Below are 54,362 nucleotides of genomic sequence, written 5' to 3'. Positions count from 1 at the left end.
GCCCACCTGCTTTGAGGTGCGGCCAAAAGAAAAAGAATTGACTCGTAGAAGAGGAAACATACAGTGTTTGTCCTTTTGTGACTGACTTGTCACTTAGCATAATGTCTTCAAGGTTCGTCCATGTGTGGCATGTCAGAATTTCCTTCCTTTTTAAGGCTGAACGAGCATTGACTCTGATTACCTCTCGTTTTCTTTGCAACCCCCCTGGTGGCACACAGAGCCCACATGCACACAGAGGCACACGGCATGCTCACAAAGAGTGTGACACCAGAGGTGCACACGTGTCACGGAAGTGCAGTGCCTTAAGGATGCGCCCCCACACGTGCAGACACCACCACCGACCCACTAAGGCTCCCAGACGCGCTTGGGAATACGCGCACAGGCAAGGCCACAAGAACACCCAGACAGACACAGCCTCGCATACACACAAACTCACAGAGCAGATGTGTGTACTGTGGCTACGGCCCCAGGCTTTCCTCTCTCCCAGCCACGCTCTCTCACGACCTCTGTGTCTGTTCTGGGACCACCCCAGCACCCGGCAGACCCCAGATGCTCCAGGGCCATGCTGAGGAGCTGTGGGAGCAGCTCTCCCTCCCCAACTCCTTTCCCTTGGTCTTGATTCACCCAAGCCAGGCCTGGAAATGCCCTGAGGGAGGACAGAGCCAGGCTGGCCAGAGGGACCCCCAGCCAGGCATGTCCTTTGCATTGAGGAGGGAAGGTGTGAGCCCCCTCAGGTCCGGGCAGGGACATCCCAGAGTTCGTGGACAAGCCTTCAGCCGGTGGGTGGGAATGCGCTGGGCTGTGGCAGGTCCTCGGATAGCAGTTCGGGTTCCTGGGGCTGGGTGGGCACTGCTGAGCCTACACTTCTTGTGGCCTAAGTACCAACAAGGTGGGTCCCTGGCCGCAGACCAAAACCTCAGCAAACAGCTTTTTCTGGAACATTGGCTGGGGCCATGTGACTCAGTCCTCTTTGGCCTCTGCTTAAGGATTCAGGAGCTGGGCAGAAGACTCAGAGAGGTTGAGCCACTTACCCCAAGGTCACACAGCTCCATCTGATGGAGGATAGACCAGAACGTGGTCTGACTGTAAAACTGTGCTTGTGGCCACTCGGCAGTAGCCCCAGGGTGGCCACTCCTGGTCAGAGGGGAGGCAGTGGGTCTCCTAGGTGGGGGGAAGGGGCCCTCATCACGAGGCTGCTCACCATCCCCACCAGCCAAGGATCTGGCTGCTCAGAGACCGGGCTGTGGGGGTCAGGATGGTGGTCCTGGTGTTTCTGGGGCTGCACTGAGCAAGTTTCAGTGTACTGAAACATCAGGGCCCCACCCCTGATGCGCCTGGAAACGTCCTCCCAGGGGCATAGATGCAAACTCTGTGACCCTCCCCCACGGCGGTGGCAATTGAGGCCTCTCACTAGTTCTTGGAACAGAGTTGGGTGAAACTTTTAGAATTAAAACGATGTCTCTAAAGATAAGCTGCGGTTGGCAGGGACAGGCCCTTGGTCACAGCCTCAGAGCCTCAGAGCCCTGCACGGGGCAGGGGCAGGATGGCCGGTGTGAATAAGTGGACAAGGAGCTCACAAGCCAGGGGTCTGAACCATTTTGCCTGTGAGGGAACAGAGGCTCTGGCCTGCCCAGGTCAGAGTCTGTAGTGGCAGAGCTGGATTCGAATCCAGGTCCATCTTCTGTGATGTCCCTGCTCTCCCAGGACAGAGCTCCCACCCAGCCTTGCTTCGGTCCCTGGAAGCCTCAGAGTGGCTCCTGCCCTGCCCCCAGCCCCGCCTTGAACTCCAGGTAGCAGCTGGTTAAGAGTGGGAGTGGGAGACTCAGGAGCCAGCCTGCAGGGGATGGAATCTGAGCCGCCACTTAGGAGCCGAGCCCTGGAGCCACAGACGAGGTCGCACCCCCTCTCCATCCTGTATTTTGTCAGTAAATCGGGAACCACAAATACCCATCTCGCGCAGCTGCTGGGAGGACTGAGTCAGTGCAGGCAGAGCACACTTAGAAGGGGCCTGGCGTCCAGTGAGATTCAGGCCCGCAGGCCTGAGGCAGGAGGGTGGAGGTGTGCCCTGCTGGTCATGTCCTGGCCAGCCTGAGGCTAGGAAACAGGAGGGGCTGGCAGCCTCCTTCCACCCCAGAGATAAGGTAGGGGCGGGGAGCATTTCTGGTCACTTCTGCAAAGAATCTGGAATGTTCCAGATCAGGAAAGGGGTAGAGCAGGGAAGGAAGCAGGGCTGCTGGGGGCTCAGGTGGTCTGGGTCTGCTCCTCTTAACCTCGGCTCAGGAGGCAGCACTGGGTTGTGAAGATGGGGGGGTGGACACACCCAGGAATTTCTTCTTCCCTCCCTCCCTCTCCTGGGTGGGAAGATAAAGCAGGATCTCACGCCCAGGTCAGATGCTCCTTCCCATCCTCTCCCTGGGTCTCCTCACAGGAGGCCAATGGGGAGGCACTATCAGTATCCCCATTTTATAGATGAGGAAACTGAGGCCAAAGGGCACACAGCCCTGAACATGAGCATCAACTCCCCCTGGAGCAGCAGAGCCCAGCTCAAGGACAGATGTCCTCAGGAAATTACCCCTGTCCCCCCAGCACCCCTGGTGTCCCTGGTGACAGGTGTGGTGGTGGTGGGGGGGGGTTCCTCCAACCAGCACCCTTGGCCTCACGGGTGTCACTGACCCAGCGGTGGCCTGAAGTGGCCAGGCCCTCTGGCCCCGGGTCCTCTCTCCACCACTGAGCTCTGGCTCTTTCCCGCTGCTGTTTCCTGAGAAACCCATGGCTGCCGCTTGGGCATCCTTGGGAGGAAATGCAGAGGGACTGCCAGGGTGCTTAGGATACTAGCATCCCCACCCCTGCTCCCCAAGTTCCTGCCCAGCACCATATGATCCGACGCCTCCCCCAGGGCAATGCCATCCCCCTCTCACCCCACCAGGGGCCTGGGTGGGTAGGGACATTGCAGAAAACACCCACAGAGCCCAGAGAGGTCACACTTCACGGGCAGTGGCCCTTAGGCAGCTTTCAAGGCAGCTGGTGTGGTAAGCGGAAGCAGAGTACGGCTTCCTTGGCTCTGGAGCCAGGTCGTCTGAGTTCCTGGCCAGCCCCTGTCTCCCGCCCCACCCTCGCTCCAGAGCCTCAGATCTGTCCAGACCTGCCCCTCCCCAACTCCCAGATACAAACCCCATCCTCCAAGCCCAAGGACAAAGGCCCTGCCCTTTGAGGGTTCCAAGAAGGTCCCTTCAAATCACCCATATTCAACCTCAGTCTCCTCATCTGCAAAATGGGCTAATGCTAGGACTACCTCTGAAGTTTGTTTTCTCAAGACCACACTGAGCTAAATCCTAATGGTTCCTGTTGGTGTGCCCGAGCCCACAGCATCACCTGCCCCCTGCCCTGGACATACCTGCACGCCAGGGCCCAGGTGAATGGCCACCTCTTCCAAGTGGCCTCCCCTGGGGAGGGCAGGTGCCCACCATCTCTTCTCTTAATGCCTCCCCCTTCTCCTAGGAGGCTCTGCCTTCCCCCTCCTCATCAGAGATCTGTTTAAATGTATATCAGATTCCCCTGGCTTCCCCGCTCTGTCCTTCACACTCCCCTTAGAATAAAACAAAAGTCCTGCTTCCCCGGCTACCTCTGGACCACACTGCCTGCCCTTCTCCTCGCTGCTGTGCTCCAGCCACGCTGATAGCTGATAGCCTTGCTGTTCCTTAAATGCACGGAGTACAGTCCCACCTCTGAGACTTTGCCCTAGCTGGTCCCTCTGCCAAGGAACATCCTCCCAGCAGAATTTTTTTTTTTTTTTTTTTTTTGCGCAGCATGTGGATTCTTAGTTCCCCGACCAGGGATCGAACCCGTGCCCCCTGCAGCGGAAAAGCGGAGTCCTAACCACTGGACAGCCAGGGAAGTCCCTCCTAGCACATTTTTTGTTCACAGCTGTATCTTCAGAGGTTAGAACAGGGTTTGGCACGTAGGATATGCTCGTTGCATATCTGCTGTTGGATTTAATGATTCGATAATTGAAGAAGGAAAGAATGAATGAAATAAACAGCTAAGTGGCAGTGGAGCAGGTGGTTAAGAGCATGGGCTGTGGATTCAAATCCCAGACCCATCATTTAATTTCAAGTCACTTTGCCTCTCTGAGTCTGTTTTCTCATCTGTAAAATGGAAATAGCAGTAACAGTACCTGCCCCCATAGAGGTATCGTGAGGATTCAAAGAGGGAGAATCTATAAATCAAGCACTGAATTCGGAGCCTGGCACATAGTAGGTGCTCGGCGCCCAGCCCTGGTAAACTCATGGCCAGCAGCGGCTGGGCCTCACCCCTCCATGGCTGGCTCCACTAGTCTCAGGCCGCCTACGACTCTTAGACAAACCTGGCCAAAGGCCCAGAGCACTCTCCCCAGGGTACCCGGCTTTGTATCCCAGGATGGCCACAGACTGACTTCACGGCACAGGAACTCTGGGCATTTCCTGGCAGGAAGGCTTTTGTGGCGTGAACGGGAGAACAGCTGATGGGCAGCGGAGGCTGCTAAAAGGTGGCTGCGGGAACAGAGCCCGGCAAGATGGCCGCCCCACCCCCACCTGTGTTCCAGGGCCGCCGGGGATGGCGAGCCTGGGGTCTGGGCTGGACCACACAGGGCATTGGGGTGATCTGATCCCTGCTCAGCCCTGTGGGCCCACCACAGACAAAGACTGGAGTCCCCCAACCCCAGCCTCCTCACAGCCCCTTTGGCCTGAACAGACCAGGTATTTCTGGCAACTCCAGCCCAGTGTTTGGGGCCTCGGGGAAGCTAAGAGATGGCCTAACATCATGTCCCGTTACAGCCGTGAATGAACCAGACAAGGTGACCCAGCAAAGAGGTGGCTACGCCATGGCTGTCCACTGCACTCTACAGTCTGCAGGGCACACTCACACCTATCAGCTGGCAACATACACTGACCAGGAACAACTACATGGCAGCTCTGGGGCCACGGAGTTGAGAAGGCACAGTCCCGCCCTCAGCCGGCTCACTGTCTGGCCCAGCTGTCCCCACTTTACAGATGAGGAAACTGAGGTTCAGAGGAGTGACATGCCTGGCTCCAGGTCCCTCAGAGCCTCCAATGGCAGAGCCGGGACCTGGCCCCAGGGAACGGACAGAGTGTTTTAATGGAAATGGGAAAACAGACCTTACTGGTGACGAATCAGTGAGAAAACTGTCACGGGGGGGCGGGTCTCAGGGTCTAGAGCTAAACGGGGTTCCCACACGGGAGGGCCCCCAGCACAGACCTGGGCACCAAGCAGGAAAAAACGATTCGTAAATATTCTCCATCGTCTTCCTCTTGTCAGCCTCCATCCAGTCCGACAGGTCAGAGGTTGAAAAAAGGCCAGAGTAGCCACCCCCAGCATCCTGGAGGGGTGGCCAGGGCTCAGCCAGGCTGAGGGGGGAGGGGCTGTGGCACCTCATGCCCCCCACGCCCTGGCAGCAACGCACACATGTATAACGACGCACACAAACCCATGCCTCGTTCGCACGTGTACAGGCCTAACACGGTCACACGCTCCCCGGCCCACAGTCAGCTCCAACTCCGTGGCCACCGCCGGGCCACTCAGCACCTCCCACAAGGCTTTCTTGGTCAGCTTCTAGAGTTTCAGGAGGTTTCTGACCCTAACCTCTCAGCTTCCTGGGGAAGTGAGGAAGAGACGCTCTTTCCCCTAAAAGAGTCCCGGGAAGGTCGCCCAAGCCATGGGAGAAGGCAGTGGGCAGAGTGCAGATGTTTCTGGCAACAGGGGCACTGACCCTCCTGCGACGGGACACAATCGCTTTTGTTATCTAAAGTTCCGCCAGTTAGGGATTCATCCCCTGGAATCTTGAAGACCTTCCTGGTGCGCAGCGTGACCAGCCTAGAATTTTGGATGGTCAAGGACAGAGTGTCATGGCCCCAAGTCCTATTGTCCAGATGGGGGACTGTGGGAAAAGGGGCTGGTGAGGAGTCTCATCCTGATGCTGCTCTGCCAGATGGTCCCACTGGACAGGCCACATTCCTCCTTGACCAAAACATGTCTGAACATGGCTGGAAAGGGGAAGCTGGGGTCCACAGGGGCCAGCCTGTTCCTGGGGTGAATGTGCTTCCCAAAGAGGCCCACCCAGCCTGACTAGCAAAATTCTCCCACATGCAGCTGTTAGCCCAGGAGAGGTGAGTCACGGCTCCTCAGAACCATTTACAGCAGCTCTTGGGAAAGCCACAGACCTCTAGGCCTCGCTCAAGTTTTGCTGCCCAGCCTCCAGCCTCTGATGGCACATCCTTGCCAGCCCCTGGGGAACCCGCCCTACCTCTGGCATCCAGCAAGCACTCGCTCAGCATGAGGAGCCTGGTCTGGGAGAGCCAGCACTGAGAGGAGGAACCTCAGAGCATCAGGGAGCCCCCTCACCAAGGACCAGTGCTTTCTGCCATGACACACCCACCTCTGAGAGCCCCTTCCTCCCGCACAGACCTGCTCCAGCCCAGCCCTGGTCCACTGCCGGGGGTCTGGGTCCTCCATGCTGATGTGGTCTCCTTACTCCACATCAGGCCCCGGCTAGTGCATCCCAACTCTGGGTCCCCGGCCGGGAGGTCAAAGGTCAGCGAGAGTAGGAAGGATGCTAAGGCCCCGCCAGAGGAGCAGGGCACGGTGCCCACGAGCAGGCCCCAGCGAGCGCTGGGCTCTACCCCGCCAGCGGTGGGCGGCCTTACCGTGGCGTCCTCGGCGCCGTGGTGGCCGATGAGGCGGCTGCCCCCCGGGTGCCGCTGTGCCCAGCGGCTGATGTCGTAGACGCGACGCTCGATGACCAGCCACTTGTCGCCTGGCAGGTTGTGCGGGCGGATCTGCTCCCAGCGGAAGGTGGGCAGCGGCGGCCCCAGCTGCGCAGGTCCCCCTCCGGGCTCCCCGACGCCGCCCATGGCTGCGTGCAAAAGTCCTCGCGAAGCCGCGACCTCGCCGAGCGAGACCCCTTGAGGAGCGAGGCCGCGTTCAAAGACCTCCTCCGCCGCCACCCGCTGCTCCGCGGCCCCGCCCTGCCGCTGCGGCCGCCGTACGAGCGTGCGCCGGGCTGTCTGCCGGCAACTTTTCACTCCCTTATAATCGCGCTGACAGCGCTCGCCTCGCCCCTCCCCGCACCCCGGCCCCTGCCGCCGCCCCGTGCCCGCCCCAATCCCGGCGCAGCGCCTTGGCCCCCATTGGCTGCGCCGCGCTCTGGCGGGGCTGGCGGGGAGGGCCGTGTCGAGGCTGGCGCGCCCCGCCCGCGAGGCTCCGCGGCCACCACACCCTGGCCTGCGGGGGGCACCGTCAGCAGCCCGGCTAGCGCTCGGCAGGGCGGGGGCGGGGCGGGGCCGGAGGGACGGAAAGCCCACAGCCGGCGTTCGCCGCGCCCTCGGGGGGTCCGGTCCGCGCCCAGTGGGGCCCAGAACAAGAGTCTGCGAAGAATGGGCTTCCCGCTGCGCCTCCTAGAACGTTAAACCCTGAGCGCTCAGAGGTGGGGACACTACCTAGGGGTGACCGTAAACAGCTCTCAAACCATGGGTCCCCAGAATCGGCTCAGCGAGGCCCCTCCATCGGGGCTGAGGTTACTGGCCTGACCGCCCTCCCCCCGCCCCCGCCCCCGGACCATCTATGGAAGTCGGTGGTCTTCCTGCCTTTGGGAGCTGCAGGGTCGGTGATGCCTCGGGACGGCCATTGGGGCAGAAGGGGAGAAGGGGCGCCAGAGTGGGGAGTGGGGTGCTGTCATTCACCGGATGTGGTTGCCCTACTGGCTGGCTTGCTTGGTAAGGTACCCTTGCCTATTTTTTACTTAAATTCCTTCTGAGAGTGTAGGTTGCTCCCCTACACTTTGTAGTTTTTTTCAGACAAAGGTACGTGTTCCTAAAAGTTAAGAATTCACACCTAACGCCGAATGAAGTCAGGCTAAGGTTATGCTACAGGGCAGGAAGTGTCAAACTTGAGTGCCCGTCAGAATCATCAGAGGGCCTGTGAAAACACTGACTGCTGGGCTCATCCCCGGAGTGGGGCTCAGCAGGTCTGCTTTGGGGGCAGAGAATTGTGTTTTAACCAGTCCCCAGGTGATGCTGATGTGGTGATGCGGATGTCCTGGTTTGGGAAACACACTTTGAGAACCCTAAGTACAGTTCTCTGATGTGCTAAAATTTTATTTTCGTTTAACACTTTGTAGGAAATCATTGTCACTGACATTTGTGGGACAGGTTGGGCAGGATCCAGAGAAGGGCTTGAGGGGTCATGTGTGTTCTCCTTGGTACCAGGAGCACCTGCGTTCGGTTGCCAGGACAACCAGTAAGGCCTTGTCACCAGCACAGCCCTGGCGGCCTGAGCCCTCTCCACTGAGGCATCCTCGAACCCCCTCCCTGAGCATGTGTGGGGATAGAGGAATGTGGTTGGCAGCTAAGGCTGGAAGTGACGGCAGATGCCCCTGCCCCCACCACGTTCACACATGGGCACAAGGATGGAGGAGGCGTGGCCCTCACCCTGTCTTCAGCAGCCATCAGTGGTCAGTTGCTGACACCTGACCTGTTCCCTGGGCCCCAGCCTGGTGTCAGCTCATGTGAGGTAGTGGGGAATTGAGTGGGTTAGAACCTTCACTTGCCTCAGCTGCCCCCAGAGAGATGAGGCAGATGATGGCCCTCATAGGATCTCCTTGGAGGTAAAGCAAGGACAGGGCTCAGGGCCAGGCCATTGCCTCCAGCTACTTCATCCCAACAGGGGGAGACAGACGGCTGAACCCTCCTGCCACCTGGAGTGGAGTGGCTAAAAGCCCGAACTATGTCTCCTCCCCAGAGCCCAACCAGCAGCTTCCCACATTTCTCTGCAGGCCTTAGGGACTTCCATAGCCTCTCTGGGCTTCAAACCAGTGGGGCTGGCAACTTTCCTGGAGTCAGGGGCCCTGGGGATACTAGGGATTCCATTGTCTCCAAACCCCCATCGGGGCAGCGAGGCCCCTCAGGCTACTTGGAAAGAGAGAGGGACTACTTGACATTCCTGAGCTGCCAAGGGGCCACTGTCAGGGCTTTGGGTTTAGGCAGGGGGAGGGGGAAGTATCCAAAAGGCAAGGGAGGGTCTGGCCAGCTGGAGCATTTTTTTGGGGGGGCGGGGCACATGAGGTTTGAAGAGAGCCCCTGTCCCAGCCCCTGCTGGGCTTCTCCACGAGCTGCTACACAGCCTCTTGGACACACTGAAGTCTCCACACCCCTACGGTGCCACCAGCCACTTTCCTGGGGCCAAATGATGTTTGTGTAGGCTGCGTAGGGGCGACGGTGGCCCAGTCGGGCAAATTTCCGAAAAACTCTGGGCCTACTAGAAAGAGCAGTCACAAAGCCCAGGCGTTTGTTCTCCAGCAGACACGCAAAGTGGACCCAAGTCAGAGCTTTGCAATTTGGCTTTGAGTTAAAGCTCACCACTTTTTGAGCTTGGTTATTAGGCCCTAGACACAACTCCTCAGTGAAGAGTTATTATTCATTATTCAAGAGCCCTAGCAGCCATGAAAGACTCTCCCTGGAGGCATCACTATCATGGTACAGTAGAGCTCCTTAGAATACCCCGTAGTAAAAAAAAAAAAAGAGGCTGTGTACAAATGGCCAATGGGCATGTGAAAAGATGCTAAACATCACTCATCTCAGAGAAATGCAAATCAAAACTACAATGAAGGGGGCTTCCCTGGTGGCACAGTGGTTAAGAATCCGCCTGTCAATGCAGGGGACACGGGTTCGAGCCCTGGTCTAGGAGGATCCCACATGCCATGGAGCATCTAAGCCTGTGCACCACAACTACTGAGCCCACATGCCACAACTACTGAGGCCCGTGTGCCTAGAGCCCGTGCTCCACAACAAGAGAAGCCACTGCAATGAGAAGCCCGTGCACCGCAACGAAGAGTAGCCCCCTCTCGCCGCAACTAGAGAAAGCCCACGCGCAGCAACGAAGACACAACACAGCCAAAAATACATTAATCAATTAAAAAAACAAAACAAAACAAAAAACTACAATGAGGTACCACCTCACACCAGTCAGAATGGCCATGATTAAAAAGTCTACAAAAAAAAAAAGTCTACAAATAACAAACGCTGGAGAGGGTGTGGAGAAAAGGGAACACTCCTACACTGTTGGTGGGAATGTAAGTTGGTGCAGCCACTGTGGAAAACAGTATGGAGATTCCTCAGAAAACTTACTGCAATAAAAAAAAAAAAAAAAAAAAAATTAAAAAAAAATTAAAAAAATTTAAAAAAAATTTAAAAAAAGATACATGCGGGACTTCCCTGGCGGTGCAGTGGTTAAGAATCTGCCTGCCAATGAAGGGGATGCAGGTTCGAGCCCTGGTCCCGGAAGATCCCACATGCAGTGGAGCAACGAAGCCTGTGCGCCACAACTACTGACCCTGTGCTCTAGAGCCCGTGAGCCACAACTACTGAAGCCCACGCACCTACAGCCTGTGCTCCGCAACAAGGGAAGCCACTGCAATAAGAAGCCTGTGTACCACAACGAAGAGTAGCCCCTGCTCACCGCAACTAGAGAAAGCCCGCACGCAGCAACAAAGACCCAAAGCAGCCAAAAATAAATAAAATAAAATAAGTAAATTTATAAAAACAAATAAATAAATAAATGGTAGGGACCGTGGTTTTTTTTCTTTTTTTTTTTTTGCGGTACGCAGGCCTCTCACTGTTGTGGCCTCTCCTGTTGCGGAGCACAGGCTCCGGATGCGCAGGCTCAGCGGCCATGGCTCACGGGCCTAGCTGCTCCGTGGCATGTGGGATCTTCCCGGACCGGGGCACGAACCCGTGTCCCCTGCATCGGCAGGCGGACTCTCAACCACTGCGCCACCAGGGAAGCCCGGGACTGTGTTTTATACAAAAGAAAAAAAAAAAAGATACATGCACCCCTATGTTCATAGCGGCACTATTCACAATAGCCAAGACATGGAAACAACCTAAATATCCACTGGCAGATGAATGGATAAAGAAGATGTGGTACATATATACGATGGAATACTACTTAGCCATAAAAAGGAACAAAATACTGCCATTTGCAGCAACATGGATGCAACTAGCAATTATCATGCTAAGTGAAGTAAGAAAGACAAAAACAAATACCGTATGATATCACTTATATGTGGAATCTAAAATATGACACAAATGAACCTACCTACAAAACAGAAACAAAGTCAGGGACATAGAGAATAGATTGGTGGTTGCCGAGGGGTGGGAGAGGGTAGGAGTGGAAAAGTCTGGGATTAGTAGATGCAAACTGGTATATATAGAATGCATAAACAACAGTAGGATAAGGTCCTACTGTATAGCACAGAGAACTATTGAATATATTCAGTATCCTGTGATAAACCATAATGGAAAAGAATATGAACAAGAATGTGTATATATGTACAAATGAGTCACTTTGCTGTACAGCAGTAATTAACACAACATTGGAATTCAACTATACTTCAATTTAAAAAAACAATAAGATATCACACAGCCATTAGGATGGCTATTATCAAAAAACACCAGTGAAACAAGTGTTGGCAAGGATATGGAGATATTGGAACCCTTGTACACTATTGGTGGCATTGTAAGATGGTGCATCTGCTATGGAAGACAGTATGAAGTTTCCTCAGAAAATTAAAAATAGAACTACTATATGGGGGCTTCCCTGCTGGTGCAGTGGTTAAGAATCCGCCTGCCAATGCAGGGGACATGGGTTCGAGCCCTGGTCAGGGAAGATCCCACATGCCACGGAGCAACTAAGCCTGTGCGCCACAACTACTGAAGCTTGCGCGCCTAGGGCCCGTGCTCCACAACAAGCGAAGCCACCGCAATGAGAAGCCCGCGCACCGCAACGAAGAGTAGCCGCCACTCGCCGCAACTAGAGAAAAGCCCGCGTACAGCAACGAAGACCCAATGCAGCCACAATAAATAAATAAATAATAATAAATTTTTTAAAAAAGAGCTACTATATCATCCAGCAATCCCACCTCTAAATATCCAAAAGAAGTGAAAGCAGTGTCTCAAACAGATATCTGTCCTTCCATGTTCATAGCGGCATTACTCACAATAGCCAAGAGGTAGAAGCATCCCAAATGTCCATGAACAGAGGGTGGATAAACAAAATGTGGTCTGTGAATACAATGGAATATTATTCAGCGTTAAAAACGAAGGAAATCCTGTCTCAGGCTACAGCACAGATGAACCTTGAGGACATTATGCTAAGTAAAATAAGCCAGTCATAAAAAGACAAATACTGCATGATTTCACTTATATAAAATCTCTAAAGTAGTTATAGAATGGTGGTGGCCAGGGATGGGGGAGGAGATTTGTTTAATGGGTACACAGCTTCAGATTTGCAAGATAAAATAGTGCTGGAGATCTGTTTCACAACAATGCAAATATACTTAACATTACTGAACCATACGATGAAAAATTGCTAAGATGGTAAACTTTGTGGGTTTTCACCACAATAAAATAAATGGAAAAAAAAAGAGAAAGAGTGGGGCTGCAAAGGTCATTTAGTCTGATATTCCCAACTCAAAGATGAGAAAACTGAAGCCTAGAGAGGAGTGACTTGTCCAGGTACACAGCCCTGGCAGGACCAAATCAGTACAGGCTTGGCAGATGGTAAAATGTGACACAGCAGCACAATGTGTGAGGCCAGGGTGGGGCTGGGCTCAGGCTCGGTGACTGTGGATGGTGCTGGCTTTTAAGAGGTGGCCACCTGTGTGGCACTACTTAGAGAGACCTGAGTGGGTTATCTAGAAAATTCACTTAAGAGGAACAACTCCTGTGTGGCTGATGTGAGCTGACCTCCCCGCCACCCCACAACTCCAAAAGCCAAAGCCCTGAGCTCCCCCCATACCCACCCCCAGAAGCCCGCAGAGCAGGGGTGAGGGCATCCCTCACGGGGTAAAGGTGAGAAACAAACCTAGATTAAAATCCTGCTCTGCCACCGCCTGAGCCTGTTTCTACATCCCTGAAAAACAGGGAAGGACCTAATGCAGCATCCGGGACGTGGCAGGTGGTGAGTATAAAGCATCTAGGAAGCTGGCTAATACCGTGGGCTCTGGAGCTGGGCTCATTTATTCCTATTCTGGGGCCACCATTTCCTGTATGACCTCGTGGTGCCTCAGTCGATTCATCTGCAAAATGAGGAAAACAGTACCTCATAGGGTTGTCCTGAGGATTAAGTGAATTCGTTCAGTTAAAGGGCCTGGAACTAACCCCGGGACACAGTAAGTGCTCAGCTGTTAGGTATTGTTGGGAGATACTGACGCCAGAGTGTGAGGGTCACAGGCACCCCCCAGGCATCTCAGCTACTGTTTGCTCACCTGGCCCCACCTGGGCCTGACAACAGGAAATGCTATTGCAGGGGCAGGCTGAGCACATCTGGTGTGGGGATTCTCTGCCAGGTAGCCTGAAGTGTTGCCTGGTGTCTCCTTGGCGCTGGGTGTGGCTGGACCAGGAGCACAGAAGCTCAGGGCAGGAATGGGCAGCTCCAGGGCCCAGACCTTCATCCTCCCTTGTCCCCTGGCTGACCCAGGATTGACCCAGGACAGAAAGAGACTGGTGTGCAGGAGAGGACATAGGTGACCCCATATAATGTGGCAGGATACACCCTTCCCTGACATCCTCCATCGCCTTCCTTGTTTTACTTCCTCCTTCTGACACCGTGGATATCACCCGTGCATTGTTTTTATTGCCAGTCTCCCCGTGAGAGTCTCAGCTCAAGTGAGGTACCCCCAGCACCAGGAACAGTGTCTGGCATATGAGTTGCCCAGCGTTTGTTGAGTGAATGAATGAACGTCTGTGACAGGAGGCCTAACCAGTGAACATCCGAGGGGGCTGGGGAGACAGAAGGGATTCAAATCACAAGTGGAGTAGGGGGGACGGCTGGGAAGAGAGGGAGAGTCTTGGAGGCGGGAGAGCAAGAGGGAAAAGCCTACTGGCTGGAGAGAGTGATAGGGTGGGGGGGGGGGCCTCGACCTACCAGCTGAGTGGCCCCAAGGTCTCAGGCCAACAGAGAAGTCCCCTCGAGGGATCACCAGCCCCAGTAAATACTGACCCAGAAGCTGCTACGCCCCACCCCCACAAGGAAGGACACCAACTGGCCTGGGCCCACATCCCTACTTGTGGGGAGGGGATCAGGCCCCACAGGCACCTCCCAAGGCCCACCCTGGGTCCTCAGAGGACCGGGCCGCTCTACCTTCTTCCACCTCTGACTACTGTCCCTTGACCAGGGCGGGGAAAACCAGAGCTACCACAGGCCTTGCTGTGCTGCTGGCAGACATCACCAATCAATCCTGCCTTGCCCTGCACGCACGCACCAGGCAGCCTTGATGCTCTGACTCTGAGCTCCAGGCTTCCGTGACACTTGGCAGGGAGACGGCAAGGGGATCTGCCCAAGATCCCCTGTGAGGCAGCGACAGAGCCCCCGTTCTCCTGAAAGCAGATCACTTCTTGGGAGAGGGAGCTGGGCTCATCCCCCAATAACCTACTGCCCCACGGAACACTGGGGAGGACTCGGCTGGTGCTCCCTCCAGCAATCCCTTCAGGATTTGGGTTTAATCCCAAGCACGAGGCCGGGCAAGGAAAGGATTTTGTTTCATTCCTTCAGATGCCCAAGCCTTGGCCCAAGCCCCAGGGCGCAGGAGTGAAGGCGCGTGGCTGCCTGGCCTCTACCAACAAAGCCGTCCTTTATTAAATAGAGATCGCGTTACATTCCATTCAGAGGAGGAAATCGGATGTGGTGAGGGATGTGTCCAGGTTGGACCCGGGTACTGAGTAGGCTGCGAGGGGGGAGGAGGGGCCCGGGTCCTGCCTGCCCCACCCCAGTCCTGTGTACCGGGCTGGGCGATCTCAGCCTCCGTCGTCTGAATGGCCATCCACAGCTGAAAACAGGCCCGGGCGTCCTGAGGCCTGTCTGTGTTTTACTTTGGGAGGAAAGTGCCCCAATCCTCCCAGCAGTGGTGGGGGCAAAGGCTCCTTGCAGCATAGGGCTCAGCTGGCGGGAAGGAGGAAGGTCGAGAGGGTGGGCAGGAGGAGGGCCCCTGATACATCTTAAGAATGTTCTGGGGTCATTCTCAGGCAGATACAGGATGGAGTGGAAGACAGCCAGCGAGGCCCCCGTCCGCTTCTCCTAGCTCTGCTGCCCCGTGGCCACAGCAGGCCCACCTGGGAACGAGGTGAAGGATGGCCACAAGGGGGTGCTGGTGCCCAGGGCTTGGGAAAGGGGGGGGTGGGGAGATAACCCTGGAGATCTCGCCAATGAGGCACCTGCAGGCAGCAGCTCCTGGGACTGGAGAGGGGGTGCTGGCTGCCCCAGGGGTGCCCTCCCAAGGGCTGAGCCCCTTTGTACGGCTCCTAGCTCCTTGGTCTTTGGTGCTTTCTTGAAAGCCTCCTGGTGGCTGTAGTACTACGAGGGAGGAGAGGTCACCTCCTGAGGTCCTGTCCTGGGATGGACGTTTGCTGCCGGCTCAGTGCTGCCTCCATGGCCTGGCCATTTGTCCCTCTGTTAGCTTCCGGCTCAGGGCTGGCTCTAGGACCCCGTCTGTCTGTCTCTCCTGGGGCAGGTGTTGGCTCCAGCTCAGAGCCCCCCTCCAGGCCTGGGCCATGACCTAGGCCTCCTGGGGGAAGAAGCCAAGCTTGGCCAGCGACATCTCCTTCCTCAGCCTTGTGATCTCCCAGAACATGGGCTCCGCTGCAGGTAGAGAGAGAGGGTGGACAGCTCAGTGCCCACTTAGGGTCATCTCAGGCAGATGGCCTGGCCTCTCCCCCGGCTTTGGGCAGGGCAGCTGGCGGGCACCCTAGGACTCCCCAGTCCCTCAGGAAAGATCTCAGTGAGTAGCCGGACCTCTTTGAGGTTCCACTCTGAGGGCTTGCAGCCCGGGAGGCATGGAGGTGACGGTCACCTCCACAGCCTGACACGCACACGCATGTACACACTGCCACACACTTGGACAGGCTGCAAATGCTCTCCAACCCCTGCTCCCGGGGCTCTCCAGCGACCCTGCGCAGGGCCCATCCCCGGCCTGGCAGAATGGGGACAGGGGGACAACGGGTGGACAGAGGACTTGTTGGGCAAGGGCAGGGAGTGTCTACAGCGGGAGGTGGACGAGCCGTGTCCAGCCACCACTTGGAGGCCCACACGGCGGGAGAGGGGAGGAGATTCACAGGGGAGGCCCCATCGTGTAGGCCAGGCCAGTAACAGGAATGCCGTCCCTACAGGCCCGGGGGGCTGGAGAGGTTTCTGAACGGGAAAAAGCATCTGGATCCAGGTATGTGGGGCATCAGGCTGGTTTTCCTGGTGAGGCAGAGGCCAGGAGGCGCCTTCCACTCTTCCTCTCTCCACAGGGCTCAGCAACAGGAGCTTCCGGATCGGTTCGCTAATCCACGACCTTCTCTCTCGCGGAGTCCTCGCTCCGACGGGGGGCAGCAAAGCCCTGGGGTTGGCCCGGCCGCCCCGCCCCGCCCCGCCCCGCCCTTCCCCTCCCGGGCGCCACCCCCAGCGGCCACCAGGGGGCGCTCACCGTCCTGCCGCACCAGGCCTTGCTGGATGTAGCGGATGTAGGTGAAGAAGTTGCACACGGCAGTGATCTGTGGGCAGAGGGGGCAGGGTGTGACCCCCCGGCCCTCACACTTGCCCCCACCCCACCCCCCAAAAAAAGCCAGGGCAGATCGCAGAGCAGAGCGGGAAGCCCCACGTCCTGTGAGACTCATAACTCTGGGCTCTAAAGCTACAGTCAACAGCAGCAATACTAGTATTCCTAAGAAAAACGATAGCGACAACTAAGCGTAATCAAGTACGCGTATCTGGTGCGGCAGACGTGCCTATCATTCCCAGTCTACACGTGGGGAGAGCTGAGGCTCCAAGAACGACCCCACAACGACTGCGGAGGCCACGGAGCCTCCACTTATTAAGTGGCTAAGCTGCAAGATGAAACCGGACAGCCTGCCTAGAATCCACGCGCCCCTGAGGGGCCTGCTTGCTCTGGCTACGGGAGGCCCCGGCCAGCCAGGCCTTACCAGGTGCCATTCGTAATGCCAGGAAAGTTGAGGGGATCAGAAGCTGCTCACCCGGCTGCCCTGGATCCCCACCTGAAGCCCCCAGTCTGACCTGAGGCCTGCTCCGTGCCAGGCCCTGCGCCAGGCACTGGGGACCCTGCGCTGGCTCAGACCTGATCTCTGTCACGAAGACCCTCATACCGTGGAGGGGGTGCTGTTAGTGCCCTTCCCAGGCCCCTTCCCCAGGCTGGGGCCCCATCTCCCCACTGCTGAGAGTGTTGGCCGCTGATGCCCACTGGTGCCCCTCTGCACCCCGTACCCTCACAGGCTTCAGCCAATGACTGACAGGCATCTGGGGTATAAAAGGCCACGCCCGTGCCTCAGGGTGGAACCCACTCTGGGCTCCAGAGCCCCTGTGGATCCGGCTGAAGCCAGACTCCAGCTGAAGCCTCACCTTTTGCCTGTCCTTCCCCCAACCCCCATTCTGCCCCCCCTGAGAATTGCACGCAATCTCCATCTTAGGCTCTGCTTCTAGGGCACCCAACCTAAAACAGGGTGGAAGGCGGCTGGCAGCTGTGCCCACGACTGCCCATACTGAATATCCAGCACTTTGGGGGAGGGACATCAAGTGTGTGGGGGCCACAGGCTGGGGAGTGGAGAAAGCTGAGGGAGGGGCGATGCTCCTGCTGGGCCCTCAAACACACAGGAGCCCTTGCCAGGAGGACAAAATTGGGTGCAGGGGGTTGGTGGCCCCGGCAAAGGCAGGGAGGTGTGAGAGAGGCCAGGTGAGGGGAATAACCCAGCGTGGGCAAGGTGCCGCCTGGGAGGGCTGAGGAGGGGCCGCGCAGGGTCGGATGGGATGGGCAGGAGAAGCTTGAGTCCCAGGCCCTGGCGTTGCTCAGTAGCCAGTAGGCCCTACCAGAGGCCCGTGGGTAGGGAATGGTGGGGAGCAGTGGGGCTCTCTCCCCAGGGCTGAGCTTTGCGGACAGAACTTTCTTCTCCCAATGGATTCCACACTCCTTGGTCTCATCAGGGTGGGGACCACATCCTAGAACTTCACACCCTTCCCCTCTGCCTTCCCAGCTATGCCCAGGACAGCAGACACATGGGCCTGGCAGAACAACGTTCTAGATGTAATTTTCTAGGCATGGGAGCATCTGGCACAGATCCCCTGGTTGAGATCAGAAAAAAACCAGAGGTGACCCATGGCCACCGAACAAGGCTCTGGGCACAGATGCAGGGGGTGGAGACTGCAGCAGTGAGAGACTGGATCCAGGATGGGGAGACCTCAGGTCTAGGCTGAGTGGCCTGGGGTGCACCCCTTTCCTTTCTAAGGCTCAGACTCCCTCTCTGTAATGGAAGCTCAGCTCGCTGCTGGGGGATTTGCCAGAACAACATGTTGGGCTTCCCTGCAGAGGCTGTCAGGACCAGACAAGCTGGCCGTGCCGGTCAGTCTGCTGCCTGATGATGAGGCCATTTGCCCACTTTAGTCCCATCCGGCACCTCTAGTAGGTCAAGCGGAGAAGATGGTTCCTCTAAGAGGACCTTCCACACCACGTCACCTTTGCACCAAGCTTCAGAGTTTTCCAAACTTTGGTTCTTTCCAATCTTCTTCACTGTCTTTGAAGGGACAGAGGAACGGGGTCCACCCCACCCTCATCCCAGCTCCATGAGGCCCCTTGATCCAGTGACCCTCACCTGGGTCACTCGGCAGGTGAGGGCAGAAGCTGGAATTCCTGGAGGCCCCTCAGAGCCCACAGCTGGCTGTCAGCCTTGTGTGACAGACAAGCTTCAGAACCTTCTCCAAAGCATGGGGCAGGAGTCAGGAGCCTGGAACTCTAGTGTCACTCCCTTGATTAGATTATATTAAATGACAGAGCTGATGGGTGTCACTCCCATGATTACTTTTCGGCAAGCAAGAAAATGGCTACCTCAGTCCTTCAACCACAAGGAACTGACTTCTGCCAACAACATGTGAGCTCAGAAGAGGACCCTGAGCTCCAGAAAGGATGCAGCCGCTGATACCGTGACTGCAGTCCATGAGGCCCTGAGCAGAGGACCCAGCTTAGCTGTGCCCAGACTCCTACCCAGGGAGTCTGTGAGATAATAAATCGATGCCACTAAGTTTATGGTAACTTGTCACACAGCAATAGCAAACAAATACACTGGCTTGGCTGTGTGGCCCCAGTCATTCTCGTACCTCTCTGAGCCTGTGCCCTGCTCTGTAGATTGTAGGTTGTGCAGCCTGGGGCTCAGAGTCCCAGCCCAGGGAGCCTCTAAGGAGCCAGGTAACACTCCCATTGGATGACTCACTCTGGCCCGGGAGGACGGTGAGATGTAGTAGTGGCTCTCGGAGTCCCCAAGCCGGATTCGGTGACGACAGGCGCAGGCCAGGCCACTCAGGGCACATGTACTAGGGAAAAGCACACCTCAGGACCATGGGGACGGCTGGGGCTCGCCCACCCGGCTCATCCAGGGAGGATGCAGCAGCCAGAGAAGGCACAGAGGGAGGGGGAGGCAAACAGACATCAGGGTGGGGCCTGGCATCCTTTCCCCTGGTCCCAGCTTCCCAAGGAGCCTGGAGCCAGGCCAAGGAGGGGGCAGTCTCAGAAGTCCCTGGGGGAGACCTTTAAACCAAGCTGGACCCCATCCCTCAACCCCTCACCTCACCCCTGTTGGGCAGGAGAGCTTGGTCAACCTCAGGCCAGGTGCACCAAAGCTCCACCCTCTGCCACCCCTAAAAATGCTGCCCCCTACTTTACTGGGGCCCTCAGACCCAGTCACCCCTTCCTCCTAAGCAGGAGAACTAAGCAGGAGTCTTCTCTCTCCTCCACGTAGGTCACCAAGTCCCCAGGCTAGGTTCTGCCAGTAGGACCTTTTGCCCGGATGCCCTCAGTTCCTTCCAACCACCCTTCTTCTCCCGCATCTCCGCCCTTCTTCTCCATGTTACAGCCAGGGGCTACTCCAAAAACCCACATCTAGCCCATTACCTTTCCCTGCTGCTTCCCTACTGCCCAGGAAATAGTTATGGAGAATCCCGAGTAAAGGAAGGTTAAATAGGCTCCTTGGTTGCGGGACTTATCAGAGCCTTTGCTGCCTCCAGGTTCACTGCGACTCTCTGATTGGACCAGGGAACCCTCTTTTCAGGGAACGTTAATCGATGATTTGTGAAATGCTGGCCTCGGTGGGTTAAAGCCCAAACCTCATTTGAGGCCCTTCGCGCTCTGGCGCCAAACACCCTCTGTGGCCTCAGCCCCGACCCCATGCCCACCCACCCCACTGCTCCGCCCACCGACCCGGTGGTGTTTCCATTAATATTCCAGCTTCTCATCCCTCCACTCATGCTGTTGCCTCTGCCTGAAAGGTCCTTCCCTGCTCGGCAAACTCCTATTCATCTTTCAAAACCCGGCTCAAATGTTCCCCTCCGTGACAAGGCTCCCACCCGGGGGCCTCCCTCGCAGGCCCCAGTCCCTGCCCTTGCTCCATGCTGGCAGTTTTGCTCTGCTGCTGGCCCTGCCCAATGCCAGCTGAGAAGCAGGGAGGACAAGATGCCAGGGCCATCGGGTCATTGTCAGGAGGTGGAGTCAAAAAATGACATCACTTACGTGTCAATCGGGGCCCGGAACCCACTGTGGGAGAGAGGGAGTAGGAGAGGGATGGACGTCAGGCCGGCCAGGAACGGGGAGAGCCCGGCTCCATGACTAGAGGCAGCATGTCTGCCAAAGATGCCTCCTTGCCCTGCGCGGAGGCAGCCACTGTCCCTCTCTGGTCAGGTGCCCCTGCCTACCCCCAGGTCCCACTGCGGGACCCAGCAGGCAGGCCTGAGGCTCAGTCCTCCCCGGCCACCCCCTTGGTGCAGCCCAAGGCTATGCGGGCCTTTCCCAGGGGGCAGGGCGCTAAGCTTACTTGGTGCGGCCACATTCGACAGCGGCCACCTTCACCGCGGGCAGTGTTTGCGAAGCCACGGGCTCGATGGTGAGTGTGTTGTCCTCCACGGCGGCCCGTACCAGGGCTGAGAGCTGCAGTAGAGCAGGGCGGAGTGGGAGGTGGTGAGGGGCTGGCCGCCGGCTGCGGGGCCGGGCCCCCCGGCGGGCCGCCCTCTGCCTGCCTCACCTCCTGCATGGTGAAGTCCAGGCAGGGGCCCACGTCCTCCCGGTACACCCTTTCCAGGAAGGGGGAGGTCTTGTCCAGGGTGGGCGATTCCCTCCAGGCCTGGAACTCTGCAAACAGAGTCGTGTCCACCTGTGGGGGAAGGCGAGCCGGGTGGGGGGGTCAGGGCACTGGGGGGCCAGCATGGCAGAGACAGGCAGAGCCCCAGGAGGTGGGGAGCCAGGGAGGATGCAGGGCAGGCCCCAGCGGGCCTGTGCCCTGTAGCCATGCAGGGGGGCCGAGTCCCAAAGAAGAACTCTTCTCTTCCCCTCGCACAGAAGAATTTAGATTCGGAACTCAGAAGTTTCACTTCCAAGTGTGTTGGAGGTGTGTTGCCAGTTTCTTGGCCTAGAGAATTAGACTTGGGTCCAGGGTCTCATTCTGAAGACCCTCGCTGCCTCCTTGAGGAGGGAAAGTTGAAGAGTGACCCTGCAGGTACCCGCAGGTACACACAGGGACCTGCTGGGACGCACAGCACACACAGGCATGCACACACGGAAAGGAACGCACACAACTTGCTGGCTGCCCTGGGGCACATGCAGAGGGAGAGGCTGGGAGGGGGCAGAGGGGGCGGCCCCTCTCCGGAGCCTTTACCTGTCGGGAAAAGGAGAGACAGGTAGCAGAGGTGGGGCCCACGGGCAGCTCCCCAGGCGGGAGCTGCCAGGCCGGCTCGTAGGTGAGGTGAACCGCCTTGCTGGGGACCACGCAGAGGAGCAGGGAGAGGAGGGGGGGCAGCCCGGGCTGGGCCGGCAGGACAGACAGACAGACAGACAGGTGCACAGAGACAGACAGAGGAAGGAGATTATTAGAGTCCGGCCGGAAGCTTAGAGCTCAGAAGGGGATGAAGAGGCCTGGCCCACGCCTCCTCCCTGGATGCTCGGGAGGCCTGGGGCAGGGCAGAGCTGGGGCACCTTGGCATCAGAGGCTCCGGGAAGCTGAATCCCTCTACAGCCTTCAGGGGCGTCCGCTGGCTGGCTGCAGCCCTGAGCTGAGCTCCTGACACCCACGTCCTGCGGCCCCAGGAAACCCCATTTACGCGAGGAGACCGAGGTGCTAACAAGCGGCTTCACTTGCCCAAAGACCCATGGCCAAGGACATCACAGCCATCGTCCCGCCTGGACCAGGTACCCCGTGTACCCTACTGAGGGCCAAACACCTCATGTCACAGGGAATTCACTCAGCCCTCACAGCCAGAGGACACAGAGGCCCAGAGAGGGTAGGACAGGCTCCTGGTCACACAGCGGGGTCCAGACGGGTCCCCACTGGGCACCGCTGCCTGGCTGACGGTGGTCACTGCCTCCCTTTCCCAGGACCACGGCCTGCCCGCTGCCCCTCACCTCTTTGCCCTCCTTGTCCGGGGCGAGGGCGTGTCCTACCACGGGGCACACGGCGGGGCAGAGGGCGCTGCTGGTGCTCTTATGACGCAAGTGGCCCTTGCGGGGTCCGGCCTTGGTGGGGCTGAGCAGCTGTGGGTGGAGCTCGCGGTTAGGAGAGGCTGGTGTGGACGTGATGACCAGTGTCTTCAAGGCTGTCACCTCTGCTTGCAGCATGTCGATCTGGCCGGGAGAGATGGCTGTCAATATTAACCCAGGGCTGAGGCTGCCCCGGCTGCCGCTGCCTGCCACCCCAGCTCAGGAAAGACCACCCTGAGTACCTAACTCCACCCGTTATCTTCGGAACAGCCTCTGAGTTGGGGGCTGAGATACCCATTCCATAGATAGGGAAACTGAGGCTCAGAGGAGACACAGCCTGGCTGAGGTCGCACTGGAAGCCAGGACTCTGTTAGGTGCACGTATCTGGGAGCTGGCTGGGTCTCCCACCGAGGGGCCCCCAGGAGCCAGGAACAGCCCAGCCCTCACATTTTACAGATGGGTAAATGGGCTCCAAGGGATAAAGCGACTTGCCCAGGCTCACACAGCCAGACTGAGGTTTCTGCTTTGTAAAGGGGGTATGGGAGGAAGGAAAAGAAATTACAGTGGCCACAGGATCCTCCCATCCCCTGAAAAGGCACCAGAAAGGTCTCCGTGGTACAGCAGAAACACAGCCCGAGTCCCAGGGAGCTGGGCTCCCACTCCAGCGGGCACGTTTCAGGGGAGCCATCTCGGATGCCTCTGCCCCCTCCCTGCTGGCCCCCCGGTCCACGCGAGGGTCCGATCGGGTGGCGAAGGCCGGCGCTCGCAGAGCTCAGGGGCGGGCCGGAGGTCTGGGCCGGCGGGTGCCTCACCTTGCCCCGCGTCTCCTTCAGCTGCTTTTCTGACGCTGCCTGCTTCATGTTGGCTTCTCGGACCATCTTGTGGGCTTCCTGGGAAGAGGGCAGGCTCCACGTGAGGGGGAAGGCGCTGACGGATGCCCAGCTGACCCACCCCCCCAGCCCGCCCCCCGCCCTGCACCTCGAACAGGCTGGCGGTCAGCTCCTCCAGCTCCTGTTCCAGCTGCCCGCGCACCCTGGACAGCCGTTCACACTCCTCATCCTTCAGCTTCAGCTCCTGGGGGGCGGGGGGGGCACGACGGAGGGCGCTGTTAGACCCCCAGCGGCCCCGGGCCTGGCGCCATTCCCGGGGTCACCTTACGTGTGCCTCAGGGCCCCGAGCTTGCTTCCTCTGTGGTTCTACAGATGAGAGTGCTTTTTCCATTTAGCTCAGAGCATGAAGTTGAACCCCAAATGTCAGTTTGTTAGAGCCTGGGACCGGTTTTCAGAGATGTCAAGACTTCTAAAAGTTGTTTAAAAGTCACAAGAAAAACTGTTTCTCCTTTGTTTGTGCTGCCCTCCTGCCCAGCACAGGCCTGGCATGTAGGTGGCCCTGACAGGAACGTGACATCTCTGGGCGTTGGGTGAGAGCCCACAGCTCCTCAGGCCGGCGCCTCATCCCCGCCCACCACTCGCCCCCCCGCCCCCCAGAGCCCACCTTCTGGGCTTTGTGCAGCTCCTCCTTCAGGAACTCTGAGCCCTTCTCTCGGATCTCCATGGAAGAGCTGCGCAGACGCAACACGTCCAGCCGGGTGGTCGCAGGGTCCTCCTCGCCTTGGGCCTCCTTCCCTGCAGGGGTCTCCACCAGGCTTCCCAGGGACTCCCTGTGGCTTTTGCAGGGGCCCACACTCTTCCAGGGGACTGGGACAGCTTCAGGGGGCGGTGGGCGGTCCTCGTCCGGGTGGGCCTGGCTGTGAGGCAAAGAGCAGATACAGGGCGGTGTCCCGAGGCCTGGACAGCTGAGGCCAGGGACCAGCCTTGGGCCACGCACCTGCCACTCTGGGCCTCAGTCTCCTCATCTGTAAAATAGGCCATCACGGGGGTTGTCACAAGGGCAGAATGACCAAGCACGGCCGTGCTTGGTCCCCTCCAGCCCAGAGACCACAGTAGGTGCTGAGTACACAGCAGGTGCTTGTTTGCCCAGCAGATATTGTAAATGCATCCGTGTCAAGAGCCTGAGTCTCCCCCTGTATAAAACGGGGACAATCCCAATGGTCCTACCTCAAGGGTCACTGAGTGGATCAGAGATGTGCAGAAAACCTTGGCACACGAGATGATTAAGTGGGAACTGCCTTCATTGCTATTGTTCATGCATATTTTATGCAAATTTGACCCCATTTAGGGTGGACCAGAGAGGAAGGACCTAGCCAGGGCTGGCAGGGCCGTCTGAGGCAGGAAGATTCTGCAAACAGCCCGGGCAAGGCAGCCCCACTTCCTGCCCTCTGGACCGTGTAGGGGGGCAGTCCCAGCTCTCTGCTTGGTCTGCCTTGTGACCTCAGGCAAACACCCCCTCTCTCTGGGCCTCAGGACCCTCCTCTCTCTGAAGCTGAAGACCCTAGAGGCGGTACGGGGTGGGGGCCGCCAGCCGCTGCCCACCTCCCATCCACGCGCCCCCCCCTTCGCAGCAGACCCTGAGGAGGGAGGGGAGGAGAGGGCTGGGCCGGGGTGGTTTGTGCCAAGACAGCACCCTGGACTCGCTCACTCAGCAAAAGCTGGAGGCTCCTGAGCCAGCAGCTTCTGAGCTGCAGTGGCTGGGCCGAGGCTGGGGGCTGGGCTGCTGAGAGCAGTGGGGAAGTGGAGGGGAGGGGGCCAAGAGGGGCCCACACGGGAGGGAGGAAAGACAGGGCCAAGGGGTCATGAAATTCAGGATCGCGGAGGGGAAGTAAGACAAGGCTAGGGTCTGTCCGGTCCCACCTCCCTGTCTTCTGGACCCTGGGACAGTCACTAAGCAGCCCCAGAGCCTCAGTTTGCCCTTAGATAACACCGAGGGCACCCAGGGACCCCAGCAATGAGCCCATTCCCGACCCTCCGCATGGCCCTGTCCAGCTGCCCACCCCAGCCTGCCGTCTGCTGGAACTGGCCCGGAGTGTGGCCTCAAGGTTCCTGGGGCTGGGTCCTGCCTTGCTAGGACACGGGGCTTTGATTAATAAAGTGGGAACACACACCCACCACTCCATCAACAGTGTTTACGCCGGACAGGGATCTTTCCTAATACCTTGCTTGAGGGGGGTCTAGTCGGTAAGGGGGGGGGTCCCTGAAGCTTAAGGGTCTCTGGCAGTACTGTGGCAGCCCCAGGGTGGGGTCTGCACCCAGGGGACTCATGGGGGTGCTCTGCCCATGTTATCTCATTTAAAACTCTCAGCAGCATTCGTGCTATTGTTCCCATTCTACAGTTGAGGGACAGATGCTCAGAGAGGTAATGGGACTTGCCCAGGGCCACACAGCTAGTCGGTGGCACTGGTGGCACAGGCGGCCAGGTCTTCAGCCCGGGCCCAAAGCTCTCCAGCCACAGCAGACAGGTGGGTGGGGTGTGGGCCATAGAATTGTGCGTCTGCCTCGGGATCAAGGGCCACTGGGCCCAGGGGTATCCAGGAGGCTCCTCCCTGGCTGTGACAGGAAAATCTGACCCAATTCCAGCCCAAACTGGCTTCTCAGCCTCTGCTCAGGCAGAGAAACTGCCTCCCAGGAGGGAAGCCAGGACTGGGGGAGCTGTGGCTGAGAGCGCAGGCCAGCTGGGCACGGCCGGGTCCATGCCAGCCTCTGACCTGGGGTCCACGCGAGCCCCTGGGAACGTTGCTGAAATTCTTTCCACCTGCTTCCCCGCCTGTGGGATGGCGGTAAAACCTGCAGGGACACACTAAGAATCCAACGAGGAAGTCACTGGCTACAGCGCCAGGTAAATAGTGGGCTATCTGCCAGGTACCTCCACCACCTCCACCATCCCTGCCCAGGCTCTTGTGTCCTGCACCTGAAACCCCAGGCCCTGGGGATGTACCCACTGCGGGAGCCTGGAGGCCCGGGCCCCAGCCCCACTTCCTCAGTTGAGAGAACGGCCACAGTCACTCAGGCTTGGTGGGGACGCCATCTCGGGACTGCCCACTACCATAGAATGAGCAGGAACTACAGGCCAAGGGCAGGCGTTGACTCAGGGACAGCACAGGGCACAGGGCAGGACCCCAGGTCTCAGACACCTAGCCCCATAACAAGGACCACCCCGACATTGCCAACACCCCCTGCCTAGGGGAACAAGGCCGCCAGCCCCTCCCACGAGGCCTGGGCTTCGTCCACCAGTGTGGTCTGGGCCTCTGGCCACAGCGAAGGACTCTTCAGCTGGTCCCAAGGGCACGGGCTGGGGGTGTGTCCAGACAGCCCCCATCATGTTCCTAACAGGCTCACTTTGGCCTACTTCTGGGGGGATGGCACCCTATTTTGCAGCCAGAGGAACCAGTGGTCCAGGGACGCCTGAGACAGAGTGTGATACCCTCCCCCTCTCCCTGGCGGAAAAAGCCCACGAGCAAATCCTCATGGCAGAAGGCGTGGGAACAGCGGGACCACCCCGTGGTCACCAAATGCCCAGTGCCTGGGCCAGGGGTGCAGAAGCTGGAGGGAAGGAGGGTCCACCCTGTACTGAAATCTGCAGACCCTGCCCCTCACACTTCTGGGCTATGAGGCCAGCTCCTGTGACTCAAAGTTCAGGTGAAGGAGGGACCCCAGGCCCCTTGGGTCCACCCAAGCCAGAATCCACTATCTTCCACACACTTCAGTCTCCTAGACCAGAGGCCCGAAAATCCGGGTGTGAGTGCCTGGGGGCTGGGGAGCTCACTCCTTGGGCAAGCGCGGGTTACCACTGAAGCACTGCTTCTCTGCACCTCCCCTTCCAGTCCAGGTCCACGGACCCGTGCGCAAACCTTCTCGGAGCCCGTTCCCTGCAGACACAGAGTTCAGTGTCCAGGACACGCAGCAGGGCCGGCTAGGAAGGGGTCTGCTCGGGTAGGGGGGTGGAAGATACTAAGAGTCAAGGTCAGAGGTAGGTGGGGGCAGCCAACATCCCCCATCCCGAAGCCAGCTCCGCGGCCTAGAGCCCAGGGCAGTTCATACAGGAAAGGCCCCACTGGGTGACTTCCCCAGGAAACACACAAGGCAGGGGAAAGCAGTAACCTCAGTCCTCACCCCCGAGGCCACCCCTAGGAGGGCCAGCAGGGCTTTTGTCCCCAAGCAGAAAAAATGGCGAAATGAGGACCAGCCCTGGATTCTAGGGTCCCCTGTCACCCAGCAACCCCACTGGGCCAGGAGGGCCTGAACGGAGCCCACTCCCGGGGCCAGAAGGGCCCAGGTAGCGTCCTGCATACCCTTTCCCAGCCCCAGCCCAACCAGCCAGCCATGGGGTCCTTCTGCCTTAACCTCCCCCTCTCTGCCCCCCAGTGCCCAGGTCACCTTTTTGAGTTAAAGACCCCTCCCCTGTGCTAACAGGCACAGTGGGTTCATTAAGCAAGCAGCGGGGAAGCCAGTGAGGGAAGCACGGAAAACCAGGGGAAGGAGAGGGTTGGGAGGGCAGACTGGGACCCTCACCCTCTGCCTGGGGCCACCAAGCCTGGGTCCCAGGGCGACTACAGCTGGTCTGGTCTGCAGGAATTCTGACCCAGGGCCCAGCTCAGGGACAGCCATGGCACAGGGGGCCCGGTTCAGCATCACGCTCATACACTTATGGGCAGTCCAGTAAGCCCTGGGGCCACTGAGGCTGACAGGCAAGTGATTCTCATCCAGAGGCGAAGGGGGTCCCAGGAAAGGTTTCGTGTGTTGGGTCCCCGACCAACCAGCAAGCCCATCCAGGCTCAGCCTACAGAGTGGCCAAGTCTTCAGCTCCAGACCCACAAACAGATCAGATTCTCAAGCTCCTGTTCACGTCCACGCCAGCCCACCACTCCACATCTCCACAGACGTCATCCTGTGTTAACCTGCGATGCTGCTACAGGGAGATGCTCTCCCCAGCCCGGTTTGAACGACGAGGCACCCGAGGTTCAGAGAGGGATGGCGACCTGGCTGGAACACACAGCAAGGAAGTGGCAGTGCGGAAACTGAACCCAGAGTCCAGGCACTCGTGCATCATGTGAACTGTCACCCAAAAAAGTCAGGACTGGCGGAAAGGGGATGAATGGTGGTTTCAGAGAAGTGAGGCAGGATGCAGACGGGGGTTTGAGGAAGTTTGAGATAGTGCTCGAGTGGTGGTGGTGTGGTTCCACCGAAGGCTGCTGTTCTAGCCAGGCAGGCTCTGGGCTGGGAGGGGACACACAGAGGGGACACACAGAGACAAAAGACTTGGGCGGGGGTGGGGAGGAAATCAGGGGAGGACCAGGGGCTGGAGAGGGGAACAGAACAAAAGTTGCAGTAATTAATATAATGAAAAACGGAGGACAAGGTGAATGGTAACAGAAGTGCCCACGACATGACTGAGGAACTGGGAGGGGGTCTTTCAGGGAAGGGAAGGGGTGTGGCTGAGCCATTTGGGAAGTGGTGGCTGAGGGGAGGAACCAGCCCAAAGGGAGCAGCCGCAGCCCTGAGCCTGGATGAGGGGTGGGTGAGAGAGGAGCTGAGGGCCAGCCTGGAGACCTGAACAGGAGCCATCAGAGGGGTTGGAGGGGAAGGTTCCAGAAGAATGGGAGAACAGTGTCATACGTGGCAACAGAAGAATGCTGGGACGTGAGCTGAGCGGGACCCCCGGTATAGGAGAGGGGGGGCCTGGACCACTCCAGGAAGGGGGAAGCAGGTGTGTGCCTGGTAGGACAGGGAGCAGGAGGGAGGAGGAGGTCAGGAACAGCTTCAGGGTGGTAAGCAGGGAGGTCAGAACACCTGAGGCAGGTGGACCAGGCCAAGCCTCTCCCCGCCATAGCCCCGGGCCTGCCAGCCCAGCCCAGCGCAGCCCAGCCCTGATGAGGGAGGGAATCCAGCCCTGTGTCTCCACCGGAGGTGGCACAAGGCCTGAAAGGCTGGAGGGCTCCCTCCTCTACTGAGGTAGAGCAGGGCACATGGCACACACCTCACATCTGCCTGTTTAGTCCTAGAAGAATCTGACACCCCAAGCCCTCAAACATCCAACACATATGCAGTGAGCACCTATCGTGTGCCAGGCCCTCCACCGGCCCGGACCCAGCCAATGTGCACAGATTCTGGCAGCCCATCACCAAGCCCCCTTCTCATCACAGCTGAATTCATTTTGCTTCCCTTCCCCCACCCTGCTGAGCACAAATCCCGGGTGGGGCGAGTCTAGGACAAGCGGGACTCTACTGAGCGCCACAGACAGATGTGCTGGTTAAGGGACGGCAGGAAAGACATTTCCATCTGTTGAGGGGGAGGCGGGAGGTAGTTAAGTCATGGAGGGCTTCCAGGAGGAGGTGACAGTGAAGGTCGCACAACCCCTTTCTCCTGCTCTTGACCCTGGAGCGCCTAGGCCATACTTCAGATGCCATTTCAGAGCCTGGAGTTCCCTGTCACTTACTCCTTAAAGGCAGGACCTCACAGATCTAAGCTCCTTAGGATAGCCAAGGCCCAGAACAGTTAGGTGACTTTCTCAAGATCTCACAGCCCATCTGTAGCCCTGCAGCTCCCCAGCATCCTGCCTGCCGCAAAGACACAGTCCCCCATCCCTGGGAGGTTGGGGTGGTCTTTCTCATTCCTGGGCAGTCTATCAGAGCCTGTCCCTCTCTTTCTAGGGAGGTATGATTAGCCCCATCTGTCAAATGGGGAAACCGAGGCTGAGGGGCTACACCAATGTCACGTGGCCACTTAGTGGCAGAAAACGAGCCCAGAACCCAAACTCTCAGCTCTGATGACCAAGTCTCAAGTGCCCAGCACTGTGTTAGCAGCAGAAGTACCCCAGTCGCCATCCTCACCCCATCACCACGAAGCCGGCTTGGCACCCAAGACCGTGGACAGGGGACACTGTGGGGGAGGGGGAGGGGAGCAGTCCTGTTTTGGGGGAGCCACCTCTGGGTTCTGAGTTCAGGGCCCACACTCAAGGAGCCCCAAGGAAGAGGGTCCACCTGAGCTCCTGTAGAGTCCTGCCACTTCCACCCACCCCAGCGGAGCAGCCCTGGGTCCAGGGCCAAGAAGGTGAACTGGCACTATGACCGGGCCATTGACAGAGCAGTCACCCAAGAGACATATCTCTGTTGTCTTCCAGGTAAGGAAACCAAGCCCCAGAGACATCAATGGCTTACCCAGAGTCACCCACTCCTCACCCCTCCTAGTCTAGGAGGAAGGATCCCAAGTATGCACTCGCCCAGAGTTGTCACAGCAGCGCAGCCAGTTCCCTGGGCAAGCGTGACCTGAGCAGCATCCCTCCCAGCTGCTGCTGGGGTCTGGGCGAGCTCCTAGGACCCCAGGACCCCAGCGGGTGCTGGCAGCTTGGCCCCTGCCTCCAACATCCAAGTAAGGGGTCCATGAAAAGGCAGAGCTCAAGGTAACCCCAAAACTCTGCCTCTCACTCCCCAGATGCCCAGCTCCTCATTCTACCCCTCATGCTTTCCATCTGCATTTATGAAGCACCTACTATGTGCTCTGCACCCAGCTACACCCCGGGGGATCCAAGTTAGCCACACTCAGGATCAAGCGGGGGTCAGCTTGGCAGCCTGGTCCATCCAGAAGGGTCCTGGGACTCTTGGATCCAGTCTTTAAAGTGAGCATCCATCTACTGGCACCTCCCAGACTTGTCTGTCTGGCTCCAGCCTGGACGCCTCCAGGAAAGGACACTCTCTGGGCCTGGATTACCTCCACCACACAACCCGCACGTTTCACCTTGAGGCTCAGAGCAGTGAGGCCATACTCTCAAGATCACACAGCAACTCGGTGGCTGTGTTTTGCCTGGGTGCACCCAACACAAGGGGTCACGAGCTTCCTCCAGAAGCTCTTCAAGTACGGTTTACCCCAGGTGGGATCGCCCTAACCTCTCCAGCTGTCACCAACCCACCTCAACCACCTTCTCCCTAAGCTCAGTCTCCTTCCCCCAGGGCGCAATTCCAAAAGAATCCAGGCTCTGCTTAACTCTCTCCCTTTAAGAGTCTCACGTGTCTCCACACCCCACCCCTTCCAGGAGCCCGTTCTCTCAGGAGCCCCTGCTGGGGATGACTCCCCAGCCCTCCCCTAGCATCTCAGCTCGAACTCTGAACTTCACTAGGCGCCATGGAGGAAAGTGGATCCAGCCCGCCAGCCTCTCCAGTGGGTTTTCCCTCACTCCCCGGCTGTGTGGGAGGAGCCCTGTCCTGGGACCACCCATCTGGCCCCGTTCTTTCCAGGAGTACTACCCACCCCCACTCTGGCCACATCTCCACCAGGACCTGGTCTTTCCAGGCTATGGGGAGGAAGAAGTGTTTACCCAACTCCATGAGAAGGCCACAGCTTTTTTGCACATACAGGGAAAGGGTCCCACACCTGGTTGCCCAGGGACTGGGACCACCCCTGAGAATCAAGGAACAGATATGGGTACTGGAGCCACTAGTCCAGGGCCCAGAGTCTGCGCTGCACCCCTCCAGGCTGCAGGGAGGTCCCACCCACCTTTGAGCTTAGCAGGTTCCAGGAGCCCCAGATGGAAGTTCACCAACTTGCAAGCGAATGTGGCAGAGACCCAGTCCCCCCTTTCGCAAATGCATTGCTTTTCAAGGGTTCACTCAGCCTGGGGGTCCCTCCTCTAGGTGCTTATCCCAGGCTTACTCTGGCATGCACTCCGCCGCACACCCCCTTGCCCCCATCTCACTTGCGCTCCGGACAAGCTAGGAGTTGGCGCTGTCACTTCAGGATGGTCGGCAGCCCACCCTTCACAATTCCTGCCCCCAGAGAGACCCCCTGAACCCTCCATGCCGAATGTCCTTCCACCCCCAGTCGCGAACCGGCTCGCCAGTCCTCGTGCTACAGCACGGGCAGGGATGGGGGCGTAGAGCACCTCCCGGTAGGGGTGCACATACTGCAGGGACACCCCCACCCCCGCCCGCACCGTCCCACCCCCGGAGGCAGCCGCGGCCCGACCCCGCGCGAACCTACCCGCTCCACATACTGGCGACTCGGGGCGCCGGGCGTCGGTTCCCCGCGCCGCCGCCGCGATCGCCCAGCGATCTCCCCGCGCCGCCCCCGCCGCGTCCCCGCCCGCAGCCGACTCCGCCCCGGGCCAGCCGGGCTGCCCCGCCGCCTGTCAGTCTTGCCCGCTGCCTGTGGGTCTGTGCGGCCCGGGCTCGCGCCCCGGCCCCAGTCCCTCCGCGACCCTGCCCTCGGCGGGTCACGTGGCCGAGGGGTGGCCCGAGGACACGTGCCCTGCCCCGCCCCTCCGGCGGCCGACGCGGAGAGCTCGCGCGCGCTCCCGGCCCAGCCCCGCTTCGGCCGCCCGCCCCGGACAGTGCGACGGCCCGAGTGGGGGAGGAGCCGGTCCCCATCATCCTGCGGCCAGCACTGCTCTCCGACGCTCCCAGTTTACTCTGCTCCAGACATCCGGCGGCCAGCGCGGCGCAGCGCAGCACCCTCCCAGGACCACCCCTGCTCAAGAGCCTACCATGGCTCCGGGCTTTCAGCTCCCAGATTCTTAGCAGACTGTCACTCAAGGCCGGCAGACACCCTCTCACCCCCTCACCCGGCCCTCCGGCCATCACTCCTTCCCTGGCCTCCCTGCTCTGCGCCTGTCTCTGGGCAACTTCCCTCCTGGTGAGAAGGGGGGCTGACCCTGAAAACTAGTTTTCTCCCTCCTACTGAGTGCTTTTCCTGAGGGAGGCCCCACCCTTGGCCCAAGCCTCCAACCTCAACCCCGCCCCTCACCCCCAACCAGGGGCCTCCCTTCCTGCTCTGAACAGATACTGCCCATCCTTACCTTTGCCCCCCTCCCCCCCACCCCACACACACACCTGTCAGGTCCCACATCCTCTGCAAACTCCCTGAACGCTGGTCTAGCCTCTCCCTCAACCCCTCTGTCCCTCTGTCACCTTTCCTGAGCCCTGACCATCAGCCTCAACTTCAGCCTGGGGCTGATCCAGTGAGAGCATAACCCCGCTTCTCTCCTGCCAGGGACCATGGCTCCCACCCTCCGTGTCTAGAGGAGGCCTGGGAGGATGGGAGGAAGTATTTCCCTTCCAGATATTGCTAGAACTTGGGGCACTACCCTCAGACCCCGAGCTGGGGCCCCAGGCTTGAGTTTGTCGGGTCTTCGTCTGGGGCACGCATTTTGAACGCATGCATTCCACCACCCCTTCTGAGCACAAACTATGGGCCATACAAGGGCTGGGGACCCAAAAGGAAACTGCATAGACACAGGCTCTGTCCTCCTGGGGCTCCAGTACGGTAGAGAGATGTGGGGTGGGGACCTCCACTTCCAGGGCCACTGCCTGCCCAGGGCACACCTTGCGAAGTGCATGGTGTCTTAGTTCAAAATAGAGAACGGTACTCCTTTCCTAGGTGGGCACGGCCCACGCCAAGGTACAGGACTTAGTGAGTGGAGGGCAAGCCAGACTTGATATCTGGCTCTCATGCCCCCTTGGCTGGTACCTTGTGCAGTGAACAACCTGGGCAGCCCTCTGTGACGTCCTTTTCATTCTGCCCAGACCTCCTTCACTCTGCAGGGCAATTGTTTCCACAGCTGTGTTTTCCCAAGGGCAGGGACCAGGTCCTCCTTGGGACTGTGTTTCTCCACCCACCGCAGCCCAGCCCAGGGTCTGGCCCAAAGTAGATGTCATTATGTTTGTTGACGAATCCTTCTCCAAATAGTCTTGAGCAACCGCTGTCTTCCTGGACCTTGCTCTGTTCACTCTTTAGGGGAATGGGGAGGCGATGGCACAAAAGGAGGTCAGAACAGGGCGCTTACCCTCCAAGTCTTCACAAGCCCAGGCAGGAGATAAGACCTGGTCCAAGTCGTGGTAACCCGGACTGGTGGGAGATAAGGGGTGGAGGGGGTGTCAGTCCAGGGCTATGGTCCCAGAGGAAGAGTCCTCAGCCCGGGAGGACTGGTGGGCTGGGGAGACTCTTGAGTGAGGCTTTGAAGGACAAGTGTGGGGTCACTGTCACCACCCCAATTACTAGCCAAAAATATCCCATGATCTATGCAGCTGCTTAGGACTCCCAAGGCCTCACTAGCTCCTCCCACAACTCCTCAGTTGAAAAGGATGGGCTCAGAGAAGTTAAGGAACCTGCCCAATGTCACACAGCCAGGGATGGAGGGGCTGTGACCCCTTATACCAGTTTTCTGAAAAGACAGCCCAGAAACCAGAGGGCTCTCTGGAAGCCGCAGCTACATGCTGTCGGGCAACAAGAGGAGCCTACTAGGTGCCTGACCGGCAGGTGGGGAGGAAAAAATAAAAGGTGTGTCCTCTGCCCCCAAGCCACTGCCCTTCCCAAACTTCCCCCTCACCCCTGCCATCCTTATCCCCAGCCTGGCAGCCTTGGCCACACACCCATCCAGAAGACTGCCAGCCTAGATGACCCAGGCCCTGATTCTGGACTTCAGTTCACTGTGTGACCAAGAATGAGTGTCTTGCCCTCTCTGAGCCTCAGATTCTACATCTGTACAACCACCAAGTTGGACAAGACAATCAGGGCCACCCCTGGTGCTGACCTCGTAGAATGCTCATGAAATTCCTCATAGTTCTATGCCAGTCCCCTGTCTGGAGCCCCACCTCTCACCCCTCCCCCAATGCCCCTGCTGAGTGGCAAAGATTCCCCCATCCCCTCCGCTCACCTGTCTGTGTCCCAGGGCTGCTCTCCCAAGTTGCCCTTGAGTGCAAGGCCCAAACCTGATGGGGCGTAGCGGACAGTCCCTGAGCTCATCGCCAGGAACACAGGGCATTTTTCTCGGGCAGGGCACTCAGTGCGCTCCTTAGCGGGGTCCATGGCTGGAGGGCCAGACCGAGAGTCCCTCTGGAGACTGCCAGGCGAGGAGGTGGCAGGAGCCTTCTCCCCACTCCCAGGCTGAGACTCACACTAACCTTTGCTATCTCTGAGGAGCAGTGGCCTGTGAGGGAGGCGCCTCCCAGACAGGCCTCTATCTCCTTAAACCCAGTAATTATTAACTCCTGTGGCTCAGCGGGCAGCAGATGATGCTGGGCCCCCCTCCTAAGGAAGGTGAGATACCTTGAAAGGAGGTGGGAACCTCCCTCTACATATCCAAGGCCCCAGGTTTTTACCAGGCCCATGGATGGGGCTGCCTGTCCTCTCCCCACTCAGGTTGGCAAGTTGAAAAGAGCCCGTCCAGCTTTGACCCTGTCACTAGTTGGCTGTGTGGCCTTGGGCAAGGCCCCCGCTGCCCTGTGGTCCCTGGCCTCAATATCCCCTTAAAACTATTAACCACCAGCAAAAAGGGACCGGATGGTGTAGCAGTTAGGAACGCAGAGCCGGATGGAATCAGAGAGGCTGGACTCGACCCCACTCCCAGACTGTGAACCTTTGGGCATATTAGGCTCTCTGTGCTGCAGTTTCCCCAACTATAAAATGGAATCTCTCCCTCTGAGGCACACCAGGCCAGCTGCTATTGCCCAGACATGCCCTACACCCGCCTCTTCCCACTCTCCTCACACTATCCCCTCTCTGCATCCTCCACTCCAACCCACCCCCTCTGATAAAATTCTCTTTTGCTCATACCCCCTCCTCCAGGAAGCCTTCCCCTCTGGATTGCTTTTTCCTCTGCAGGCATTGGGCTGGAGCCCTCAGACACGTGGTCCACCTTATGTCATGAAAAGTGCCCCATGGCACTGTCAGACACCCCCCACATGAACTGAGTGACCCCATGGGCAGAGGCTGGCCCGCACTCGTCGCCAAATCCTCAGTGGCCCCTTGCCTGGCACACAGTCAGCCTCAATCCACCCGTGGGATGGTTTGAGTGTTCCACCCTATCTCATTTGGCCTGAATTCTAATCGGGAGTTCTGCCATTCCCTTGGCTGTGTGACCTTGGGCAAGTCACTTAACCTCTCTGGGACTCAATCCCCACAACTATAAAAATGGGAACAATTCTCCCCTGTGAAGTTGTGAATATCAAAGAAGATAACATTCATGAGGTGGCAGCCACAGTGGAGACTGAGTTTCCTGTCCCCTTCTCCCTCGCCGTCCCTCTTTTTTCCTGTCAGCCTCTGAGTTCCCGCTGGGAGAAGCTGCCAGTTCCTGACTGGTAGTCACACCCTGCCTGCCCTGCGCATGGATAACAATATCTCTCACTCAAGCTTTGGGCTTCGAAGCTCTCTCAGACTAATGCAAACCAGATGCTGGCCTCTCTTTCCTGGCAATGAATTTTCCATGGCCTGCTCCCAACCCCTTCCTGTTTTTGCTCCTCACTGATCCTCCTGCTAAATTCTCCCGTGCCTCCACCTTCCTCTGGGCCCACCTGGAAACAATTAATGAAAAACAGGATGTGTGAAGGGGAGGGGGGTCTCCCCATCACCCTGACATGGCGGGAGGTGAAGGGGCCGAGCCTGGCTGGTGACAAAGTGTACAGGCTATGGTCCCTCCCTGCCAAGCCCCAGCTGTCCTCTCAGAGGGGAAACTGAGTCAGAGTTGTTCTGGGGATTGTCTAGAAAATCTGGCTCCTTTCTGGACATTTAGGCACAGCTGGGATTGCATGGGAAGCTATGAGGACCTTGTCCTTGGCTGTGACTTAGAAAAATCAGAGGCAGAAGAAGCCCAACCCCCTCCTGTGGCAGGTGAGGAAACTGAGGCTTGGGGACTCATCCCGGGTCACTGGTGGGTCGGAACCAAGAGGCAGCCAGGTCTGGGACTGCTTGCCAGGAAAAGCTGCTGCCCTAAGTCACCTCTCAGGCTGCTATCTCAGTCATTCCTGCCTGCCCTTCCCCCGCCACCGCACCAAGCCCAGTCACGAGGGGACGCTCACAAGGCGGCCAGCGCCCCGCTGCCACCTCGCATGGGCGTGAGGCGGCCGTGAGCGTACCTGGATCCTTCCCACCAGGGGCCAGACCCTGGTGAGGGAGGCCTTGGGCAAGCCCAGGAGGGCGTGTTGGGGGCTCTTTATCCTCTCAGCCCTGTGAACCCGCTTAGAGCATCCCAGACTGGCCCTCTGAGTAAGGACTCAGCCATTTCCATGAAAACAACAGCCCAAGGGTTCCCTGAAAGCCAGGCTCTGGCCCCTCCCTCCGCCAGCTGTGCAGAGTGTTTGGACAACTGGATGGAATGTTTTGCAGGGAGAGTGCTCCCTGGATCCCTGGGCTCAGATTTCAAGAGGGAGGGAGGAGAGGATGCTGGCTCCAGGAAGAGGCTCAAGGGGTCAGCTGTGGGCTTGGAGGCTTCCCGCCCAGGCCTGACCAATGCCACTGCCTGCCCAGCTCCCCCCACCCCTGCCATGGTGGGGAGCCAGAGTCAGGCCCAGGCCACTGGGGGAAGGACAGGACAGAGGGAAGAGGCAGCAGAATGGTGTCAGAGATTTGTGGGGGCCAATCGGGTGAAGTCAGGCCCAGAAGACAGTCTGGGCTCAGGGAGGAGCCAGGCCCAGGGCAGCATTTTGATCCCCTGGCAGCGATCGGTCCATCTACCACCACCCCCATTTTACAGATAGGGCAGTTGGTGTCCAGAGGGGGCAGGCGCTCATCCCAGGTGACAGCGTGCCTCGTGTAGAGCTGCAACCCAGCTGCAACCCAGGGCTCCTGAGCCTAAGCTCGCTCTTCTCTCTGTCCAGGCTGTCCCCACCCTCACCCCCAGCCCCCAAGACACACACGCGCTCCAGCCAGCGGATTGTCATTCTTGCTCTCCCCAGACAACACAGACAAAACAACCTACTCAAGCGTAGTAGTCTAGGTTCACGAAGCATACACAGACACTGAGCTCCCCACCAGCCTCCAAGAGTGACACTAACCCGTCGAGCACAAGGGGTGGAGGCCATGAGGGCCAGGGTTCCTGTACCATCTCCTAGTCTGGCGTCAGAGCTCTCCCCAGGTTCCGCACCACAGTGGTCCAGGCCTCCCAGAGCCCCTTGAGAAGACACACAAGTTCTAGACCCAACTATTTGGAAGATAGCCTGAGCCTCAGTTTACCCACCTTTAAACTGGGAGGATTACTCTTGCTCTACTTGACTCATCATCATCCTGGGTGCTGATGGCAAGGGGCAGAGAGCGCTGGCTGGCGGGCCTCTTTGGAGACTTAAATATTTCCCAGGGACAAAACCACTGGAGCTCACAAGAAAGGAAGGAGGGGATTCCTTTTGCCCCAGATGGGTGTGGGTGTCCCACCAAGGTGCCTGGGGGCCTGGGCTGGATTCTTTGAGGTGGAACCTGTTTGCCCACTCCCTGCTCCAGAGCAGGAAAGCTCAGCCACCTAATGGAATTAGAACCAGCCAAACCTTGAGGGACAAATACGATTAGAGGGGGAGAGTATGACCCTAGGGCAGCAGGTGACTCCTTTCCAAAAGGGCAGCGTGTGGGGTAGGGACCATGCTAGGATCTTTGCATTCATGATATCAGACTTAGTTCACCCTGGCAACCACCCATCTGGTCCTTTCATTGCTTTCTGTTCCCATTTTAAAGATGAAGGAAGGGGGAATTCCCTGGTGGTCCAGTGGTTATGGCTCCATGCTTCTGCTGCAGGGAGCCAGGGTTCAATCCCTGGTCAGGGAACTAAGATCCTGCAAGCCATGCAGCACAGCCAAAAACAAGCAAACAAACAAACAAAACGAAGATGAAGGAACTGAGATGTGGCAAGTTTAAAGGGTTTGGTAACAGTGAACAAGGGAAGGAGCTAGGATTTTCATCCAGATTTATCTGATTCCAAAAGCTCATGTTCTTATACCTCCATCATTCATCCTCTCAGGAGGAGGGGTAAGGGGGAGGCTTTTTAGAGAAAGAATAAGCAGGAGTTTAATATGTAATAATTATGAATATATAGAATAAATAATTATTAAATAGATAGATGGGGATTCTATGCAGAGGGAGCATCAGGAACGAAAGCTGGGAGGTGGGAGAGAACAGGGTACAGAGAGAAGGAATCCCTTCATTTTGCTCAGGCTAAGCTGGGGGACAGTAAAGAAAAGATCAGATGGGCAGCCTCAGGATGAATCATGAAAAGCCTTGGAGGCCAAGTTAAAGAGTTTGAAGTTTATACTAAAGGCTCCAAGGAGACAGTTAAACCTTTCAAAGCAGGAGAGTGACAGGATTGGAGCCCTGCTTTGGGAAGAAGAAATTGACAGCAGTGTGCATAGAAAATAGAAGGGAACACATCAAATATCCAGAGAGGGCAAGACTTTCCAAACTTAGAAGCGTGTGAAGAGCCCTCAAAGGAAAAAGATCTGTTTACATGAAAATGTAAAACTTCTCTATGCTCTATGTTCCTCCCTCCACCAAAACATAACCAAAATTAAAAATTAAAAGCCACATAGCCTGGGGAAAATATTCCCAACGAATGGCAAAATGTTAACATCTTTAAGATAAAGAATTCACAGAAACCAGCAAGAAAAACACTGGGCACCCAGTAAATATGTTCATTCCTTCATTCATTCGACAAATATTTAATAAGCACCTGCGCCAGGTGCCAAGGAGATATTAGTGGACAAGACAAAGTTTCTACACTCATGAAGTATACGATTTGGGGGAGGGGTGTGTTGGGTGATACAGACATCTAATTATAACAATGTGACAGGTACAAGGATGGGAAGCACATTGAGGAACTAGGCCAGATCACGTGGGGCCTTGTAAGCTGGGCAAGGAGTTCAAACTTTATCTTTTTTTTTTCTTTTAAATAAATTTATTTATTTATTTATTTGGCTGTGTTGGGTCTTCGTTGCCGCGTGCGGGCTTCCTCTAGTTGCGGTGAGCGGGGGCTACTCTTCATTGTGGTGCGCGGGCTTCTCATTGTCGTGGCTTCTCTTGTTGCTGAGCATGGGCTCTAGGCTCACAGGCTTCAGTAGTTGTGGCACGTGGGCTCAGTAGTTGTGGCTTGTGGACTCTAGAGCGCAGGCTCAGTAGTTGTGGCACACGGGCTTAGTTGCTCTGTGGCATGTGGGATCTACCTGGACCTGGGCTCAAACCTGTGTCCCTTGCATTGGCAGGCAGATTCTTAACCACTGTGCCACCAGGGAAGCCCCAAACTTTGTCTTTTTTGCTTGTGGGATCTTAGTTCCCCGACCAAGGATTGAACCCGGCCCCGGCAATGAAAGCACCAAGTCCTAACCACTGGACAGCCAGGGAATTCCCAAGGAGTTCAAACTTTATACTTAAGGACAAAAGGGAGTCATTGAAGGGTGTGATGTGATCAGATCTGCATGTCCAAAAGATGGCTCCTATAGACGTGTGTGGAATGAATTGGAGAATTTCTTTTTTTTTTTTTTTCGGCCTTGCGGCACGTGGGATCTTAACTCCCTAACCAGGGATCAAACCTGCGGCCCTGCAGTGGAAGCACGAAGGTTTAACCACTGTACTGCCAGGGAAGTCCCCGGATTTGAGAATTTCTGCTTCTTCTCATTTGGTGGACTTAGAGCAGTGAGGAACCTTCTTGCTACAGAAAAAGAATATTCTGCAAAGAGAGGCCATGATTCCTTGAGGCTCTGTTGTCTTCCAAGATCTGCAAAACCCACTTCCTGACTCCAAAAGAAAAGTTAGAATGAAGCTGGGAGCTTGGCCAGGAGCGGGTGGGGGATCTGCATCTTGGGCAACTATACGAAGCCAGGGCCCTCAAGGAGGACTGAAGTGTTCCATGTTGGTGGCACCCTCTGGCTCCTGGCAGAAGCAGATGCAAATCCCCTTTGGAGGAAAGTGTCCAAATATAGGTATGAAGATTCCCATTGGTTAATACCAAGTAGTGAGCTCACAATCAGAGATCGCCAGCACAGAAGGAGGCTAGCCACTATGAGTGAGAATCAGAAGAAATAACATATAACAGATTTAGATGCTATAGAACCCCAGATATTCAGGTCCTATGTACAATATAGAAAGGTTATGTATGAACTTAAGATAAATAAACAAGTGATTATTAAAGAGAACCAAACAGATTTTTGAATGACCAAATGAAGTATAGATATAGATATATATCTCCAAAAGAATGGGTTAAATAGATTAGACAGAGCTAAAGAGAGAATTAGAGTCCTGGAAAATATATATAAATAATCAAAAAGTAACAGAAAAGTACACACAGATATGGAAAATTTGAAAAAGAAGTTGAAAAGAGATATAGAGCATAGACTTAGGAGGTCTATAAAATCCAAGAATAGAAAGTAAAGCACAGGGACTTTCCTGGTGATGCAGTGGTTAAGAATCTGCCTGCCAATGCAAGGGACACAGGTTCGAGCCCTGGTCCGGGAAGATCCCACATGCCACGGAACAGCTAAGCCCGCGTGCCACAACTACTGAGCCTGCGCCCTAGAGCCCACGAGCCACAACTACTGAAGCCCGTGTGCCTAGAGCCCGTGCTCCACAACAAGAGAAGCCACCGCATGAGAAGCCTACACACTGCAACGAAGAGTAGCCCCTGCTCGCCGCACCTAGAGAAAGCCCGAGCACAGCAACGAAGACCCAACGCAGCCAAAAATAAATAAAATTGATTCTTTAAAAAAAATAAAATAAAAAGAAAGTAAAGTACAGATAGGCATCAACATTTGTTTAATGGATTCAGAGTTTCAGTTTGGGAAGAGGAAAATATTATGGAGATGGATGATGGTTGCACAACAATATGAATGTACTTATTGTCACTAAACTGTATACTTAAACGCTTAAAGCAGTTTAAAAAACCCACACACCTGACCACCTAAGCATAAGGATATGAAAAGGTTGAGACTGAAAAAAGTTATATGAATAAACAACAAGGTTCTACTGTATAGCACAGGGAACTATATTCAATATCCTGTGATAAACAATACTGGAAAATAATATGAAAAAGAATGCATATATATGTAAATATGTACATATGTATATATGTATATGTATACATATGTATACATATGTATATATGTAAAACTGAATCACTTTTCTGCACAGTAGAAATTAACACAACATTGTAAATCAACTATACCTTAATAAAACATATTATTAAAAAGAAAAAAGTTATATGAAGAAAATACAGAGCAAAAGAAAGGTGGTATATCTATGTTAATAACTGAACTTTAAGACAAAAAGTATTATTAAAGGTAGTCACTGTGCAGTAATAATGAAGTGATGACAATGTTAAGTAAAATAAAAGTTAAATTCACCAGAAAAGACATAACAATTCTATATTAGTATACACCTAATAAAATAGTCTAAAAATATTTAAAGCAAAAATCCTTAAAGCTACAGGGGGAAATTAGACAAATCTGTCATTACAGTGTGAGGTATCAACAAATCTCTCTCAATTATGAGTAGATTTAAGGAAGCAAAATATCAGAAACTGGCAGCAACAGAGACCTCTAGCATTGGTAGTAAAGGCTAAAACATGAAGCTCTAGATCAAAGCTGATTGAGAAGAAATTAGATCCCTGTATCCTCCCCCCTACTTCATGCCACTAAGCAACTTCCCCTTTCTGAGTCTAACATAAGACTGGAAATTTGTTCTCTGGAGATGGTAAAACAGAGTCTTTGGGACAATAGCTGACTAAGGGGATTAAGTGATTGCATACAAGTTGAAAACTGAGACACCACCCTCTTCCCCGGCCCCAAACCCTCTTCCTTACCAAGCAGTCAGAAGAGTGGCAGCCAGATTTTTACCCTCCAGGCAGCAGGTTGGATGAACCTTCCCTGTGGACTCAGGCCAGCCCAAGAAGAGAGGACTAAAGACCCTAAGATTAGTGTCACCCTTGAAATGCCCCATCAGAACACCATACTGTGAAGGTCAAAGTCAACATGCTGAGAGCTTCCCATCAATTTTTAAGCTCCCATTCTTAATAATGAACAGACAGGGACTTCCCTGGTGGTCCAGTGGTAAAGAATCTGCCTTCCAATGCAGGGGACATGGGTTCGACCCCTGGTCGGGGAAATAAGATCCCACATGCTGCGGGGCAGCTAAGCCAGTGCACCACAACTACTGAGCTCACACGCCTCAACCAGAGAGCCTGCGTGCTGCAAACTACAGAGCCCATGCACTCTGGAGCCTGCGTGCCACAGCAAGAGAAGAGAAAACCCCTCACGCCACAACTAGAGAGAAGCTCACTTGCTGCAACTAAGTAAGACCTGACGCAGCCCTAAAGAAAGAAAGAAAGTATTTAAAAAAAAATAACAAGCGGACAACCAAAGACTATAAGACAACGAAGGAGAACTTCTAACATGAAGGAAATCAAACCTAGTAAGCAGAAAAAAAGCAACTTGCAGGAAACAGAGACTCTGAGAAGGAAAAAGAACTCAAAAAACAAACAAAAAATCCCTCCTATCATTAATATCCCTCAGAGAGAGCAAAAGGAGGTATTGCATTCATGAAATAAGAACATGATTTTATACAAGTGAAAGTTGAGAGAACAAAAAGAATTCTTGGAAATTAACCTTTTTACAAAAAATATGACAGCTGAAAAGAAAAGCTCTGAAGAGGGGCTGAGGGAATATCCCCGCAAAATAAAGAAATAAAATAAAAATAAAGAACTAGAAAAAGGATTAGAAAATTCAAGGCGAAATTTAGGAAACTCACTGTCTGCATTACAAGGTTTACAGAAAGAGAGAACAGAAGAAATGGAGATTAAAAACATCAAATAAATAATTTGAGATCACTTCCCCAAACTGAAGGATATGATTTTTCAAACTGAAAAGGCCCACACTGTGCCTAGTAGAATCAATGAAAACACTAAGATACATCATTGTACATTTTCAGGAAACTGGGGACAGAAAGAAGATTTTACAAGCTTCCAGAAACACAGAAATAACCACAACAAAGGTCCTAGAATCAGAATGGATTTTGACTTCTCAATAGCAACACCAGAAGCAAGAAAACAATGGACAAAAATGCCTTCAAAATTCTGAAGGAAAACTATTTCCAACCTAGAACTCTATGCCAACTAAACTATCATTCAAGTTCACATGCAAGGTCTTGAAAAATTTAACTTTCACATACTCTTTCTCAAGAACCGCTGAAGGATGCACTTCAGCAAAATGAAGGGGGAACCAAGGAAAAAAACCCTATAGGTCAGGAGACTGGAAAGCCAACAAAGGACTAAAGGGAAGGGAATCTTCAGGATGATTGTGAGAGCAGATGCTGGGAATCTGTGTAGGCAACAATGGCAATCAGACCAAACTGGAAGAGAGAAGATCAAGAAGTTGGTATGTTAAGAGCAACCATCACCATGCCTTCTGCCACTGTACCACTACTTTGAACTCATGAACTCTTACAGGGTGTGTTCCACCAAAACAGAAGAGTAAAACCATAAGAAAGAAAGACAGAGGATACAGGAAAACAAGGACTCCAACCCAGGTGAATGGGGAAGATTATTCCAAGGACAACGGCAAAGCCCCAGGACAATGGCTGTGTAGCAGCATGGAGAGTAACCAGCCTAGACAGAGGAGAACCATGGTCACTAGGAATAATATCTCCAAAGAAAAATCATTGGAATGGATAGATTAACTGATGTGATTGAAAATACTGGAAGGTGTGGGAAGAATTAGCACTAGGTACAAAGAAACCTGAACAATTTTTAAAAATGACAGTTACTAACTTTAGGGAAAACTAAAAGTACAAAATATAGTCATATTAGTGCTCAGCTATGAATAATATTTGAGTAGGCATAAATATACAAACGCCAAATATTCACTTAAACACTAATTTTTAACCCCCAGTGGTATCAGAGAATTAAATCCTCATCTACTAAATAAGTCAATAGATTAAACAATTAATAACAAGTTGTCGGGCTTCCCTGGTGGTTCAGTTGTTAAGAATCCGCCTGCCCATGCAGGGGACACGGGTTCGAGCCCTGGTCCGGGAAGATCCCGCATGCCGTGGAGCAACTAAGCCTGTGTGCCACAACTACTGAGCCTGAGCTCTAGAGCCCGCCAGCCACAACTACTGAAGCCCTCGCGCCTAGAGCCCGTGCTCTGCAACAAGAGAAGCCACCGCAATGAGAAGCCTGGGCACCGCAACAAAGAGTAGCCCTGCTCGCCACAACTAGAGAGAGCCCGCGTGCAGCAACGAAGACCCAATGCAGCCAAAAATAATAAATAAATAACATAAATAAATTTTTTAAAAAGTTGTCAGTATACACATGTTATTTAGCAATATGAAATTGCGTAAAGCCCAGAAGGAACAGCTAGTAAAAAGATAAGCCATAACCAACAAAATTTTAGTGTCTAGACTATAAAAAGAACTCCTATAAGTCAATAAAAATACATAAAATAATTCATTAGAAAAATAGGCAGGGCTTCCCTGGTGGTGCAGTGGCACCTGCATCGGCAGGCGACATGGGTTCGTGCCCCGGTCCGGGAAGATCCCACATGCCACGGAACAGCTGGGCCCGTGAGCCATGGCCACTGAGCCTGCGCGTCCGGAGCTTGTGCTCTGCAACGGGAGAGGCCACCACACTGAGAGGCCCGCGTACCGCAAAAAAAAAAAAAAAAAAAAAAAAAAAAAAAAGGCAAAGACATGAACATGTATTTCATAGAAGAGTCATTACAAATGGCCAATAAGAATTTGAAGAGATACTCAAGCCTAATCACATTGGTAATCAGGGAAATTCAAATAAAACCACAGTGAGACACTATCTCATACTCATTAGGATTGGCAACAATTAAGAAATCTGATTGTACCAAATGATAAACAAAATGTGGATCAACAAGAACTATAGCATTGGTAGGAGTGTAAACTGGTAAAACTCAAGCACATTTGCACCAGGAAACATGTACAAGACTATTCCTAATAGCAATCCAAATGTCCAATGAACAGAGACTGGATAAATGCATTGTGGTATAATATTAGCTTCCTATAGCAACTCTAAAAAGTTACAGAGGCTTAAAACAACAGAAATTTAGTCCTCCACCATTCTGGATGCAAGAAGTCCAAAATTAGTATCACTGCACGAAAATCAAGATGTCAGTAGGTCCATGCTTCTTCCTCTGGAGGCTGTAGGGGAGAACTTGTTCTTTGCTTCTTCTGGCTTATAGTGGTGGCTGGCATTTCTTGTCTCACGGCCTCACCATTTCTCCATCATCTTCTCATTGCCTTCTCTTTTGTCTGTCTTCTGCCTCCCTCTTAAGACACACATGATTGCATTTAGAGCCCACCTTGATAACACAAAATAATCTCCACCTCTCAAGATCCTTAACTGAATCACATCTACAAAGACCCTGTTTCCATATAACATAGCATTAATAGGTTTGAGGAATTAGGACCTTTTGGGAGGGAGGTATTTTTCACCCTTCGAGAGTCTGCCCCCTGGCCCCAAAAGGTTCTCCTTTTACACAAGCAAAATACATTTACCCCATCCCAACATCTTCAAAAGTCTTAATCCATCAAAATATCAACTCAAATCCAAAAATCTCATCTAAATATAATCAGCTCAGAATCCCTAATCTCATTGTCTAAACCAGAATAAGTGAGACTCTGGGTATGATTTATTCTGGGGAAAAAATTCCTCTCCACCTCTGGAACTGTGAAACTAGAAATAAGTTGTCTGTTCCCAAAATACTATGGTGGGACAGGCACAGTATAACAGTTATAGACATTCCTATTCCAAAAGAAAGGACGTGGAAGAGATAAAGGGCAAATTTCATTAGTTTTTTCAAGGCCTAGGAATAATCTTCTGTCATTCATAGTTCCAGCCTCTGCATCCTTGGCTCTGATTTCTAGGCCTGAGGCTCTGCCCTCTGGGCCTGAGGCTCTTCCCTTTGAGTCATTTTTCCTTTTTCTTAAAGGCAAGCAAACGGTTGAAGCTGAGTAGTTTTATAAACCTATCTCCTGCTTGTAGAATTTTGGGAGTCCAACAGCCTTCCTTCATTTCATTGCCTCTGTTCCTTTCAGTTCAAGCTGGCAGCATTTCTGCTGGTGTAACATTCTCCGAGGCCTTATGGGTCTCCTTTGTATGTCACAGAGACTCACATCATTAGAGTCTCCCACAGATCTTTCCTGAAAAATATCATCTTTTATCCCTGGCTTCTGCTGAGATGGTTGAGTGGATCCATGGGTCATACACCTAATATCCTCAGCACCAGCAGAAGGTTGTCCAACCACACCCATGGCCTTCTCTCTAGAGCACAGTTTTCTAACAGTAAATCACCTAATTTAACATCTTTTGCAACCTGGATAGGCTGCAAATTTCCAAAATCAAGTACTGGTTCCTTTTTGCATAACAGTTCTTTTCTCATTATATTTTTTTCTACAGTTTACTATAATCAGCGAGAAGAAACCAGACCACATCTTTAAAATTTTTCTTCAAAATTGCCTCAGCTAAAATCCAAGTTCGTCACTTAAAATGCTGCTCTTCACCATTGTAGGACACAATTCAGCTAGACTTTTTCTACTGTATAACAGAGATCACTTCTCCTTCGGTTTCCAGTAACATTTTCCTCATTTTGGTCTGAGCCTTCACTGGCAGAGCCTTAAACATCCATATTTCTACCAATAGTTTGTTCAAGGCAATCTAGGCTTTTTCTATCATGCTTCTCAAAATTCTTCCAGCCTCTACCCATTACCCAACTCCAAAGCCATCTCCAGATTTGAGCTATCTGTTACAGCAGCACCCCACTCTCAGTTCCAAAAATCTGTATTAGTTTCTATGGTAACTGTAACAAATTACCACAAACTAGGTGGCTTTAAGCAACAGAAATTTATTTTTCACCATTTTGGAGGCCAAAATTCCAAAATTAGTGTGAGTAGCCCAAATCAAGATGTTGCTAGGTCTGTGTTCCTCTGGAGGGTCTAGGGGAGAACACGTTCCTTGCTCCTTCCAGCTTTTGGTGGCTGCAGACATTTGTTGGCTTCACTCCAGTCTCTGCCTCTATTGTCACATTGCCTTTTCCTCTTCTGTACATGTCAAATTTCCCTCTTCTTCCCTCTTAAAAGGACACATGTGATTGCATTTAGGGCCCACTCTGATAATCCTGATAATCTCCACAACCCAAGATTCTTAACTTAATCATATCTGCAAATACCCCATTTCCATATAAGATAACATTTACAAGTTTCTGGGATTAGGACCTGATATTACTGGGGGGGGACATTTTTCATCCTATCAGAGTTATGTTCTTATGATGGAATATTATACAGCATTAAAAAGGAATGAATATTTATATGACTCTTATTTCTCTCCCTTCTAGAATATAAGCTCCATATGGGCAGGGCCTTGTTTTACTCATTTTTGTATACTCAGTCCCCATAGAGTGACCACCAGGTAAGTGGTATCCGATAAATATTTGCTAAATGATCTACTAAAATGGATAATAATGAAGAATAATACAGGTAAATAGAAATATTTATGGTATAACATTAAGTGAAAAAGATGCAAAAAATTTAAATACCAAATAATTATTTGTATGTAAAAATATTCTGTGCTTATAAAAAAGACTGGGGATGTCAGTGAAAATGGAGTAGGGAACTCCAAGAGTTCATCTCTTCACAAAAGCAACTAATAAACTGCAAAACTGTCAGAATCAGAACTCTGGAAACAAAATAAAGTTTACAGCAAGCAGATGAACACTTAATCAAGAAATAAGTAGCTGAATTTCAGTAAGAGAACTTTATGATATTTTAACTTACCCTGGCCCATCCCCCACTCCCCAGCTCTGTGGTAGCCTTGAAGACAAAAGCCTGCATTCCTGTTCTTAGCATTAGAGGGAGTGGAATGGACCTTCTACTGAAAGAACTGTGGTTGTTTGTTTTGACCTCTCTGGTGGTTCCCTGGAGGTCTGGCTCAAAGGGCTAACCTTATTTTTCCCAATTCAGAACTCTCTCAGTTACTTTGGGGGCATTTACTGAAAGTACATAAAGTCTATTGTATTAGACGCTGTCATCTGGGTAACATTTGGAGAAAACAACAAACAAACCAAAAAGCTTAGAAAGAAAGGCTGGGGAATGAGATGCTCTAGGGATAAGGGCTTTGAAAAGCACCTACCTATTCATGGGACTAGAAGTCCACATGCCTGCCCAGGGCTGGAAGCATGCTCAGAAAAGACATGAGAAGGCCCTAAGATCTCACGTCTAGCTGATCTTCAGGCTCTGAGCAAGCAGGAAATGAAGGCTAAAGCAGTTGTAAACTGCCTGGATGAGTATTAAAGGTATGTCCCAACATACATACAGAGTTCATCTGCAAAGAGTTTTATGGCTGTTGTTCCAGGCATTTAAGGAAATCTCTGTCAAATCACTAGCTGACCACTAAGCTAATGGAAAAGACTTCAGGGCCACAGACAACAAAAAATAAACTTTACAAAATTAGTTCAGAAAAGTTAATCAACTAACAAACAATTTCTACTACAAGCAGCAAGAACAAGGCCTCGCATGGTAAAGAATCTGATTTCCAGAGTTGCTACATTATAATACTAAAAATGTCCAGTTTAGAACCAAAGTTATGATTGTTGCAAAGAAACAAGAAAGCATGACCTATACATGGGGGAAAAAAAACTGTCCTTGAGGAAACACAGATATTGGATTTAGTAGACAAAGACTTTAAATCAACTATTTAAAATATTTTCAAAGACCTAAAGGAAAACATGAGAATATCACACTAAATAGAGAATATCAATAAAGAGACAGAAGTTATAAAAAGGAAACAAATAGAAATTCTAGGGTTGAAGAATACTAACTGAAATGAAAAATTCACTAGTGAAGTTCAACAGCAGATTTGAGCAGGTAGGAGAAAGAGTCAGCATACTTGAAGATAAGTCAATTGAGATTACCCAGTCTGAGAAGCAGAAAGAAAAATAAAAAGAATGAAAAAAATGAATAGAGCCTAATCTGTGAGACACCACCAAGCATATGTTATTAACATATGCATAATGGAAGTCCCAGAAAGAGAGGAGGAAGAGAAATGGGGGAAAATAATATTTGAAGAAATAATAGCTGAAAACTTCTAAATTTGATTCAAGACATAAACCACACATCCCAGAAGCTCAGTTAACCCCAATTAAAATAAACTCCAAAAAGATGCACACCAAGACATATTCAATGGCAAAAGACACAAAACACAAAGAGAATCCTTGAAACAGCAAGAGAAAAGTGACTAATCATGTGCAATGGAACCCCAATAAGATTAACAATTGATTTCTCATCAGAAACCTTGGAGGCTGGAAGGTAGTGGAATGAATTATATTGAAAGTATATTTGAAGTTCTGAAAGGAAGGGGGAAAAGGTCAATCAGGAATTCTATATCTGGTGAAACTATCCTTCAGGGATTAAGAAGACATTCCCATATACCCAGACGAAACTATAATTCAAAAAGTTACATGCATCCCTATGTTCATAGCAGCACTGGGGACACAGTAGCAAAGTCATGGAAACAACCTAAATGTCCATCGACAGATGAATGGATAAAGAAGATGTGGTACATATATACAATGGAATACTACTCAGCCATAAAAAAGAATGAAATAATGCCATTTGCAGCAACATGGATGGAACTAGAGATTATCATACTAAGTGAAGTAAGTCAGAAAGAGAAAGACAAATACCATATGATATCACTTATGTGTGGAATCTAAAATATGGCACAAATGAACCTATCTACAAAATGGAAACAGACTCATAGACATAGAGAACAGACTTGTGGTTGCCAAGGGTCAGGTGGGGAGAAGGATGGACTGGGAGTTTGGGGCTGGTAGATGCAAACTATTATATTTAGAAGGGATAAACAACAAGGTCCCAGTGTATAGCCCAGGGAACTATATTCAATATCCTGTGATAAGCCATAATGGAAAAGAATATAAAAAAAGAATGTCTGTATGTGTATAACTGAGTCATTTTGCTGCATAGCAGAGACTGGCACAACATTGTAAATCAATTATACTTCAATAAAAAATAAAATAAAAAAAGAAGACATTCCCAGATTAACAAAAACTGGGAGAGTTTGTCACTCAGACTTTTGTTACAAGAAATATTAAAAAGAGTGCTTCAGGCTGATAAAAAGGACACTACACAGTAATTCATATTCACATGAAGAAATAAAGAACACTGGTAAAGATAATTACATAGGTAAACATAAAAGTCAGTATTAATGTGTTTTTAGAACAGAACTCTTCTTTTTTTCCCACATGATTTAAAAGCTAACTACAGGGATTTCCTTGGTAGTCCAGAGGTTAAGACTCCATTCTCCCAATACAGGAGGCCTGGGTTTGATCCCTGGTTAGGGAATCTCACATGCCACAGTTTAAGATCCCACACGTCACAATGAAAGATCTCGCATGCCACAACGAAGACCCAGCACAGCCAAATAAAGAAATAAATGTTGGACTTCCCTGTGGCATAGTGGTTAAGAATCTGCCTGAAAATGCAGGGGACGTGGGTTCAAGCCCTGGTCCAGGAAGATCCCACATGCCGTGGAGCAACTAAGCCCGTGTGCCACAACTACTGAGCCTGTGTGCCTAGGGCCTGTGCTCCGCAACAAGAGAAGCCACCGCAATGAGAAGCCCAAGCACTGCAACGAAGAGTAGCCCCCACTCTTCACAACTAGAGAAAGCCTGTGGGCAGCAATGAAGACCCAACACAGCCAAAAATAAATAAATATATAAACAAATACATAAATAAATAAATGTTTAAAAAAAAAGCCAGGGCTTCCCTGGTGGCGCAGTGGTTGAGAGTCCGCCTGCTGATGCAGGGAACACGGGTTCGTGCCCCAGTCCGGGAAGAAGATCCCACATGCCGCAGAGCGGCTAGGCCCGTGGGCCATGGCTGCTGAGCCTGGTTGAGAGTCCGCCTGCTGATGCAGGGAACACGGGTTCGTGCCCCAGTCCGGGAAGAAGATCCCACATGCCGCAGAGCGGCTAGGCCCGTGAGCCATGGCTGCTGAGCCTGCGCATCCCGAGCCTGTGCTCCACAACGGGAGAGCCCACAACAGTGAGAGGCCCGCGTACCGCAAAAAAAAAAAAAAAGCCAACTACAATAACCATAAAACTATGCTAATGGGAATATGATGTATAAAGATGTAATTTGTGATAATAACAGCATAAAAGGCAGGGAATGGAGCCATAGAGGAACAAAGTTTTTGTATACTATTGAAACTAAATTGATATTAATTTGAACTGGATTCTTAAAAATTAAGATGCTAATTGTAATCCCACTAAGAAAATAACTAAAAAAAAAAAAATATATATATATATATATATATATATATATATATATATTGTGTGTGTGTGTGTGTGTGGTATGCGGGCCTCTCACTGTTGTGGCCTCTCCCGTTGTGGAGCACAGGCTCCGGACGCGCAGGCTCAGTGGCCATGGCTCACGGGCCTAGCTGCTCCACTGCATGTGGGATCCTCCTGGACTGGGGCACGAACCCGTGTCCCTTGCATCAGCAGGAGGACCCTCAACCACTGTGCCACCAGGGAAGCCCTAAAATATATTTTAAAAGAAACAGAAAAGGAATGAAAATTGTAGACTAGAAATCACCTAACACAAAAGAAGACAATAACGGAGGAATTGAGGAGCAACAACATCAAAAAAGATATGACATAGAAAATAAATAGCAAAGTGGCAGAAGTGATTCCTTATTAGTAATTACATTAAATATAAATGGACTAAATTCTCCAGTTAAAAGACATTGGTAGAATGGATTTTACTTTTATTGTTTTTAAGTCTTTATTTATTTTTTTGGCCACACCATGCAGCTTGTGGGATCTTAGTTCCCCCATCAAGGATTGAATGCAGGCACTCAGCAGTGAGAGCATGGAGTCCTAACCACTGGACTGCCAAGGAATTCCCTAGAATGGATTTTTAAAAACACATATGATCCAACTATATGCTGTCTACAAGATTCTTAGCTCAAAAGACTCAAATAGGTTGAAAGTGAAAGGAAGGAAAAAGATATTCCATGAAGAATATCTAGCAACAACAACAAAAAGAGATGAACTGGCTGTACTAATATAAAAAAGTAGACTTTAAGGCAAAAATTATTATGAGCATTATATAATGATAAAAGGCTCAATCCATCAAGAAGATATAATAATTATAAATATATAGTCATCTAACTTCAGAGCCCCAAAATATTTGAAGCAAAACTTGAAAGAATTGAAGGGAAAAATAGATACTTCAACAATAATAAAAACCTCAATATTTTAATTTCAATAATGGATAGAACTACAGTTGACCTTGAATGAAATGGGTTTGAACTGCATGTGTCCACTATATGTGGGTTTTTTTTTCAGTAAATATATACTATGATACTCCACAATATGTGGTTGGCTGCATCTGTGGATATGAAACTGTGGATACGGAGGGACAAATATAAAGTCATATGCATATTTTTGACTACATGGGGGTTGGTGCCCCTAACCCTTGCATTGTTCAAGGGTAAACTGTACTACACAAAAGATAAAAAAGGAAACAGAAGACTTGAACAGCACTATAAACCAACTAGACCTAACTCCATCTCACACAGCAGCATACACATTCTTCTCAAGTGCACAAGAAACATTCCTCAGGAGAGACCATATTTATACCACAAAACATCTCAATAAATTTATAAATATTGAACTCATATGAAGTATCTTTGCTGACCACAATGAAATGAAACTAGAAATTAATAAGAAGGAAAACAAAATTTTGCATGTATGTGGAAATTAAACACACTCTTAAATGTCCAATGGGTAAAGAAGAAGTCACAAGGCAAATTAGATGGGATAAATGAAATGAAAATTCAGCATATGAGATGCAGTAAAAGCAGTTATCAGAGGAAAACTTATAGCTGTAAACACATATTAAAAAGAAGAAAGAATGGAGGCTAAACAATACACTACTTAATAACGAAGTGATCACTGAAGAAATCAAAGAGGAAATCAAAAATTACTTAGAGGGGCTTCCCTGGTGGCGCAGTGGTTGCGCGTCCGCCTGCCGATGCAGGGGAACCAGGTTCGCACCCCGGCCTGGGAGGATCCCACGTGCCGCGGAGCGGCTGGGCCCGTGAGCCATGGCCGCTGAGCCTGCGCGTCCGGAGCCTGTGCTCC

At 53.3% G+C, this 54,362-nt stretch overlaps 1 protein-coding gene across 6 annotated transcripts; it reads right to left on the bottom strand.

Annotated features, from left to right (window-relative positions):
* Positions 1-14,666: 14,666 nt before the first annotated feature.
* Positions 14,667-32,577, bottom strand: RAB3IL1 (RAB3A interacting protein like 1). 6 transcript variants are annotated; one of them, XM_055078715.1, is made up of 12 exons: positions 32,419-32,506; positions 24,047-24,299; positions 23,531-23,626; positions 23,365-23,442; positions 22,478-22,696; positions 21,735-21,881; positions 21,105-21,233; positions 20,898-21,010; positions 20,597-20,620; positions 19,192-19,404; positions 16,517-16,583; positions 14,667-15,687 (listed from the first exon to the last, which is right to left on the bottom strand). In XM_055078715.1, the coding sequence occupies exons 1-12, from the start codon at positions 32,427-32,429 to the stop codon at positions 15,655-15,657; spliced, it is 1,383 nt and encodes a 460-aa protein (XP_054934690.1). In that variant the 5' UTR covers positions 32,430-32,506; the 3' UTR covers positions 14,667-15,654. The 6 variants fall into 6 exon arrangements, with proteins under 6 accessions (XP_054934690.1, XP_028357418.1, XP_028357420.1 ...); XM_028501617.1 differs by having other exon boundaries at positions 19,305-19,404; XM_028501619.1 differs by having other exon boundaries at positions 19,305-19,404; positions 21,735-21,830.
* Positions 32,578-54,362: the final 21,785 nt, after the last annotated feature.

Source organism: Physeter macrocephalus, chromosome 16 (assembly GCF_002837175.3).
Source record: "Physeter macrocephalus isolate SW-GA chromosome 16, ASM283717v5, whole genome shotgun sequence".
NCBI classification, from domain to species: Eukaryota; Metazoa; Chordata; class Mammalia; order Artiodactyla; family Physeteridae; genus Physeter; species Physeter macrocephalus.
Note: the sequence above shows the minus strand (reverse complement) of the source record. Positions and strands in the feature narration are given on the sequence as shown.

Coding starts and splice junctions, on each gene's coding strand:
- RAB3IL1 (XM_055078715.1), bottom strand. Junction 23,443..23,530: donor TGACCGCCAGCCTGTTCGAG/GTGCAGGGCGGG, acceptor CCCTCTTCCCAG/GAAGCCCACAAGATGGTCCG. Junction 21,234..21,734: donor GTCTCTCCTTTTCCCGACAG/GTAAAGGCTCCG, acceptor CTTCCCCCACAG/GTGGACACGACTCTGTTTGC.